The sequence below is a fragment of the Bubalus kerabau genome, chromosome X (assembly GCF_029407905.1).
Source record: "Bubalus kerabau isolate K-KA32 ecotype Philippines breed swamp buffalo chromosome X, PCC_UOA_SB_1v2, whole genome shotgun sequence".
Lineage (NCBI taxonomy): Eukaryota > Metazoa > Chordata > Mammalia > Artiodactyla > Bovidae > Bubalus > Bubalus kerabau.
In genome coordinates, this window is record NC_073647.1 from 76,711,422 (window position 1) to 76,783,510 (window position 72,089).

Genomic DNA, 72,089 nt, shown 5'->3' on the forward strand with positions numbered 1-72,089 from the left:
TTAATCTAAGTTAGGAGAATAGCAAATGTAGAGAGAGGGAATTGTAAGTTTAACAATCAAAGGACCTGTGACCAAGTTTCCCATCAAATGAGGAGAGATGTTATACATAGTTATAAGCTATCATTTATTGAACAAACACTACCCAATGTCAGGCAATGTGCTAAAAATTATACAAATGATTCCATTTTATTTTCATATTCCAATGAAAGTGGTTATTATTACCCGTACTTAATATATGAGGTCTCGAGTTTTAATTGAGTTATCCAAAGTCTCTTTTGAGTCCTAGGGACTTGCCTAAGAAAAACTGCTACTATATCAACCCAGCAATCTAGCATCTATCAAATGCTAGAGAAAAATTAGCTACTGTTGCTTTCCTTTATATTATTGTTATTAATATTATTGCCATTTTCTTATCTCCTCTAAACCCTGTCAGCATGATATAAATTTGTCAGATGGATTACATGCAAGAACCCACTTAAAGTTTCTAGCATTTAAAAGCCAATTAGTAAATGTCAAAACTGTATGAACTTTTCTCTTGAAGGATACTTTTTATTTTTAAGTGAGGAGAAACAAAGCAGTAGATACTGCTACTTCTGATTATTTAGTGGTGTGCCCCTGGATAAAGAAGTTGACAATTTGTTCTCAGAAATCAATGTTTGACTAGAAAATGAATTTGGTTTAAGTGCCTGGCATCAGGAGGTTAAGAGAGTTTATGGTTAAAATATTTAGCACACACTTCAAAGTTTCTGAGCTTTTTTTTCCTGTTCCATTTACTACCTAAGTTTGTATCTCTAAGGACTGGTACAAATATTTCCAAAGTATTTGTGTATTTAACAAAGTATTATTATTCATAATGCTTTTGAAATAGTATAATTCATTCTTTTGTGCCCCAGTTTAAACATTGTCATTTAACAGTTCAATTAATGTTTACTGATAATGCAGAATTGCTCAATAAATGTGTTCAATAAATGTTGGATGAAAGTGTGAATGACTCATGTCCATTATTATTTTTTTTATATCTTTAGATTTCTGCAAAGAAAGCTTCCTTTAAATTGGATATATACTTATCTCTGCAAATTCATTTTAATAAAACACATAATGTTCTGCTGGATATAAAAACATAAATGAATTAGTCTTTATTACACTTCATTTCTTAGTATTATATTTAAAATTGGTACTTGATGTGCTAACAGTTAAGTGCAGCTCACCTTCCTTACACTGTTCGCTCCTTGGTGCTTTTCTTCATTTAATATTCATTTTGATGAATTTGGCTCTCCTGATGCCTTTAAAGTGCAAGCCAAAATTTCAGTTTACTAACAGATCTTTATGTTATTGGCTAACAGTAACCTCTGATTCTAAAAAGGAAAAAAAAAATGACCAAGTATCTCTAGCATCCAAAAGAAACCTAAAATTTCAGTGTGTTCTCTAAATTTTTCCAATAAAGGCAGAACTAGAAAGTACTTCTTCTTTCTGGTAAGGACAGGAGAGCCAAATCCATCAGTTCTACAGTTTGTTCCAGCTCTAGAAAAGAATTTGGTGGAGGGGATTATAATTAATGGATTAAACTTTCTTGTAGAAGTGAATTTTTCAAGTATATATGGAATTTGTAAGTAAATTCTGTTTCTTGCTAGAACTTTAATTTATGAGATCATAAATTTGTTGGTTTTGGTACCATGCAAGCTATTGCTGATCTTAATAAGAGTTTTTGTGTAGCAGTGGAGACAAGCCAGATTGGAGAGGGTTTAGATGTAAGGAGATGAAGACAGCATGTCCAGACAACATGGTGGAATGGGGTGGTGGGAACCGATAATACTTGTCCTATTTGAGGGGCAGGACTTGGTGATTTTTTTTTTTTTAATTTTATTTTATTTTTAAACTTTACATAACTGTGGACTTGGTGATTTTGAACAGTAAGAGAGAAGGAAGATTAAGAATGACTCTCAAGTCTCTGGCTTGACCAGTTAGTGATATGAGATACATTTTGCTGAGATGGGGTATACAGGAGGAGGAGGAGGAGGAGGAGGAGTTTTGTTTGTGGAAAGGGACAGAGATAAGTTTAGTTCAGACATGTTGGATTTGAGTTGCTTCTAAGATGTCAATTGGGTGATATCTAGTAGGCAGATGGGTAGGAAGTTTTTCTGTGGCTTTCACTTCCATCTCAGTTGTCCTCCTCTGTAGATAGCCCTTTTCCCATCTCTGATTTACCTGTCAATACAAAGACATCACTTTCCTTCTTCTAGAAATGTGTCTCTAGTTCGCTTCCCTTTCTGATGCTATATTTAAAATTGAGATACAATTTTAACATCATAATTTAATTAATGTTAAAAAGTACATTTTTAAAGAGAGATTCTATGGGGAAACTTTTTTTACTTGACAGCTGATCATTGGAAAGATAGCTCAGGGAAAGCAAGTTATAAAGTCAATGAGGGAAAAGAAATGAAGAGTGGGTAAGATTTGCTTGTGTTGTAATAAAGTATAAGAAGTGACCTCTGAATCCAGCAGTGAATATGGAGTTGAATTTAGAGTGTGGCAAGGGCAGGAGAAGGAACACTTCAAGTGCGTTTGGATGGGGGGAGGACTTCATGAAAAGACTGGAAAGTACTGAATGAAGCAGAGCTGATGGGGCCTGTGACCTTATTGGATTGTTGTTGTCATTCAGTTGCTCAGTCATGTCCAACTCTTTGTGACCGCATGGACTGCAGCATGCCTGGCTTCCCTGTCCTTCACCATCTTCTGGAGTTTGCTCAAACTCATGTCCATTGAGTCAATGATACCATCCAACCATCTCATCCTGTCACCCACTTCTCCTGCCCTCAACCTTTCCCAGCATCTGGGTCTTTTTGAATGAGTTGGCTTTTCACATCAGGTGGCCAAACTATTGGAGCTTCAGCTTCAGCATCAGTCCTTCCAATGAATAATCAGGTTGATTTCCTTTAGGATTGACTGGTTTGATCTCCACACACAGGAATGAAATAACATGGGATACAACAAGTGAAAGCAACATGGAAATGATAGAGGAAGGTGCTGACTAAGGGGTTTTGATAATACTTATAGCAGCTCTTCCAAAGAGAAACTCCTGTAACTACTGAGAAATATGGGACTGCATCACTCATCTTTGTCTCACAGTTCTGATGCTTTGGCATTGTGCCTTCCAATTACTACACCTGTAACAAACATCCCCTACCACCAGGTGGTATAGAGTCATGTCATGTTAGAGTTGCTTTCCGTTGTTTGGGACTCTGGTGGGATGAAATTCTTTCCAAGCCACAACTTTAAAAATCTGGTCATTTATTTAATGTCCCATTTACTATCCAGACAACATTTTGGGAAAAGTTAAGATCATCACTTCTCAATAATTCATAAGCTTAGGTAATTGATTTATATGTTAAATTCCCAAGGGAGGCACCAAAGCAAATGTATTTTACACTTATATATGACTTATTTCCAGACAACTTTCGCTATTTTTGCTATCCAACATTGAATTTTAAAAAATTATTACAAAATTGTTTTTTACTCCTTTTCCACAATTATCCGGTTGAGATCCCTATGGTAGAGTTATAGCTGTGAGAAAGGATATCCACTGAATTAGAGGAAAAGAAAAGAATAGCTGGGCTCTAAGGCCTTCAGGGGAAGGTCAGTGGCAATTTGGATAGCAGGAGTTGGCAGAATACAGATCCAGTAGTTCTGCCTTAATTATACTTTATGATATCATGCCCCAGAGAACATAAAGTTCTCAGTTTATTTTTTTGGAAAAATATATAAATCCAAGATCATTATTTTTGACTCTTCATATTAATAAGTAGTGCATTAAGTTTGCATTAGAACTAAAAATGATGTAACCTAGTTTTAAGAAGCAAAACACTACAATTTACATACTAAAATACTCCTGTCACAGGAAAAGAATGATGCTTATAGATGTAAATTACTCAGTTTTCACACAATTTGCTGTAAACATTTGACTAGTAACAGAGTCCAGAACTAGTAGTCGATGGTGATAACACTAAATCTTATCCTTTTCCCTCTCATTTGAATCTCTGGAGGTTAGAATAAAGAATAAGTGGATTAAGTTATTTTGATAATATAAACTTGAATATTAGATTAATCAACAAAAATAATTATGGAGAATTACTATATGATTGGCACTATGCCAGGAATTATGGAAGTGACAGATAACTCTTAGGTAGGCTCTATGACATCTCTGTTTGTTCATAATCCTATTGATGAGATAAAACTAATTATGGTAAAACAAACAAAAAAGGCAGAATGTTACAAAAAGCCAAATTGTATGCTCTGAGCAATGAAGATTATACAGATATAAAGGGGAGGAATCAATGAAGCCTGCATTTTAGCATTTCATAATCTTCAGGAAGTGACCTTACAAGTTGGGACAAATTAAATACAAATTTACCATCATGAACTCTTCCATCTCATTAAGCAGTCTTTTTGTCTCTTAGGCCTTATCCAGTCATTCACATAATTATATATCTTGTACATGGTAGGCATCCCATAAATATCTGCTGGTTGAGTGATTAAATTCTTGAGACAGATATTAGTAAAAGGAAGCAAAAGAGAGGCATTTTGCTTTTCTGTCCAATATACAGTTATCTTGAGAAAAAATCTTTACTGACCATGGAGAGAGTAACTTATCATTAGATCGTAGTGCCAGTCTGAAAGTAAAGCTGATAGATCTGCTTCTTAAAGACTACAGTGCCTAGTAGCTCACCCTCATGACACTGAAGAATGAAGGTAAAATTTTGAATATTTGTTGGATTATGAAAACAATTTTGGCTCACTTGTCTCCACCAATTAGTTATGATTTAGAATATCAAGATTTTAATAATGCCAGGAGTTAACTTTTCAGCAGAAATGTTTCTCTAATGCTTTGTATATCCCCAGATTTTAAGTAAATATTTAAATAGTGTGAATTTGGACTCCTTTTAGGAGCAGTATTCAAGTAGTATCTATCTTATGCTAAGAAAAGGTTTATTTTTTTTTTAATCTTCATAGCTTTATACTAAAGAACTTTTGCTTGTTTAGACATGCTTCTCTTCCACAAAAACAAGGGTATTGAATTATATTGTTGCAATTAATGCCAAGTGTGAAAGTCACTGAGTCATGTCCAATTCTTTGCAATGACATGGACTGTAGCCCAGCAGGCTCCTCTGTCCATGGAGTTCTCCAGGCAAGAATCCTGGAGTGGGTAGCCATTCCCTTCTCCTGGGGATCTTCCTGACCCAGGGATTGAACCTGGGTCTCTTGCACTGCAGGCAGATTCTTTACCATCTGAGCCACCCAGGAAAGCCCAAATTAATGCTAAGTAAGTACATAATTTTACTGGGACATGGTTAGTCAATAATGACACAGGATGGCTGCCACTGATGAAGTAAAAATCTTGACTAAATTTTTTTTAATTTTAAATTTATTTTTTTTTTCTTTTTTTTTTTTAATTTTATTTTATTTTTAACCTTTACATAACTGTATTAGATTTGCCAAATATCAAAATGAATCTGCCACAGGTATACATGTGTTCCCCATCCTGAACCCTCCTCCCTCCTCCCTAATTGAAAGATATTTGCTTTACAGAATTTTGTTGGTTTCTGTCAAACATCAACATAAATCAGCCATAAAAACCTTGACTACATTTCTTTTAGGTGAATTATCTCTACTACAGCATTGCATTTTTATGAGTATGTATATTGAAAGTAATATTATAATTTAGCATTAAGGCTACTGCAATCATACTTATATATAAAACAGTTACTATGGGAAACTGCAACAACTTTTCAAAATTGTGGTATAATGAACACATATTTTTGACATGATGAATGAAATGGGACCACAACTTCACAAATGAATAGTCTTCTGAAGAAAATGTGATTTGTTAGAACCCATAATTAATAGTTTGTCTCATGTTATTTTCCATGTTTTTATGTTTATATCCATCAATAGCACATTGAAGAGAGTATCTATATTCTAACAGGTTAACCAACAGTTTAGAAATAAGTCTCCTTTATTGGAAAAACAGAAACAAGTGCAAATTCATATTTCAATTTGCCATTATTCTAGAATTTTAGGCAGGAAAATATGTTCTTTATGAGTCACAGATAAGCCTCACTGCACTGTAAATTTTGGAGTACACTTTGTCCTCTGCTCTTAAATTCAGATCAGATCATATCAGTCGCTCAGTCGTGTCCGACTCTTTGCGACCCCATGAATCGCAACATGCCAGGCCTCCCTGTCCATCACCAACTCTTGGAGTTCAGCTCTTAAATTGGGTACTGCTTATTTTTAAATTGTTTTCTTCCTCCTCAATTTTAAAAATTTTCACCACAATAGGCCTAGAATATCACCAGTAATTCTCATTTTGCTGAGAATGTTCATGTATTTGATTCCATTTGGTTTCAGGTATGTAGGAAAAGTTCTAAACCTAACTTCTGTAATGGAACTTCCTTATCCAGGGAGGGCAGGCAAGAAGGAAATCGAACTTTTTATACCTTCTGTACTGATAACACTTTTAAAGTTTGAAAGAACCAGGCATTTGAGGGAATGTAGATCAACAACTATGCATTACTAGCAGAAGTATACATTGTACAACTACTTGATGGAAAAGTTGGCATTATCTCCTAAAACTGAATATTCACAATGTGTATGCAATATATTGTTTTAGTTTTTGATTGATTAACCAGTTTTACCAATGGAGTCATGTTTGCTGAAATGATAATGGTGATTCACATACCAATGGTTATAAATAATCCAGTCTTATGCACTTATGGGGACTTCCCTGGTGGCTCAGATGGTAAAGCATCTGCCTACAATGCAGGAGACCCGGGTTCAATCCCTGGGACAGGAAGATCCCCTGGAGAAGGAAATGGCAACCCACTCCAGTACTCTTGCTTGGAAAATCCCATGGACGGAGGATCCTGATAGGCTACAGTTCACGGGGTCACAAAGAGTCGTACATGACCAAGCGACTTCACTTTCACTTTCATTATGCACTTATGGGCTTCCCTCAAAGCTCAGATAGTAAAAAATCCACCTGCAGTGCAGGAGACCTAGGTTCGATCCCTGGGTTAGGAAGATCCCCTGGAGAAGGAGTTGGCAACCCACTCCAGTATCCTTGCCTGGAAAATCCTATGGACAGAGGAGCCTGGTGGGCAGCAGTCCCTGGGGTCACAAAGAGTTGGATACAACTAAGTGACTAACACTATGCACTTACAGTCAGATTATTTCTCAAATTCTAGGATGGCTGAGCTCCCAAGCTACCAAATGGGGCATCATTTGGTAAGGCAGCATAAGCTAGGGAAAAACTAGAAGAGATAGACTTTTTAAAAATAGGAACATTATACATTTAGACTAGGGCTTGGTTCATAGAATTTTATCAATAACTTCATGAAGCAAATAATGAAAGAAGTAGTAATGATTATTTTCCAATGTCTGCTTCAAGTGATAAATTTTTAGTCACAACCAGGAGAAAAAATGGGAGGGGCAGAAAATGGACAGTTTTGTGTACTTGGGAGAATGAGTTCCCTCCAAATGCATAGGAAAAAATGTGTCTTTGTCTTTTACATAATTTCAAAGTAATGATCTACAAATTCTCATCAGGAAACTTTAGGCAATTTTAAACAGTCATATTAAACATTTAAGCCAACATAAACAATTAGGTATAGGGATTTCCCTGGTGGTCCAATGTAAAGCAACTTGGCTTTTTGTAAAAAAATTATAAGACAAGTAGAAAATGTAGAATTATCAACTAAAAAAAAGTCCAAAAAATTTTAACTAATTTCTGGTAGTTTGAAAGAGAATTGCCATTGGTGACATGGGAGACATTCATGACAACAACTGTTATTTATTGAACATCTGGGCTTCCCTAATAGCTCAGATGGTAAAGAATCTGCCTGCAATGCAGGAGACCTGGGTTCAATCCCTGGGTTGGGAAGATCCCCTAGAGAAGGGAAAGGCTACCCATTCCAGTATTCTGGCCTGGAGAATTCCATGGACTGTATAGTCCATGTGGTAGCAAAGTGTCGGACATGACTGAGCGACTTTGACTTTCACTGAAAACACGTAATGTCAGGTACTGGACTGGACTCTACAAGTTATTTCTGCTAACTTTCCCAAGAGTTAACAGGCAATGAAGTGGTTATTATTGACCCCATTTAACATATAAGGGAACACAAGCCAAGAGGGCTTTAGCAAGTTTCCAAGGTTCTAGGGCTAGTTCCTGGATTCTGAACCCAGATCTGCTTGATTCTAAGCTCACATTTCTTTCAACTGAAGCTGACCCATGTGTGTGGTCATCATGCTGATGGAATGAAGCAATGGATCCTGCAATATTCCAGGTCTCCTATCCACACCCTCCTTCAAGCTGGTCCTTTGGCATAAAACACAGGGTCCCAACCCTAGCTCCACTGTCAACAGCACTGGCAAATGACCCACTGGGCTCCTCCTTGACCAACTGGGCGTAGAACAGTGCAAAAATAAATCCCTCTGGAAAGCTGGGAGAGTCACACTGTGGGCTACTCCTGCATGCAGATGGGTACACATCTCCAGGGTCCTGGGACCCTGCCTAAGAAAAGTGAGGAGGTGGAGAGATCAAGCAAGCAGCTCAGTATCTTCTACTACCAGATAACAGTGACTATGTCTAAATCAGCTTAATAGCAGGTGCTCAATAAATGTTGTCACCATTATTGTTTATTATCATCATAATTACTAGCTGTGTAGCTCTTAGCAATTCACATTAACCCTCAAAGACTCAGTGTCCAAAGTACATAAAATAAGCTTTTTTTTTTTTTTAATTTTTTTTTTTAAATTTTATTTTATTTTTAAACTTTACATAACTGTATTAGATTTGCCAAATATCAAAATGAATCCGCCACAGGTATACATGTGTTCCCCATCCTGAACCCTCCTCCCTCCTCCCTCCCCATTCCATCCCTCTGGGTCGTCCCAGTGCACCAGCCCCAAGCATCCAGTATCGTGCATCGAACCTGGACTGGCAACTCATTTCATACATGATATTTTACATGTTTCAATGCCATTCTCCCAAATCTTCCCACCCTCTCCCTCTCCCACAGAGTCCATAAGACTGTTCTATACATCAGTAAAATAAGTACTGGAATGATTTAAGATTCTCATGGTGACAACATTACAAGATAAATTTATTTAAATTCCCTGGCAAATTGCCCATTAAGTGCTAGGACAGGAGAGAGAAATTGTTCTCTCCTCTTGATGTGACAAAATTGAGATTATAATTATCTTACAAATTTGGGCTCCTGTGTATTTTATTTGCCCCGTATCCTTACCAGTTTCCTGACAAACTAGCCTTCCCCTGCCTCCTCATTCCCTGCAGATAGTGTAAAAGTCTGCTTAAGCCTAGTGCTGACAGAATTTCTTCTCTATTTCTTGTAATTTAGATCTATGCTCAGGACCCATTCCTAGCCCCTTCTTTCCTTCATAATATCTTTGAATACTCAAGTCCCCATCATTTGGCAATAACCAGTTTCCCACTTTTTTGTACTCATTTATGTTGTTATTAGCTAAGTTTTTAGCTCTTTGAAAGCAAAGACCCTATATTCTCATACATCTTAGTATTTACTGTAGCCCCTAGCCCTGTAACTTGCATTAAGTAGAAGCTCAATAAATACTGACAGAAAAATTCACTTAAGTTACCTGTGAAATCACTCATTAATTCTTATAACCAGGACTTGAAGAAAGATCTAGAAAATTAAACACCCTGTTTTAGTACCACATAAACATGGCACTATTTTCTGTGGCAAGTAAAACATAAACTGAAAACTCATTTAAAATCCAGGAAAGATTAGTTTGTGAGAGATGAATTCATAGTAAGTTACTTAACTGAGTATTTTGAAGTAAGACCTCATATTTTTTGTGTGTATTAAAATTGTGGATGGTAACTTGCCTTCTTAGGAAATGTCTTTAGCATCCTCAACCATCAAGGACATTGGGCTTACAGGTCTAACCTTAGGTCATGAAAACATTTTCATAATTAGACCAACACTGTAAAATAATGTACAAAACTTGCAGCTCATTATAATTTTACTATTTTCAGACAATTGAGATGAAATGTATTAGTGAAAAATACATGTTGAACTTAATCAATCTTTTTATTTAAATTTAAAACTTTAGATGAGGGTTTCTCAGGTGGTGCTAGTGATAAAGAACCCACCTGACAATGCAGGAGATGTAAGAAATGAGGGTTCAATCCCCAGGTTGGGAAGATCCCCTGGAGTAGGAAATGGCAACCCACTCCAGTATTCTTGCCTGGAAAATTCCATGGTCAGAGGAGTCTGGTGGGCAGCAGTCCATGGGATCACAAAAAGTCAGACACGACTGAAGTGACTCAGCACAAATAAATCCTTGTTGACTGAAATACAAGACCAAATAAAAACTATGACACATTTTTTTTTCTGAAAATTGTAAGGAATTGACTTTTTATATTGTATGTATTTTAAAATTTCTTTCAACTATCTTTCAACTGTCATCTTTACTGCCACTACTGAAACAAAGATGAAAAAAATCTGAACATCAACTATGTGAGTGATACAAAATGGAAGGAGAAAATGGGCCATGTGCCTTTATGTAAATTTCCTTGTTCTGAGATTCCAGAAATTGGCCTCTTTTTAAAAAAAAATGAAAATAAAATTCTTAGACATATGGCAAGATATTCATATGATCTACTAACCTTGTGAATTAATGTGTTACAATGGTAAGTTTTATTTTCCCCTTATTATTTTAATGCAGAACAAATGCTATTTGAACATCCCTCCACACTTCCCCAGGCTTTCGTGATAGCTCAGCTGGTGAAAAATCTGCTTGCAATGCAGGAGACCCTGGTTCAATTCCTGGGTCAGGAAGATTCACTGGAGAAGGTATAGGCTAGCCACTCCAGTATACTTGGGCTTCCCTGGTGGCTCAGCTGGTAAAGAATCCACCTGCAATGTGGGAGACCTGGGTTCAGTCCCTGGGTTGGGAAGATCCCCTGGAGAAGAGAAAAGCTACCCACTCCAGTATTCTGGCCTGGAGAATTCCATGGACTATATAGTCCATGGGGTCACAAAGAGTCAGACACAACTGAGTGACTTTCACTACACCTCCCCAGACATATACACAGATATTACACTGATAACAGGATGTGGGGAAACAGTCTTTTAAATAGATTTTTAAAACTTAGTTTCCTAAAACAATGTAATCTAGGGTCTTGTCTTGGAAGTCGATGTGGGTAGATGAGAATCTGTCAATAAGGGCAACATGCTATTTTGTTTCCCATGTAATTATTTTCTTTTCTTGCTTGTGTACTTTAATTTCATTTAAAATTGTGAGGATTGAAAAGTATGATTATTTAGATTATCTCATAATATAAAGCAATTTTTGTGATAAAGAGTATGAATTCTCTTTGATAAACATCTGCTTACAGTTGAATGAAGTGTTATTTAGTATAGACTGTAGTATTCAAAAGAAAATGCAATTTATCTAGGAAATGCTGCTTCCCTTGTTGCATTTACCCTTTTGCTGGCCTGAAGTTATCTCTTTTGCCTATTTGTCCTTTGTTACTGTCAAGACAGCAAATTTCTATCTGAAGCAGATGGTGTAACTGCCATTGTTCAAGCTGCTTAATATTCATTCTGCTGCAGGGAATTTTTATCACTAAACCTCTAATTTGGAAATATTAATAAATCAAAGTTATTGACTGTTCTGTTTGGGATGTCTGGAACCATTACATATCTGAAGAGAAAAATACATATTTACATTTTGAAAATTGTATCAAAAAACTTGTTTATTTCTTAACACATCAAAGTAAAGATTTATTTTGTTAAGTTAATATATAGTGTGATGGTGGGTAAATGCTATAAAATTTTAGTCAGTCATTTGTTGTATATAAATTTATCATGGACTTTGTTTCCATTATTAATGTCTCCATATTTTATCCCAAAAGAATCACTATGTGTGTTGACATTTTTGAATAGAGTGTTTAAATTTAAATCTATTTTTAAACTTCCAATTTAGGCCTTTTTGTCCATAGCTCCTAACAGCATCCTGCCTCACCTACCCAACATGAAAGCCATCAGATTTCATATTTTACCATTAGGAAAGAATTAGAATGTCATTTTTTTCACTCAATCCACATGTTCAATATGGAAATGATTAAAACTGGACCAACAGAAATTTTCCATTTAACTCTATCCTTACAACTTTAAGGCAACAAATGAATATTTTGTGGACATATTCATAACTTATAAATAACACATATGTATACTTATTCAGTAAATAGAATTCCACAATGTTCATGATTTTTCAGTGATTACTACTGTAGAAATAATTCCACTCAGTGTAATAAGGTAAACTATATGTCCCATAGTTGGACAATTGCACAATCATCAATGACTGATTCTAATTCAATGTGTGTTGAGCAAGTCGTCGACTGTTGTTAGGGAGACCATATTTTCCAGTTTGTCCAGTATAGCTACAGTTTACACTTATTAAGCAAATATAAATACTTTCTTTGACACTCAAAAGTGTCCTTGTTTGGATGCTAAGTTACATGCTTATTCTATTTTTTTCTGCACCCATACAAACCTAAGAGTTAGATGCTGACATATGTGAAAGAACTATAAGCAAATGTCTCTTACCCAGAGGAGCATACAAACTTATTAATAACAAAAGAAAATTATACATAATTATTGCAAAATAATCCATATTTATTTGCATTAAAATTCTAAATATGTGGTACAGGCAATAAGTACTGTGGGAACTCAGATAGATAAGTGGATGTGGATTAAAGCTGTTGAGGCTAGTTTAAGCAGTTGCTCTATTAGAGACCTTGCAGGCATGAAGTCACATGGACAAAGTTCTAGGGATGGAGATGATTACAATTCACTGCTGATCAATCAACAGTGAAAATGACAGAATACAAAGAAGAGTATGGTAGAAAGAACAATCACTAAGGACTTAGAAATTCTGGTCTTTTATCCTGACTCTGCCACTGGTCAACTTTATGTTACTGAGTAAATTGCTTCTTCCCTTTGGCTTTATTTCCTTCACCTGTAAAAAAAAAAAAAGGAGCAAATTAGATTCATCCATTCCTCAGTTTATGGTGAGATTACTTTGGGCAAGGGACTCTACTAAGGACTATGGAAAGAATTTCTAAAGTTCCTTTCCTGCTCTACTTCCATAGCAATGACTCCCATCACCTGTGTTTCCAGGGACATTGTTGTTAAACAGCTTGGGATCGTGTGCTTCTTCTCTGTCAAAAAAGTATTTATTGCTGGTAAGTGAACCCAAACCAGCAAACATTTGTTAAGTTGACTTGAAACTTTTCCCAGAAAATTCCTTTATTTCCTAATTGGATTCAGGCCATATTTTCTTTCCTTCTGATAATGATGCAATCCCAGAATGGTTGGGGACCCTTCCAGGAGAAGCTGGTATTGCATATTTTCATAGTGTGAAAACTGCTCTTGTGCTACAGGTAATCAAGTCTCTGGTCATCTCAGCTGGCAAAACTGGATCCCATGCACCAGTCTACTTTGTCACTTCTCACAACTGAGGCAGGCCTATTCCCCATTCTGATATCAGAGAGCTTGCTCTGTTTGCAGTTCTAATCTATAAGGACAGATGATGCTCTCTGGAGAGAAAGTTGTAGCAACTGAACAAAGTACTCTACCAACTCAAGGAGGCTGATATGTCTTCTGTGAATCCAGCAGGTTCAAGGCTGTAGGCCCAGTTCCTTTGACAGTGTTTCCTATTGCAAGGAGAGGGGAAAGTGGTCCTAAATCATCAGAATGGATTATACATCCCTTCTGCACATGGATGCTCCGCCCCATTAACTTGAGAAGCTGGAGGTAAATCTAGTCTAAAAAGAATCCGAGGAGCAAGAGAAAATTTTTTTACTGATCTAATATTTATTCTGTCTTTAAAATTGTGGAATACTATCCAAAAATAAATCTGAGACTTCTTCAGATAGTAGATATAAAATACAAGATCAGATAGTAACAACTTTAAAGTTGTTACTTAGTTCATTTATGTTTGGCAGGTCATAAAACAGAGACAAATTGTTTTTGGTAGAAGTGCCAGGATATATTTAAATCTAGCTGCAAGTTCGCCTGTTTGCCTTCAGTATTGTTAGTGGTGGTTGCAGTGGGAGGGGATGAAACAGAGAGAATTCAAGATTTTATAAAGAATAGTTGAATGAAAAACAGAAGTAACAGAAGAAAGAGGAGCTATAATAGACGTTTGATCATAAATGACTGCTGCAAGGAAAGCAAATTATTGAATTTAGAACTGAGGATATTTATTTTCTCCATATTGTAACTTTACACATAGAATGGTGCAAACATTGCTATAAGGAGTTTTCCCTTATTTTTGCATGGTTAGGGCTTCCCAGATGGCGCTACTGGTAAAGAACCCACCTGCCAATGCAGGAGATGTAAGAGATGCAGGTTCGATCCCTGGGTCGAGAAGATCCTCTGAAGAAAGAAATGGCAACTCACTCCAGTATTCTTGCCTGGAGAATCCCATGGACAGAGGAGCCTGGTGGCATATAGTCCATAGGGTTGCCAAGAGTCGGACATGACTGAAGTGACTTAGCATGCATGCAGGCTAGCAGCTTAGCATGCAGCTTAGCATGCATGGAACAGAAAACTGAAGTCCTTTCAGGAAAATGTTCCAAGTGAATTAATTCCAAGTCTTAAGAAATTTCTATGAGCTCTCCAGGTAGTCCCATTGAAAATTTAAATTATCAGTGAATTTTTCTTCAGAAATACATACTCCTATACATTTAAATCTGTAAATGTACTAAGTAAGTGTTAGTCGCTCAGTTGTGCCCGACTCTTTGCAACCCCATGGATTGCAGCCCACCAGGCTCCTCTGTCCATGAGATTTTCCAGGCAAGGATACTGGAGTGGGTTGCCATTTCCTTATCCAGGGGATCTTCTCAACCCAGGGATTGAACCCAGGTCCTCTGCACTGCAGACAGACTCTTTACCAACTGAGCTACAAGGGAAAGCAATACATAAAACATTATTAAATCAGAGATACGAGCAGCTGAAAACTGACAGGAGCTGAAAATAGAGTTGTAAGTAAATCACTGAGAGTCTGTTCAAATATACTGCTCATAAATTTGAAATCAATCTGCTTTATTCTACCAGTAATAGTAGAGTATCTACACCTTGATTTACAAAATATTTAAACTTCAAAAACTTCTGACTAAAAGTAGGGAAGTGGGAAAAGGAAAAGCAAAAGGCATATGGAATCACTTGACATTGTATTGAAATATTAATCCACAGACATCACTCACTAAGTGTATTTTAAAATTAAGGCCAAATTTGGAAGTAAATTATTTCCTCAATTATTTCAGGATGTAAAAGTAAACACAATTCAAACCTCTACTCATTTTCTGTGTGAGTGTGTTTAACCATTGTTTTGGTAAAATAAGAGTGTGATCCAAATTCTATGCCTCATTCCCAAACTTCTAGAGACTGGTGACACCTTACAGAGAGAGCTGTTGAAAGGGGCCAGGCATAAGAAAAGTGAAGGAAAATGAAGATGGTAAGTCACACAGATCCGGAGGGATACCCAGCCATAGATAACTTGAAAAGCTCAGATTTCTGAGCAAGGCAAACTTGTTTTTAAAAACGGCAATACAATTGCAATTGAAAATATCCAAGGTTGGCTTAAGGGAGAATGAGTGTAATAACTGACTTGAGACTAACAAGATGATGGGTACTTTCTTCCTGAATAGACACGAAACTTTTCTAGGATAGAAAGCATCATAAGAAGATAAATCTGCATCCATGGTGTTTCAGAACAACCCAGAACAAGCCCCACTGGGGCTCTGTAACAAAGTTATAAATAGATTTGTTGTTGTTCATTCACTTAGTCATGTCTGACTCTTGGTGACCTCATGAACTGCAGCATGCCAGGCTTTTCTGTCCTTCACTATCTCCTGGAGTTTGCTCAAATGCATGCCCATTGAGTCAATGATGCCATGAAATCATCTCATCTTCTGTCACCCCCTTCTCCTCCTGCCCTCAATCTTTCCCAGCATCAGGGTCTTTTCTAGAGTCAGTTCTTTGCATCAGATAGCCAAACTATTACTTTGTCTTTTTAAAGCAGGAGGAAATGACTGATTAAATGGAATGTTTCACTGATTTTTCTAAACAAACCTACTTAGAGAATTTCATAAATGGAGAGTGCCCTCTCAGATGAGCTCATGTGAGCCTACTCATTTCCTGAACCGTGTATTGTGAATAAGTTGACAGGCAGCAACAAAACAGCCTGATAGTTCAATACAATAAAGAAATTCATAATTTAAGGGACAAAGTTTGTTAGTTTTAATACCTTCAAATAGGGATTTAACAGCATCTGTCACTATCCATTAATGAAATGCAGAGGCATGAGATGTACATTCCCTGGGCCTGTAAGTTAGTAAATACATAGATCAAATATGTTGTAAATGGAATTCTTAAACAACTTTAAAAGTGATCATTTATAATGTTTTTGGCCATGATGTAATATTATCTCATTGCAGTACCTAATATTATGTCATCTCTTTCAATAATATTCTAAGAATGAATATCCTTGATGATCTTTAAGGTTTGGGGTTTTACTTTTGCTTGAGCAGCTCCATAAATGAATATTCATTTTGTACATTATTTTTATTGTGAAAAGAAAAATAAATGGCTTTTCTTGTTACCAAAAAATGGCTCTATGAATATTCTGATCAAACTTTTATTTACTTCTATTGAGACAGAATGACGTGGAAAAAAAATTTCAAATGCAATTACTGATGACTAAACTGTATGCATTGTTAAATTCTATTTACAAGTTCCATGAGGAATTTGTTTTTTAAGTAAAGCATCATGATCAGAGTATGGACACAGCTGCTAGGGGAGTCTCACCCGGCCATTTTCAGAAGGTTTATTCTGCCATAGTATAAAGAATCCTGATTTGTTCAAGAAATAATTTCAATCTAAAATCTAGGAGGCAGGTGCTCACTTGTCCTCCTCCATGGTTAAAAATACAGGGAGGAGGCCAGAATGGCAACTATCACTATGATTGTTTTCGTTGGGATAGAAGACTGACCAGCTGATTGTAATCAATGGATTGTGAACTCTCTCAGACACTGAAACTGTTAAAACTCCTTGCTGCTGCTGCTGCTAAGTCACTTCAGTCGTGTCCAACTCTGTGCAACCCCAGAGATGGCAGCCCAACAGGCTCCGCCATCTCTGGGATTCTCCAGGCGAGAACACTGGAGTGGGTTGCCATTTCCTTCTCCAAGGCATGAAAGTGAAAAGTGAAAGTGAAGTCGCTCAGTCGTGTCCAACTCTTCGCAACCCCATGGACTGTAGCCTACCAGGCTCTTCCGCCGATGGGATTTTCCAGGCAAAAGTACTGGAGTGGGTTGCCATTGCCTTCTCTGTTAAAACTCCTTTAAGGTATAACAAAGAAGTAATGTTTTGAATTTAAGTATTTTGAAGTGCAAGTTCAAATTTAAGTACTTTACTCATATCATCTCTTCTTCTAAACAACACAATGTTTAAGCCACGTGTTGTTCACAGATTATAATTTCATAATGATAAATATGACAAGACTTTTATAGTATTCCATGTCTCTCAAAACTGAAGTTTGAGGTGAATGTACTCTATTGTAATAGTGAAATAGTAATTATAAAGTAAGTGTAATCATAATTAAAATATAAATTTATCATTCATTTTTATTCAACAAATATTTATATATAACCCTTAATATGTGTAAGGTATTTTCCATACATACTGTATTTTCAATGGTAACCATCTTAGCAACCAAGTAATACAGATAGTGTTGTCTTCAACTCATTGTTGATAATGCATTCCTGAACTATGGAATGTAGGAGTGGATGTCATCACTATCTACATGTCTGCTTAAAGGAATTTAACTCTCACTTCGATTGAAAACATGAAATATAAACATGACTGGCAGTGATTACTGAGTAGGAACAATCAAGGAAGGCTTCCTACATGATGCAAACCTCTGGCTAAAAGGAAGTACACAGATGGGCCATTAGGAAGTGGAACACTGAAGACTTTGCCAATGATAACTTATCTTGTGCAAGATCACAGGTAGAACTGTATCCACACTTTGATCTTATGAGACTCCAACCTCATTCTGCAGAGAAGGTGAGCATCAGAGTGTTCCCTGGCTATACCATGTCACTATGAAGTTTGAGAGCAATGTTTAACAGCTGCAGGCTTGGTAACAAATTATGCACATTTTTAAAATTACTGAAACTTATTTGAATTTGACATTGAATGCAATCACAAGAACATCTTTTGAAGATTGAATGGATACCAGGCTCTATGCTGAATACAATGAAAACAAAAGCATATTATGTGCATTCAAGTAGTTTACAGTCTGGAGGTAGAGAGTTCCCCACCCCTTTTCAAAACTAGGACACTTCCAAGAAAAAAAAAGAAAAGGAAAAGTAGAATGCTTCTACCTTATGCATTTGAGTTATATCACCTTTTTATTATATTGTGCTTTCTGTTTCTCCTTGTTTATTAAACTCAAAAGATTAAGTGCTCATTAGTAGTAGATTTTCTACTACCCAACTACATTGGCATAGAAAATTCACAAATAGATTCAGATAATTTTTCCTAACATAAAACTGTTTTCTACTTTTGCAGAGTCCTGACATTTAAGAACATGAAGTCAGGGCCCTTATACTCTGTTGGAACCTTTTCATATATGGATATTTTGGTTAGCATATTCTTATATAAAGGTAAAAAACCAGGGAGTTCTGTGGTACCCTAGTGGTTAGGATTCCAGGCTTTCATGGCCAGGGACTGGGTTCAGTCCCTGGTTAGGGAAATGAGATTCTGCAAGCCGCAAAGTGTGGCTAAAAAAATAAATAAACCTAGTTTCACATAGTTTCAAAAATAAACAAACAAAGGTGAATAACCAATTCTGTAAAATGCTGAGAGTTACTCTCTGACTAGCTCTTATACTGAAGGATTTTTCCCCTAATTAATTAGTTATTGAATTTAAAAACATTCTTGATGCAAGTAGTTGTCCATATAGGATCAATGAGGGAAAACTTAATTTTCCTTCAATAATTACTTTCAATACATTACATTTTTCCTCATTAAAGGTCAAATTTCTCTTAAGAACAAAGAAGTATGATTATTTCCCAGCAGATGAAATTTAAACAGATCACTGAGAAAGAGTATTATCCTATTTCATCAGGATACAGACTTCAGGCAGTGATAAACTACATTAATATCTATACATCTTTGGAAATATCAAGTCTACATTTTCATAGCTTAGGTCTTATTACTGTATCTTACATTAAAATATATATATATAATTCAAGCAGAGAATTTTAAGTGAATTTTTTATTAATTCTTTGTGATATCTATAACACGCGAACAGAGGTTTGTGACATTGTACAGGAGGCAGTGATCAAGACCATCCCCAAGAAAAAGAAATGCAAAAATGCAAAATGGTTGTCTGAGAAGGCCTTACAAATAGCTGAGAAAGGAAGAGAAGCAAAAGGCAAAGGAGGAAAGGAAAGATATACCTATTTGAATGCAGAGTTCCAAAGAGTAGCAAGGAAAGATAAGAAAGCCTTCCTCAGTGATCAATGCAAAGAAATAGAGGAAAACAATAGAATGGGAAAAACTAGAGATCTCAAGAAAATTAGAGATACCAAGGGAATATTTCATGCAAAGATGGGCACAATAAAGGACAGAAATGGCATGCACCTAAAAGAAGCAGAAGATATTAAGAAGAGGTGGCAACAATACACAGAAGAACTATACAAAAAAGATCTTCATGACTCAGATAACCACAATGGTGTGATCACTCACTCAGAGCTAGATATCCTGGAATGTGAAGTCAAGTGTGCCTTAGGAAGTATCACTACGAACAAAGCTAGTGGAGGTGATGGGATTCCAGTTGAGCTTTTTCAAATCCTGAAAGATGGTGCTGTGAAAGTGCTGCACTAAATATGGCAGCAAATTTGGAAAACTCAGCAGTGGCCACAGGACTGGAAAAGGTCAGTTTTCATTCCAATCCCAAAGAAAAGCAATGCCAAAGAATGCTCAAACTACCACACAATTGCACTCAATTCATGAGATAGCAAAGAAATGCTCAGAATTCTCCAAGCCAGGCTTCAACAGTATATGAGCTGTGAACGTCCAGATGTTCAAGCTGGATTTAGAAAAGGCAGACGAATCAGAGATCAAATTGCAAATACCCACTGGACCATCAAAAAAGTAAGAGAGTTCCAGAAAAGCATCTACTTTTGCTTTATTGATTATGCCAAAGCCTGTGACTATGTGGATCACAACAAACTGTGGAAAATTCTTAAAGAGATGGGAATACCAGACCACCTTATCTGCCTCCTGAGAAATCTGTACGGAGGTCAAGAAGCAACAGTTAGAACTGGACATGGAACAACAGACTGGTTCCAAATCAGGAAAGGATTAGGTCAAGGCTGTATATTGTCACCCTGCTTATTTAACTTATATCCATAATACATCATGTGAAATGCCCAGCTGGATGAAGCACAAGCTGGAATCAAGATTGCCAGGAGAAATAATAACCTCAGATACACAGATGACACCAGGCTTATGGCAGAAAGCAAAGAAGAACTAAAGAGCCTCTTAATGAAAGTGAAAGAGGAGAGTGAAAAGTTGGCTTAAACCCAACATTCAGAAAACTAGGTCATGGTGTCTGGTCCCGTCACTTCATGGCAAATAGATGGGGAAACAATGGAAACAGTGAGAGACTTTATTTTTGAGGGCTCCAAAATCACTGCAGATGGTGACTACAGCCATGAAATTTAAATATGCTTGCTCCTTGGAAGAAAAGCTATGATCAACCTAGACAGCATATTAAAGAGCAGAGACATTACTGTACCAACAAAGGTCTGTCTAGTCAAAGCTATGGTTTTTCCACTAGTCATGCATGGATGTGAGAGTTGGACCATAAAGAAAGCTGAGCGCTGAAGAATTGATGCTTTTGAACTGTGGTGTTGGAGAAGACTCTTGAGAGTCCCCTGGACTGCAAGGAGATCCCACCAGTCAATCTTAAAGGAAATCAGTCCTGAATATTCATTGGAAGGCCTGATGCTGAAGCTGAAACTCCAATACTTTGGCCACCTGACGTGAAGAACTGACTCATTGGAAAAGTCCCTGATGCTGGGAAAGATTGAAGGCAGGAGGAGAAGGGGATGATAGAGGATGAGATGATTGGATGGCAATACCGACTCAATGGACATGAGTTTGAGTAAGCTCTGGGAGTTGATGATAGGCAGGGAAGCCTGATGTGCTGCAATCCATGGTGTTGCAAAGAGTCGGACATGACTGAGTGACTGAACTGAACTGATACCTATATCAAGATTTTTAAAAACCTGAGCACGTATATTTTGAAACTACTGTGGGAAATACAAATTAGTATTTTGTATATAACATGGCAGATGCCATTCAGAGTAGTAAATGGGACAATTTATTTTTGCATTTTTAAATTTTCTATGTACTTGTCTTTTAAATGCTTGTTTCTTGGTTTTTGATTTTGTTCGTGGGGTTACTATACCAAAATGATATTTGTGTAGTTTCCAAGTTCCTTCAGAAAAGTGTATGATGTTGTAATTTAAGGTACTGAACCATATTAGTTTTATCCAAATTAGTAGGTTTTTTAAGAAACACAATTCCAACATTTTAATTGAATATGGCAAATAGAGTGGCTCCTATATCCAAACTAAAACAGAGTCTACAGAACTTGGAATTGATGGCATCCTGGAAATGAAACGTGTCAAAACCACTCTTTTTCCCATTTATTTAAATTTCTTATTTCAGCTCATGTTCATATGCTATCCCCATTCTCTTAGGCTGTTCTATGTGTCAGGAAATGTGACTATCACATCTATAGAGACCTATCCTCACAGATGATCATCCAGGAGAACTGAGAATGCTTTCCCTTAATTTCTACCTTGGAAAAAATCCTGATCCCTAGGATCATTAGACTGACAAAGGGGCTAAGGTACTATTATAGACCAAGACTGATCAAGCAACTTTCTCTGGTTGTGAGAGGGAGTTTTCACAGAACCATATAGATTAGAGAAAGCTGAGTTCCTCAGAAGAATGAAGATACTAGTAACAAAAAAGAGAGGAGAAAATACTGATGTCCACTGTATAATCCAATAACAAAATTACATATATACAAGTATATATCAGATCAGATCAGATCAGTTGCTCAGTTGTGTCCGACTCTTTGTGACCCCATGAATTGCAGCACGCCAGGCCACCCTGTCCATCACCAACTCCCAGAGTTCACTGAGACTCACGTCCATCGAGTCAGTGATGCCATCCAGCCATCTCATCCTCTGTCGTCCCCTTCTCCTCCTGCCCCCAATCCCTCCCAGCATCAGAGTCTTTTCCAATGAGTCAACTCTTCGCATGAGGTGGCCAAAGTACTGGAATTTCAGCTTTAGCATCATTCCTTCCAAAGAAATCCCAAGGCTGATCTTCTTCAGAATGGACTGGTTGGATCTTCTTGCAGTCCAAGGGACTCTCAAGAGTCTTCTCCAACACCACAGTTCAAAAGCATCAATTCTTCGGTGCTCAGCCTTCTTCACAGTCCAACTCTCACATCCATACATGACCACAGGAAAAACCATAGCCTTGACTAGACGAACCTTTGTTGGCAAAGTAGTGTGCATATATATATATATATACACACATATACATATACATCTATACATACACACACATATCTCCTTTTAGATCATCAGTAGATGTTTTATAGTCATGTTTATATAGATCCTATATACCTGGAGAAGGAAATGGCAACCTACTCCAGTATCCTTGCCTGGAAAATTCCATGGATGGAGGACCCTGGCAGGCTATACTCCATGGACTCACAAAGAGTTGGACATGACTGAGTGACTTCACTTTGCAATGCAGGGGATTCCTGGTCAGGGGACTTAGATCCCACATGTTGCAGGGCAGTTAAGTCCGCATGCCTCAACTACTGAGCCAGTGCACCCTAGAGCATGTGCTCTGTAACACAAGAAACCCACGCATGGCAACAGGAGAGGCCTGCGTGCCACAGTGAAGACAGAGATCAGCCAAAATTAGAAAGAAAAAAATGACTGGACTGAAAGTCCCTGGAGGTCCCTGTGAGATCTCTGGTCCCTGTGGCCTCTCATTCAGCCCAGCTTATACAGTAAAAGGGACAACACTTCAAGAGTCTGAAGAATAACCCAACTTCCTCAGTAGGTGACATGCTGAAGAAGGAGGAGCAGGACAGGTTTATAAACCTGCAGAGACTGAAAACCGCACATCAGTTTAATTTGTTGGTTGGGAAAAAAAATGTAAAATGTCTGTTTTCTGCTTTATACTCTTCTCTGACTTCATGATTTGCTACAGTGAACATGAAAAGTCCAAGACAAAATTACTTTTAAAGGAAAATACAAATAATCACTTGGCCACTTTAACCTAACCAGCTGGATCCACCAGAAGTGGCAAGAGGAGGAAGGAGCAGCAGTTCTCCTGCGACTGTAAAGGAGAATCGTCTGGGGTAGGGAAGGGGAAGGATTCTTTTAAAAATCCTAATGCCTGGACTTCCCTGGTGGTACAGTAGATAAGTCTACCTGCCAATTCAGGGCACATGGGTTCTGATCCCTGGTCTGGGAAGATCCCACATGCTAGAGAGCGACTAAACCCATGTGCCTGGAGCCTGTGCACCACAATGAAGAGTAGACCCCACTCACTGCAACTAGAGAAAGCTCGCGTGCAGCAACAAAGACCCAGTGCAACCTAAAATAAAATTAATTAATTAAAAAAAAGATCCTATATACCATCTAGTAATATATTTCTGATTTGTTTTTTATTGACATACAGTTGCAAATTAGTTTTTAACCAATTAGCTTTTTGTAGAACAATTTCTTGAATTGCTAATGAATTTTCAGCTTTCTACTGACACACACATCTGTTTTCTTGTTAACAATAAATTTTGGCTCACCACAGTGATTTGATAATTGACCCCCAATTTTTGCATACTCGTGTTACTGATGAGTAAATCAGGAAAAAAATTAACAATGAAGGTTTCAAAACAGAACCCATTTTCTAAAAAAATAATTAGAAACTAGGAGACATGATTTTTTTAAAAGGAGAAACAATGTTATTATTAATGAAGTGGACATGACCTTTGTGATATCATATTAATTTTGTTTCCTTTCTATGTGTAATTTTGTTCTACATAAAATAATTTTGCTCTCTATAAAAAAATTTATATTTCTGGATAAATCAGTTGTTGCTGTTTATAGACCATCTGAAAAATATATCTCTTTTAGGGTTCACAAGAGACTTAGAAGCTAGGTTACTTATTTGTGTCTTAGAAATGCATGAAGCAATATTGATTACTTTGAATTCTCTATTTGGCTTTTTTAATGTATGTGCTGGTGTTTTCTAATGCACACCTCTCACTGCCATAATGCTTTGTCAGCCTTCACATATTATTTACTAACATCTTGGTATTTTAAAGATGAAAATATAAACCACAGATAAATTGGATGAATTAAGCTGGATCGTACAGGGTAGGATCAGAGTGGGGGAAAGCCTTCAAGCTTTGAATTCCTGTCTTCTCTGCAGAAACAAAATTAATCAGTTTTATAACCAACAGGAAAAAGCTTACAGTGTGAAGGAACTTGGCTAAGAAATTGTGAAGGCACAAGCTAATTAGAATACAGAGCTACTTGCACGGTCTGACAGTTATTAATTACATGTTCTTGTCCTGGCTCAATTTCAGGCAATTTGCTGCTAAACAAAATTTTAAAAAAATATTTTTAGTTTTCAGTCTTGCAGAGAAGAACAGTCCTTCAAAGCACCAACCAAGAAATAACTGCTCTATAAGGTGCAAAGAAAGATTTTAGATTTAAATTTTGGGGCCAGTGTTTTGGAGGTTTATTCTCTTTGCTATATATCACAACTCTAATTCTAGTTAATGGAATAGTTTGGGAGCTCATGTGCTTACCTAAGTGAATAGCTGAACTTGTTTAAACACTGAAGTAGTTAATGGAAGATAAGTATACGTTTGCCTTCTTTTAGACAACAGATACACTTCTGAGAAGTTATATGTAACTGAATTTTTATTAAGTCATATTTTAAGTGCATAGAAACTGTCTATAGAACCTCAGGAGCCTCCTGGATTCACATACAAGGATTACTAGAAAAGTAGAAAGTTTCAGTTGCTCAGTCATGTTCAGCTCTTTACAACCCCATGGACTGTGGTCCTCCAGGGTCCTCTGTCCATGGGATTCTCCAGGCAAGAATACTGGAGTGGGTAGCCATTCCCTACTCCAGGATTACTAGAACTTCTTGCTAAAAAACAAAATTCAATTAAGTAAATTTTAAAGACCTAATTGGTTTTATGACAGCATTCCATCTAGCAGATAGAAAGGAGCTCCAATGAGTAGTACAAAATGGAAGCCTTTTATAGGCAGAAGGAAGAGGGGAGGGGGGAAGAGTAGATTATTTCAGTTTGAGATAACCTACCTATGGGGGACTTCCCTGGTGGTTCAGATGGTAAAGTTTCTGCCTGCAATGTGGGAGACCCAGGTTTGATTCCTGAGTCTGGAAGATCCCCTGGAGAAGGAAATGGCAATCCACTCCAGCACTCTTGCCTGGAAAATCCCATGGACGGAGGAGCCTGATAGGCTACAGTCCATGGGGGTCACAAAGAGTCGGACACTACTGAGTGACTTCACTTTCACTTTTCACCTATGGGGGATAGAAGAAGAGTATGTGGCAGATTATTTTACTGGCTCTGAAAATTCCAAACTGACCAGTTGAGATTACATTCCTGGGAGTGGTTGTAACTGTAGTTAGGTCAGGTATTAAGTCTTAATTTGCTGACCTAGGGCTTAGTACAAGTAACTCTATTTGGGGACTATTATTTCTTTTTTAACACACTGAATTGTTCCCCTTTATTTTTTTCCCACTAGAGTTTAATCAGATTGGCATCTTTTCTTGAAAATTAGTTGGCATATCACCTCCTTATAGGATCTGAAGGTTTTGATATTTGACCCTCTGTAGATAAGAGTGACATGCCTCTGCCAATAAAATAAGGACTGCTAGAGGCTTTGTGGTAATTCTTTTCTGAGACTGAAACTATTAAAAATTGGTGGCAACATATTGTAGAAATAAATGAAAAATGAGAGCATACTAAGTAAAGTTTTAGTCCTCAAGGCTGAGTTTCTTCATTGTGCTTTGCCCATAGTTGTGAAGTAAGTGGCTGAGGGTCTTGAGGTATGGGCCAGACATATTTTGAGGAGAAAGTGAGTCAACAGAAAATGGTAGCTCAAATAACCCCCAAAGTAGATTCCCTATGAAAAAGCATTTCAGGTGGAGAGAACCAGAATACAGCATTTTTCAGGAAGGGATTGTGAGTAACTGGAGGGGACAAACACATGAAAACAGCCCATAGAAAAGCCTCAGAAAAGGCAGCACTTAATACTTCTGTTGTTTTGAGGGACAAAAGAATTTCCAAGCTGGCGAAAATAGACCCTGTTCTACTGAATGCCAAAAAAACAATTAATAGTTACGAAAGAGAGGAAGGAAGTATGAAGAAGTTCAGGAAGAAATGGAGGAAGAGAAATATAAATATCAGGTAGTGACAAGAATGGAAACTATGGAAGAAAATAGATACATTAGGGTGCATGTAGAGAAAAAAGTGCCTCAAGAAAACAACATGAAGTCAATAGCTCTATAGAGGAGAAAATAATATGAGAAAATATAATGGAAAACCCAAAAAACAGTCAGCATCTTCCCCAGGGAGACACTGAGGGAATCAGGAGAGCTATTAGAAGGATGCAAAGAGAAAAAAAACTTAAAAACAAAACCACAAATGAATGACAAAGAATTAGAGAAACAAGCTGCCCTAGTTGCAAGCCGACTTCAAAAGCACTAAGGGCAAAGTCAAGAGAATTTAAGAAAGTTTAAAGGAAATCTTGAAGAATTACTTAAAATCAGACAACCAAGTATAACACACTTAAAAGCATGTGAATGCATTGTGTAGTATAAGAATAAAAAAGGCAGGATTATAAAAATGCAAAATGTTGTGGTGGCTTATGCAATTTCAGGGCAATAAATCAGATTTAATAATAAAAAATACTTTCAATAAAATGGGTGAATATAGATTATTTCTGAATGAGTCACTAGATTTTTTTTATGATACATACATAGAAGAGTCATTAAATGTAGGAAATCTAGAAGGGATGATGGATGATTGTGGATGAGATGGAAAATAGGAAAACAGAAAATCAAGTTTGTGCATATTGTGCACCACAAAAAATGAGATTGCTTCTCAAAAGTTCCAAGAATTTTTCCACTTCTTAAAACAAGAATACCAGAGAATATATTGCTAAAAGATTTTGTGTATGTTATTTATGTTTTAAGATTTACTACACTTCATCTTCAGATCATTAAAGAAGTAAACACTGGATAATTAAATTTTTGTATCATTTCAGGGAAATACTTTAATATCATATTCATTGACAAATACTGAGTGAAATTGTCAGAATTTTATCAGTTATTGAATATTTTTATGATATTCATAGAGACATCTTTGGGTTCCTTTGTTTTTTTATTAATTTTTACTGGAGTATAGTTGTTTCACAATGTTGTGTTAGTTTCTGCTATACAGCAAAGTGATCAGCTATATGTATACATATATCCCCTCTTTTTGGATTTCCTTCTCATTTAGGTCACCAGAGAGCACTGAGTAGAGTTCCCTGTACTAAACAGTAGGTTCTGATTGGTTATCTATTTTATACATAGTAGTATATACATGTCAGTCCAATCTCTCAATTCATCTCACTCCCTCTTCCCCTTTGGTAACCATACATTTGTTTTCTATGTCTATGTCTCTTTTTCTGGTTTGTAAATAAGTTCATCTGTATCATTTTTCTAGATTTTACATATAAGCAGTATTATATGGTATTTGTTTTCCTCTTTCTGACTTACTTCACTCTTTATGACAGTGTAGACATAGCTTTGATTTGACCATATGTTTGAACATTTCTTTTTAGTGCATACCAAGTATTTGCTAGTGAAGGATAAACTGTCTTTAATTTTAGGTTCTAGTTTCTGTCTTAGAAGCTGTAATAAATTTAAACTGACTTTACAGTTTTGTCTGAATCCATATAATAAGTTTCAAATTGCTTAGAATCACAACATTAAAGTCCTTTACACATATGTTTTTTCACTCAGAAGTACAAGTTTTCTAAGGTACACATGCACATTACTCAAGGCAGTCCAGATAACTTTAGAATCTCTTCTCTACATCAAAAAACAGTATTTTGGCAACATGCTTTGATTCTCATTTTCCAGTATGCACAAAGGTTTTTACATTCTATTTTAAAATCAGCATTTCTATTTTCTTCAACTTAACGTATCTACAGGTACTTTGCTTAGCACTGTTCAGTTTGGTAATAGTTTACAAAATGCCTACTGTATACCAGGCATTATGTCAGATATTGGGGGCCCAAAAAGAGATTCAGTTATATTTGTTGTTAATCAATTGCTCCTAGTCTCATAGAGACCAATGTGCGGACAGATAATGAAAATAAAATGGCCTGAAGGCAGTGGTGGAATAAGTATGAGATTCACAAGTACTGTGGAGAAGGGGATGGTTGGCACTTTCAGAGCAGGCTTCACAGAGGATATGAAATCTAGCAGTTCACTGTGTCATGACTCTTGAGATGGCCAGGCATGGAAAGGGTCAAAGGTCACTCCAGACAGAAGAAAGAGCATGTGCCAAGACAAAGATGTCTTAAAACAGTGTAGTCTGTATAAGCGATGAAAAGCAATTTTCCCACTACCATTCTGAGTTCTTGGCTGAAATTCCCTGTAATAAAAGACAGATTAAGAAGTTTATTAACTTATATACCTACTGAATACATGAGAAATACTCAGGAAACTGAGTAACTCCCTCAGATGGCCCAAGAGACAACTTTAAATGCTGTCTTCAGCTAAAGACAAAAATGGATGTTGGGGTAGTGGCTTGGGACTTCAAAGGGGAGGAAGGCAATTAACAACAAAGTAGAAAAGAAAACTGTTTGGTAAATAAATGTTTCCTGGCCATGCAGAAACAATGAAACATAGAGTGGACCCTGATCTCTAGGCCCTGTTTCTCCCCCACTCCCACCCCACTACCATCACATCTAGCCCATATTCTTTGCAGCTATCTCTGGTCATAGCTTTATTCTGGGGACAGGCCCGCTGTCTAAATTCTTTTAGGCAGTTAGTGGGAAGGTCAGAGTTTCTTCTTGAGTAGTTTCTCTTCTTTGGGGCATTGATTGTTTTCAGGTCGAAATAATCTGCATCCCAGAGACATTCTAGGGTAGTAAGTTTTGCTCCCCTAAAATACCCACAGTCCTTGGCTCCAAGGCACTAGTAATATATTAGTTTAGATGCAGGCATTATATTCTCCATTTTTTCCCAATTATTTCATGTGTTTTCCACATATGATCACGACAATTATAGTACTAAATCCATAGTGCCTAACATGCTTTTCAAGCATTTTGAAGGAAATTCTATTTTCACTTATCAAATTCAAGTTTTTTTCAGGACCATCTAAATATTATGCAGAAAGTATTAACAGTTGGGAGCACATTTTATCATTTTTGTCTTCTGGTCAACAATTCAAAGGGTAATTTTTATTCTTGTGGGCTTTTTCTTGATGATATATTTTGATTATTCCTAATATAATGACACAGCAGTCTTTTCTTTTAGTATAGAGAAACGATAATCACTTACTGTACTATAAATTCCATTTTTCTCTGAAAGAATGCTTTGTTTATTCATAGGTGGGGCATGGGTTGGGGAGGGGAGAGGATTTCAGTAGGGCAGCAACCTGAGGAAAAAAAAGGTAGTCTTTAAGCTTTCCTCTTTAGTTTTAAAAATTTCTATATATCATCATTCAATCATTTCCTCATTGACAGGTGAGAAGTAGGAAACATTGTTTTATCTATATACAGAGTGGTTCAGGAACACTTTTGTGTGACTTCTGATGAAATGGAAATAGCACAAGACTGATTTGTTGGTCTTTTTTGGCAGATCTGCCTCTATATTGTAAATTCCATGGTAGCCAGGACCTTATCTGTCTTCTTCACAGCTATATCACAAGCAACAAGTATGAATATTTATTGAAGTAAGAATGATAAGTAATAAAAATAGATCTCAACCAACTAACTGATAAAGTCTTAGGTCTAGTTCAGGGTGGTGGAATTAGATAATTATGTAAGACAAAAGACTGAAAAGTTTCAGTGAAGATACACAAAGATGATGAAAGGGTTTTGCCATACATCAAGTAATTAACCTCCAATTAAAATAAATAAATTTCTATAAAAAAAGATGATGAAAGGGTTAGAAAATAAAATCTATGAAGAGAAAATGGTGATTGAATTGGAGCCCAGAGAAAGAATCTGTTAAATTGCTTGTTTTTTTTCTTATAGTTTACAGACCACTTTTTTGTGTGTAAACTCCCTTAATGTTTCATATAACAAATATGTAAACATGTTATTATTAATATTACCCATGTTTTAGAGGCATAGAAACTGTGACACAGAGAATTTAACAGACTTGTCACATAGTTGTCAAGTATAATGCATGTTTTCTTAGTCTCATGTCCACTATTTTTTCCATGATACCACTTTTCATTTAGTCTCAAAAACAAAGAATTTAATTTGGATGTAAAAAAGACATTTCTTATTACAGTTTATAAATTCTATTAAGTGTATCCCAGTTTGTTCATAATATCTTTATATTACATTTATAATAGATATACATCTGTCTGGTATGGTTTGGGAAAGGGTAGAGGGTATGGCTAGAAGGTAAGAGATTACTTTGATGTGGTTTCTTCAAGTGCTAACATTTTAGTATAGTCTTTCTGCCAAGTTTTCAACTTTCAAAATAAAAGTTATCTAACATTTAAAGTTTGACCAAATGATACTATGTTTTGAACTTTATATCACAACTGGACTTGGCTCTAGGATGTGCTCATTGCATGAGCTGTGTATATTGTTATTCCATACCCAGAGCATGCAGTGTGAACATAATAGAGATTGAAAGACAGCAAGAAGGGCTTAAAAAGTAACTTTGTGCTTCATGTAGATTTATTAACTCATCATTTTAACCTTTGTACTAAACCTGCTTCCAAACTTTCAGTTCCACAACCTAGATTCCAAACTCATAACTGGAATCTGCTAACTGCTTCTATTTTTATAATAGATTTTTTAGTCCTATTTTACTTATGTTAAAAGTTTGTCATATATCAACATGAATCCGCCACAGGTATACATGTGTTCCCCATCCTGAACCCTCCTCCCTCCTCCCTCCCCATTCCATCCCTCTGGGTCGTCCCAGTGCACCAGCCCCAAGCATCCAGTATCGTGCATCGAACCTGGACTGGCGACTCGTTTCATATATGATATTATACGTTTCAATGCCATTCTCCCAAATCATCCCACCCTCTCCCTCTCCCACAGAGTCCAAAAGAAACCAATAAAATATTGTAAAGTTAAAAAAAAAAGTTTGTTAAAATTTCACATGGATAGTCAAAGCTAGCTTTCAGCAACAGAAACATTCTTTTAATAGAACCATAAAAGCACATGTGGAAGAACATAATTATTATGATTTTTCATCATTTTATTGATGTTTCTTTTGCTGACATATAAGATGCTCTCTATTTACGGTTAATAATTGAAATCTCCGTAGTATGATTTAATCCCATGATAATATTGGTGAACATATCATCTTGTGATTAGCTAAACAGATGGTTCTTTAACTACTTTGTTAAAAAATTTTCTATAATTTCCAAAGTTTTCCATAATAAGCTTCCATTACCTCAATAATTATAATAAATTAAGCTGAAATAGAAAAAAAAAATTTTTCCTAGAGTATTAAAATGAATTAGTTTGATTTGAAAGCTGCATGATCTTTATATAAAACTCTAAATATAAAATATATGTGCTCCAATCATGACTGTAGCCCTCCTAATTAGAAAATTATTATATTATTCTTATTTTGGTGTCTCCTTGCTTGTATTAAGAATCAAAAGCTGGAAAAAAAAAAAAAAAAAAGAATCAAAAGCTGGACCCGAGACACTGAATAGCAAAATATATACTTAAAAGTTCTTATTAAGTGACCCAGTTCAAAAGATGAATAAAAAATATTATAGAAAAATAACAAAAGTGCATTGAAATGAACCTATAAATAGAGATAGAAAATGGGCTTATAGGGAAAGAGGAATTTTAATAAATGTTCATTTGAAATATTGGGATATTTTCCATAATATTATTAAACAAAAGTATGGTATAATAGTTTTAAAGAAAATGTCAGAATATATTCAACACGTTGTGTTTCTTCATGCCTGGCATATAGCAGGTCCTCAATAAGTATTTGTTGCAAGAATAAGAGAACCAACAAGTCTTATTTGAGCACCTGTTATGTGGAGGATAAAAAGCTACAACCCAAACAGAGCTTATGCTCTAATACCGGAGAGAAGAAATATAAGGCGGATCCACAGATGACCACCACATAAGTGTGTGATAAGAATAAACGTTATATTGAAAGGTCAGAGGAAAGCCAGCCAGATCATTTCCCATCTAGGGAGGTTTTAGAGAGAAAAGGGGACTTGAACTTCAGAATTAGTAAAAACTAAGTGGGCAAAATTACTTATTGTAGAAATTTTAGCAAATATATAGGAATTACTAAATCAGTATTACTGTAAGACAATTAATCAAAACAAATACCAGATCATCAAGAAATCTTTTTATATAATCACCCATTCTTTAAAATTCCATTTGACTTTTGCTTCTTATAATATGAAATAGTCTAGGTTTCTGGAAGCCTCTTTGTCTCTTGGCTTTTTTTCCCCTAATATGTCACGTATATCAACTCTAGTGATGCATATGCAAAACATTTCAGTAATTACTGTCAGTCATCTTATTCTTCAGGTTAAACTTCTAACCTAAGTTATCAGAAATTAATTTAAATAACAATAAGTGTTAATAGTCTCTAGTATAAAAACCTGGGGCTTCCCTGGTGGTTCAGCTGGTAAAGAATCCGCTTGCAATGCAGGAGACCTGGGTTCGATCCCTGAGTTGTAAAGATCCCCTGGAGAAGGGAATGGCTACCCACCCACTCCAGTATTCTGGCCTGGAGAATTCCATGGACTGTACAGTCCATGGGGTAGCAAAGAGTTGGACACGACTGAACAATTTCCACTTACACTTACTTATAAAAATCTGTAACTCTTTGCCTTCCTGGGAAGATCAAAGAGTTTACTTTTTTTTATTTGCTCTTTGTCTATCTTTGTGAGAAGTACCTGGTATTAGGAAATGTTGATCTCATCAGAGTAGGGAGAAGTATTAGGAGTAAAGTAAGTTGATTGCCTTATCCAAGATATTTATGCCTATCATATGAATAATATGAAGATCACTTGGATTCTAATCTAGTTTTCTATCTATTTCATGCATATTTTTCCTAACCCACTTTCCATTTTATCAGATAAAATTTAGCTATGCCTATATGGAGAAGGCAATGGCACCCCACTCCAGTACTCTTCCCTGGAAAATCCCATGGATGGAGGAGCCTGGTAGGCTGCAGTCCATGGGGTCGCTAAGAGTCAGGCACGACTGAGCGACTTCACTTTCACTTTTCACTTTCATGCATTGGAGAAGGAAATGGCAACCCACTCCAGTGTTCTTGCCTGGAGAATCCCAGGGACGGGGGAGCCTGGTGGGCTGCCGTCTATGGGGTCGCACAGAGTCGGACACGACTGAAGCAACTCAGCAGCAGCATGCCTATTTAGCTATGGATTACCTGGCTCAGACGGTAAAGTCTGCCTGCAATATGGAAGATCCGGATTCGATCCCTGGGTCGGAAAGATCCCCTGGAGAAGGAAATGGCAACCCACTCCAGTATTCTTGACTGGAAAATCCCATGGACAGAGGAGACTGGCAGGCTACTACTGTTCATGCGGTCGCAAAGAGTCGGACACGACTGAGTGACTTCACTTTCTTTCATTTACTTTTCCCTCTTTTTCCTTTTCTATCTCCTGTTTCTTCTTGTTCTTTTTTCCTTCTTTATTAAGTGCGCAGGGATCATGCAGGTTTTTTTCACTATTCTTTACCCAATTACTAACATAATCCATGGGCTCGAATGGGCATCCATATAAATATATGTTGAATAAATTAATAACTACTTGGTCTGGAAAAGAAAACCCAATTAAATATAACAATATAATCTAAGAATTAGATAGGATGAGATAGTTAGATATCATCATCGACTCAATGGACATGAATTTGAGCAAACTCCAGGAGATAGTGGAGGACAGAGGAACCCGGCGTGCTGCAGTCCACGGGGTCACAAAGTTGTGTAACTTAGTGAATGAACAACAAAAATCTAAGAAACACAATATAGGAAGATTAATCTGACTCCTGAGTATACACAGTGCATACTAAAATAAAATGTAAATAGTTTTTTCTTTTATTAACTCTTTTGAAATATTTCTACTACTCTTTCTCTACCCAGCTCTGCCTAAGAGCACAGAAGACTTAGGGTCTCTCTGCTTCATGCCCTTCAACACTTTTAGCTGTATAACTTTGAGCCAGTGATTTAATATTCCTGAGCTTCAAGTTTTCTCAGTATAAAATGTGACTAATATCTTGTCTATCTGAAGGTAGTGGATTGAATGAGAAAATCTATTGATCCAACTTATTATGGATAAAAATGTGAATATAATTTTTAAAATTTATGTAGAAAAATGCATGTGGAGGTATTTGCTCTTTGCTTATTAATTAAAATTAGTAAGTTACTGTAACTAATTTCACATGAAATTCTAATGCCCCTAAATTAAAAATAATCCATACATAAATATTTAATAACAAAACTCATGACTCCTACTTATTAATACTGGTTAATATTATCATTTAGAAGTATGTAATCCATGAAATTTCTAAACACAAATTAAGATCAAAAGCTTTGTCATTCATGATTGCATCCCTAGATGTTTAATGATATGTTTTGAAGGATTAAAAGTTAAAGAACCATTATTAATGGCCCTTCAATTGCAGTCATTGTCAAATACTTTCTATTGGTGAGCTCCTTTTATTTTTTTAACTTGACCTGAACATTTACTCCATATTGTTCTTTTATTCTTTCAATAAAGTTGCACCTAATGTTTGCTATTGTGCTAGGAGCTGCAGATGTAATGATAAATAAGACCCAAGCCCTCTCCTCAAAGAGATCAAATTTTATTGGGAGAAGTGGGCAAATAAGCAGACAATTAAGATCATGTTGTAAGTGCTGTAGCAGGAGAACTCAGTATGCTTTGCAAGCACATGAAAGCTCTCCCAATCCAGCCTTCAGATGGGGAAGTCAATCAGGGAAGGCCTCCTAGAGGAGGTGTTATCTGTGTTGCATGTCTTCTGCCCATACATGTCCTTCCCAAGAAGGGAAATTAAATGCAAATTATTTAAATATTTAATGTCTAACTGAGAGATTAAAAAATGAGAGATATAGTAAGAATTTATGGTTTGATTACTATGAGTTCTGTACTACAAGGAAGTATAAAACCCATTTCTGGGACTAGAGGTGGAGATAAAAAGAAAAGAAAAGAAAAAAAAAAAAAAAACTAAGAAACAAAGAGGTAATTTTCACGAACCTAGTAAGTAAAGGATAAGGTATGGTGTGGAATCAGATGGTCACTGGTACAATTCCTGGAAATTAAGAATTACAAGGTTAAATGCAATCTGATAGGTGACAATACTAAGGATTTTTCTTTGAGGGTGACATACTTAGATTTTTTAAGTAACAAACAGGACACACATTTTTAGTTATGTGCATTATTAGGTTGTTTATAGAAATAAACATTGCTCTGAGGGCAATTTGCCATTGCACTACTTCTTTAGATGTGTTAAATGGTCTGGCAAATCACCTGTCTAGTCTCTTAGCTAAAATGTGTTAATGTTTTATAATGGTTACTTTTATATCTATTCTTAAATACATTCCTTCAATGTATTCTCAACCCATATTAGTGTATCGTTAATGAATTATGTTAATATTCTTTTGCTGTATATGCGCATTTCATAGTTATCATTTTTTTTCACTGTTCCTCAAGTTCTTATGTATTTTCAGCACACATCACTGACTAAGTGTTCCTTTTCTATATTTTTACAAATAATTTTACAATTACCTCATGTACCGAGCCAAAAAATGTTAGTAAATGACTTGGTTTACTACCAACCCTAGAGAAGCTATATCTAGATCTGCCATTTTAAGGGACTGATGAGACTACACATTGTACAATTCTTTTCTCCCTTTTAAATTCTTTTCACTCCTTTCAGTGGATTCTTTTGGAAGATACTGTACTTTCTCAAGTTTTTTTTTTTTTTTTTGTATTTGAATTTTATTTTATTTTTAAACTTTACATAACTGTATTAGTTTTGCCAAATATCAAAATGAATCTGCCACAGGTATACATGTATTCCCCATCCCGAACCCCCCTCCCCCCTCCCTCCCCATTCCATCCCTCTGGGTCGTCCCAGTGCACCAGCCCCAAGCATCCAGTATCGTGCATCGAACCTGGACTGGCAACTCATTTCATACATGATATTTTACATGTTTCAATGCCATTCTCCCAAATCTTCCCACCCTCTCCCTCTCTCACAGAGTCCATAAGACTGTTCTATACATCAGTGTCTCTTTTGCTGTCTCATACACAGGGTTATTGTTACCATCTTTCTAAATTCCATATATATGCGTTAGTATACTGTATTGGTATTTTTCTTTCTGGCTTACTTCACTCTGTATAATAGGCTCCAGTTTCATCCACCTCATTAGAACTGATTCAAATGTCTTCTTTTTAATGGCTGAATAATACTCCATTGTGTATATGTACCACAGCTTTCTTATCCATTCATCTGCTGATGGACATCTAGGTTGCTTCCATGTCCTGGCTATTATAAACAGTGCTGTGATGAACATTGGGGTACATGTGTCTCTTTCCCTTCTGGTTTCTTCAGTGTGTATGCCCAGCAGTGGGATTCCTGGATCATAAAGCAGGTCTATTTCCAGGTTTTTAAGGAATCTCCACACTGTTCTCCATAGTGGCTGTACTAGTTTGCATTCCCACCAACAGTGCAAGAGGGTTCCCTTTTCTCCACACCCTCTCCAGCATTTATTACTTGTAGACTTTTGGATCGCAGCCATTCTGACTGGTGTGAAATGGTACCTCATAGTGGTTTTGATTTGCATTTCTCTGATAATGAGTGATGTTGAGCATCTTTTCATGTGTTTGTTAGCCATCTGGATGTCTTCTTTGGAGAAATGTCTATTTAGTTCTTTGGCCCATTTTTTGATTGGGTCATTTATTTTTCTGGAGTTGAGCTGTAGGAGTTGCTTGTATATTCTCGAGATTAGTTGTTTGTCAGTTGCTTCATTTGCTATTATCTTCTCCCATTCTGAAGGCTGTCTTTTCACCTTGCTAATAGTTTCCTTTGATGTGCAGTAGCTTTTAAGGTTAATTAGGTCCCATTTGTTTATTTTTGCTTTTATTTCCAATATTCTGGGAGGTGGGTCATAGAGGATCCTGCTGTGATGTATGTCAGAGAGTGTTTTGCCTATGTTCTCCTCTAGGAGTTTTATAGTTTCTGGTCTTACGTTGAGATCTTTAATCCATTTTGAGTTTATTTTTGTGTATGGTGTTAGAAAGTGTTCTAGTTTCATTCTTTTACAAGTGGTGGACCAGATTTCCCAGCACCACTTGTTAAAGAGATTGTCTTTAATCCATTGTAAATTCTTGCCTCCTTTGTCAAAGATAAGGTGTCCATATGTGCGTGGATTTATCTCTGGGCTTTCTATTTTGTTCCATTGATCTATATTTCTGTCTTTGTGCCAGTACCATACTGTCTTGATAACTGTGGCTTTGTAGTAGAGCCTGAAGTCAGGTAGGTTGATTCCTCCAGTTCCATTCTTCTTTCTCAAGATCGCTTTGGCTATTCGAGGTTTTTTGTATTTCCATAAAAATTGTGAAATTATTTGTTCTAGCTCTGTGAAGAATGCTGTTGGTAGCTTGATAGGGATTGCATTGAATCTATAGATTGCTTTGGGTAGTATACTCATTTTCACTATATTGATTCTTCCAATCCTTGAGCATGGTATATTTCTCCATCTGTTAGTGTCCTCTTTGATTTCTTTCACCAGTGTTTTATAGTTTTCTATATATAGGTCTTTAGTTTCTTTAGGTAGATATATTCCTATGTATTTTATTCTTTCCGTTGCAATGGTGAATGGAATTGTTTCCTTAATTTCTCTTTCTGTTTTCTCATTATTAGTGTACAGGAATGCAAGGGATTTCTGGGTGTTGATTTTATATCCTGCAACTTTACTATAGTCATTGATTAGTTCTAGTAATTTTCTGGTGGAGTCTTTAGGGTTTTCTATGTAGAGGATCATGTCATCTGCAAACAGTGAGAGCTTTACTTCTTCTTTTCCAATTTGGATTCCTTTTATTTCTTTTTCTGTTCTGATTGCTGTGGCCAAAACTTCCAAAACTATGTTGAATAGTAATGGTGAAAGTGGGCACCCTTGTCTTGTTCCTGACTTTAGAGGAAATGCTTTCAATTTTTCACCTTTGAGGATAATGTTTGCTGTGGGTTTGTCATATATAGCTTTTATTATGTTGAGGTATGTTCCTTCTATTCCTGCTTTCTGGAGAGTTTTTATCATAAATGGATGTTGAATTTTGTCAAAGGCTTTCTCTGCATCTATTGAGATAATCATATGGTTTTTATTTTTCAATTTGTTAATGTGGTGTATTACATTGATTGATTTGCAGATATTGAAGAATCCTTGCATCCCTGGGATGAAGCCCACTTGGTCATGGTGTATGATCTTTTTAATGTGTTGTTGGATTCTGATTGCTAGAATTTTGTTAAGGATTTTTGCATCTATGTTCATCAGTGATATTGGCCTGTAGTTTTCTTTTTTTGTGGGATCTTTGTCAGGCTTTGGTATTAGGGTGATGGTGGCCTCATAGAATGAGTTTGGAAGTTTACCATCCTCTGCAATTTTCTGGAAGAGTTTGAGCAGGATAGGTGTTAGCTCTTCTCTAAATTTTTGGTAGAATTCAGCTGTGAAGCCGTCTGGACCTGGGCTTTTGTTTGCTGGAAGATTTTTGATTACAGTTTCAATTTCCGTGCTTGTGATGGGTCTGTTAAAATTTTCTATTTCTTCCTGGTCGAGTTTTGGAAAGTTGTACTTTTCTAAGAATTTGTCCATTTCTTCCTCGTTGTCCATTTTATTGGCATATAATTGTTGATAGTAGTCTCTTATGATCCTTTGTATTTCTGTGTTGTCTGTTGTGATCTCTCCATTTTCATTTCTAATTTTATTGATTTGATTTTTCTCCCTTTGTTTCTTGATGAGTCTGGCTAATGGTTTGTCAATTTTATTTATCCTTTCAAAGAACCAGCTTTTGGCTTTGTTGATTTTTGCTATGGTCTCTTTTGTTTCTTTTGCATTTATTTCTGCTCTAATTTTTAAGATTTCTTTCCTTCTACTAACCCTGGGGTTCTTCATTTCTTCCTTTTCTAGTTGCTTTAGGTGTAGAGTTAGGTTATTTATTTGACTTTTTTCTTGTTTCTTGAGGTGTGCCTGTATTGCTATGAACTTTCCCCTTAGGACTGCTTTTACCGTGTCCCACAGGTTTTGGGTTGTTGTGTTTTCATTTTCATTCATTTCTATGCAAATTTTGATTTCTTTTTTGATTTCTTCTGTGATTTGTTGGTTATTCAGCAGCGTGTTGTTCAGCCTCCATATGTTGGATTTTTTAATAGTTTTTCTCCTGTAATTGAGATCTAGTCTTACTGCATTGTGGTCAGAAAAGATGCTTGGAATGATTTCTATTTTTTTGAATTTACCAAGGCTAGCTTTATGGCCCAGGATGTGATCTATCCTGGAGAAGGTTCCATGTGCGCTTGAGAAGAAGCTGAAATTCATTGTTTTGGGATGAAATGTCCTATAGATATCAATTAGGTCTAACTGGTCTATTGTATCATTTAAAGTTTGTGTTTCCTTGTTAATTTTCTGTTTAGTTGATCTATCCATAGGTGTGAGTGGGGTATTAAAGTCTCCCACTATTATTGTGTTATTGTTAATTTCTTCTTTCATACTTGTTAGCATTTGTCTTACATGCTGTGGTGCTCCCGTGTTGGGTGCATATATAATTGTTATATCTTCTTCTTGGATTGATCCTTTGATCATTATGTAGTGACCATCTTTGTCTCTTTTCACAGTCTTTGTTTTAAAGTCTATTTTATCTGCTATGAGTATTGTTACTCCTGCTTTCTTTTGGTCCCTATTTGCATGGAAAATCTTTTTCCAGCCCTTCACTTTCAGTCTGTATGTGTCCCCTGTTTTGAGGTGGGTCTCTTGTAGACAACATATGTAGGGGTTTTGTTTTTGTATCCATTCAGCCAGTCTTTGTCTTTTGGTTGGGGCATTCAACACATTTACGTTTAAGGTAATTACTGATAAGTATGATCCCGTTGCCATTTACTTTATTGTTTTGTGTTCTAATTTATACACCATTTTTGTGTTTCCTGTCTAGAGAATATCCTTTAGTATTTGTTGGAGAGCTGCTTTGGTGGTGCAGAATTCTCTCAGCTTTTGCTTGTCTGAAAAGCTTTTGATTTCTCCTTCATACTTGAATGAGATCCTTGCTGGGTACAATAATCTGGGCTGTAGGTTATTTTCTTTCATCATTTTAAGTATGTCTTGCCATTCCCTCCTGGCTTGAAGAGTTTCTATTGAAAGATCAGCTGTTATCCTTATTGGTCTTCCCTTGTGTGTTATTTGTTGTTTTTCCCTTGCTGCTTTTAATATTTGTTCTTTGTGTTTGATCTTTGTTAATTTGATTAATATGTGTCTTGGGGTGTTTCGCCTTGGGTTTATCCTGTTTGGGACTCTCTGGGTTTCTTGGACTTGGGTGATTATTTCCTTCCCCATTTTAGGGAAGTTTTCAACTATTATCTCCTCAAGTATTTTCTCATGGTCTTTCTTTTTGTCTTCTTCTTCTGGGACCCCTATGATTCGAATGTTGTAGCGTTTAATATTGTCCTGGAGGTCTCTGAGATTGGCCTCATTTCTTTTAATTCGTTTTTCTTTTGTCCTCTCTGATTCATTTATTTCTACCATTCTATCTTCTAATTCACTAATCCTATCTTCTGCCTCTGTTATTCTACTATTTGTTGCCTCCAGAGTGTTTTTAATTTCACTTATTGCATTATTCATTATATATTGACTCTTATTTATTTCTTCTAAGTCCTTGTTAAACCTTTCTTGCATCTTCTCAATCCTTGCCTCCAGGCTATTTATCTGTGATTCCATTTTAATTTCAAGATTTTGGATCAATTTCACTATCATTATTTGGAATTCTTTATCAGGTAGATTCCCTATCTCTTCCTCTTTGGTTTGGTTTGGTGGGCATTTATCCTGTTCCTTTATCTGCTGGGTATTCCTCTGTCTCTTCATCTTGTTTAAATTGTTGAGTTTGGGGTGTCCTTTCTGTATTCTGGCAGTTTGTGGAGTTCTCTTTATTGTGGCATTTCCTCGCTGTGTGTGGGTTTGTACAGGTGGCTTGTCAAGGTTTCCTGGTTAGGGAAGCTTTTGTCGATGTTCTGGTGGATGGAGCTGTATTTCTTCTCTCTGGAGTGTAATGAAATGTCCAGTAATGACTTATGAGATGTCTATGGTTTTGGGGTGACTTTGGGCAGCCTGTATCTTGAAGCTCAGGGCTGTGTTCCTTTGTTGCTGGAGAATTTGCTTGGTATGTCTTGCTCTGGAACTTGTTGGCCCTTGTGTGGTGCTTGGTTTCAGTGTTGGTATGGAGGCGTTTGATGAGCTCCTGTCAATTAATGTTCCTTGGAGTCAGGAGTTCCCTGGAGTCAGGGTTTGGACTTAAGCCTCCTACTTCCAGTTATCGGTCTTATTTTTACAGTAGTTTCAAAACTTCTCCTTCTATACAGCACCATTGATAAAACATCTATGTTAAAGATGAAAAGTTTCTCTACTCTGAGGGTCACTCAGAGAGGTTCACAGCGTTACATGGAGAAGAGAAGTGGGAGGAGGGAGTTAGAGGTGACCCAAATGAGATGAGGTGGAATCAATAGTGGAGAGAGTGGGCTAGCCAGTAGTCACTTCCTTATGTGCACTCCACAACTGGACCGCTCAGAGATGTTCACGGAGTTATACAAAGAAGAGAAGAAGGAGGCAGGAGACAGAGGTGGCCCGAAGGATAAAAGGGGGAAATGAAAAGGAGGGAGACAGATCCAGCCAGTAATCAGTTCCCTAAGTGTTCTCCACCGTCTGGAACACACAGAAATTCACAGAGTTGGGTAGAGTAGAGAGGGGTTAGGGAGGAGATACAGGTGACCTGGTGGAGAAAATGGAGAGTCCAAAGGGAGAGGGAGCAGTCAAGCCAGTAATCTCGTACCCTAGTGAAAACTGGGTCCTGAAGATTGGGTTCTTAAAGGTACAAAATTGGTAACAAATACATAAAAGCAAAAATTAAAAATCTAGAGTTTGGAATTTCAAAAATGTGATGTTAATGAAAAGAAGAAGGAAAAGAAAGAGAGAAAAAACGAACAATGAAAAACAAACAAGGTCGCAAAAATTATAAAGAAACTACAGGTACAAAATTTATAACTAATACCAAAAAGCAAAAATTTAAAATCTAGAGTAGAGGTTGGAATTTCAAAAATACAACGTTAAAAAAAAAAAAAAAAAAAAGAAGAAGAAAAATAAAGAGAGAAAACAAACAAACCAACAAAAACAATGTCACAAAAATTATAAAGAAAATACAGGTACAAAATTGATATCAAATGCCAAAAAGCATAAATTAAAAATCTTGAGTACAGTTTGGAATTGCAGATATACAATGTTATATAAAAGAAGAAGAGAAAGAAACAGAGGGAAAAAAAAGAAAAAAAAAGTCACAGAAATTATAAAAAAAAACTATAGGTACAAAATTGATAACATATACCAAAAGGCTAAAATTAAAAATCTAGAGTAGAGTTTGGAATTTCAAAAATACAATGTTAAAAAAAAAGAGGAAGAAGAAAAATAAAGAGAGAAAACAAACAAACCAACAAAAACAATGTCGCAAAAATTATAAAGAAAATACAGGTACAAAATTGATATCAAATACCAAAAAGCATAAATTAAAAATCTTGAGTAGAGTTTGGAATTGCAGATATACGATGTTATATAAAAGAAGAAGAGAAAGAAACAGAGAAAAAAAAGTCACAGAAATTATGAAAAAAACTATAGGTACAAAATTGATAACATATACCAAAAGGCTAAAATTAAAAATCTAGAGTAGAGTTTGAAATTTCAAAAATACAATGTTAAAGAAAAGAAGAAAAAGAAAAAAAAAAGACACGGTCAAAAAATTATAATATATATATATGAAGTTTGCTGAAGAAGAAAAAAAAATAGGGTCTTTTTTTTTTTTTTGCAAAGTAATAGTTATAAAAGTGAAAATTAAAGGACAATAGAGGACTTAAAATTAAAAAAAAAGAAAGAAAGATTGATCGTAAAAGTAGTAAAAATATATCTAGGTCTTTCTCTGGTTTTGTTGTGAGTATTGTGGGTTCAGTTCATTTTAGGCTAGTTCCTTAGTCCGACTTATATTTCTCAAGATCTATAGGCCCCTTCCTATGTAATCCGTAGTAACCACAGGGTTTTAATCTATGGCCTGTAGCTTCCAAGGCGTTTCCCTCTGTTATAGCTTCTTCTGTTTGCTGGTCTCTTCAGTGTCTGGTTCCCGCCCTGACACAAAGGGGACGGTTGAGGACACTATTTTTTTTTTTTTTTTTTTTTTAGGCTCACTTGTTCAGCCGTGCTGTGGGGAGGGAGGGAGGGGTGCTGCAAACAGATAACACTGGCGTGCGCTCGCAGTACCTCAGCCACACTGGGTCTGCTCCCGCTCACGGCGCGTGTAGCCTCTCTGCCCACACTGCTCGGGCTTTAGGTTGTTCCGCCGGGAACAATCAGAGTCCGGCCCTGGGCTGAGCTCCCAGGTCCAAGCCACTCAGGTTCGGGCACTCGGGTAGTCCTCAGAGGTGCAGACTCGGTTGGGTCTGCGTTTTGTGTTCTTCCCAGATCCGAGCAGCTCAGGTGATGAGGTGTTCGGCGGGCGCCAATGCTGCAACTTATTGCCTCCCCGCCACTCGGTTATCTGGGTGTAAAAACCGGCGCACCTTCTCAGGCAGATGTTGACCGTCCAGACCCCCAAGAAATTTTAGTTAGCAAAGAAGCCTGCTTACAGTTTTATAGATAGTGTCTCTCTGGGGCTGCGATTGCCCCCTTCCGGCTCTGGCTGCCTGTCACCGGAGGGGGAAGGTCTGCAGCTGGCTATCTCTGTTCAGTCCTTTGTTCTGTGCGCGGGCCTGGCGGTGTCTTAGGTTAGGGCTGGCTTTTCGCGTGGTAGATATCCCACAGTCTGGTTTGCTAGCCCAAATTATTTCGCTCAGATAGCGCTCAGAACATTCGGCCCGATTCTTACTCTAAGGGACACATCCCGCGCTGCACTTCCCTGCCCAGCCCCCGCTTGCTAATGCCGTGTGCAGGCGTCTGTGCTGCTTCTCCACTGGGGGAGTTACCGTAGGGCTCACAATCTGCGATTTTTAATTGTTTATTTTCTTTTTTTTTCCTCCCTTTTATGTTGCCCTCTGTGCTTCCAAAGCTCGGCACAGATTCGGCAGTGAGAGGGTTTCCTGGTGTTTGGAAACTTGTCTCTTTTTAAGACTCCCTTCCCGGGACAGAACTCCGTCCCTCCCTCTTTTGTCTCTTTTTTTGTCTTTTATATTTTTTCCTACCTCCTTTCGAAGAGTTGGGCTGCTTTTCTGGGTGCCTGATGTCCTCTGCCGGCATTCAGAAGTTGTTTTGTGGAATTTACTCGACGTTTAAATGCTCTTTTGATGAATTTGTGGGGGAGAAAGTGTTCTCCCCGTCCTACTCCTCCGCCATCTTGGCTCCTCCCCTTTCTCAAGTTTTAATTGTGTAAAACTTTACTCATTTGAATTGACCTGCTAATTAAGGTTGTAAAAATAACTTGCTGAATCAAACCACATTTATTTTGATTATTCCCATCCTGGCTTTTTTCATATTTTCATTATTATTTCAAATATGCATTTAATTTTTGTTTTCATGGTAATTTCAGCCAACTTACCTTCATTTAGATCACTTTGTACAAGAAAATGAATTATCTCATTGTTTTATCCATTTGATTGATTTCTGCTATTGTATATACTTTTGAACTGTCCCAGGTCTTTTCTGAGCTTCTCTATTATTTTTTCTGAACTTTTATCACAGATTCACCTATCATTGTTTTATATGCTCACTTTCTTTCTCTTAGATACTTGACCATCTCCCTGCTTATTATTTAACTAGAGAAATTAAATGGAGAGAGAAAAATAGTTCAATTTAATCTCCAAATTTCTTCCTGTCCTCTCTGCTTTTATAGTGTTTTTCATAAAGTATTGCTTCAATATGAAAAAATAATTCTCATTTAATTATTACATATTCATTTATTTTGTAACCATCATTAACACAATACTTCACACATAGTTGGTTAGAAATGAATGGATGTATCCATAGTTTCTTAAAGTAATAAAAAGTCCTATTCTCACTGAGTCAAGTTCTCATTTGCTTTACCTTAAACTCCCTGAGTCTAAAAAATGAGAGAGAAAGAGGGAGGGAGGAGGGAAGAGAGAGATATCAAGCATTGCTTAGAAAAAGTTTTCTTAAAGAGCAAATGAGAGAATGAATATATATATATATGTATTTCTAAGAAAGAGAATAAAAATATATACATATATATAATATCAAGCATTGCCTAGAGTTTGCTTTAAGAGCAAATGAGAGAATGAATATATATATTTTTCTAAGAAAGAAAGAAAACTCTTAGAGTTTGCTAAAGTTGACTCAAGTGTCAGGTAATGTCAGGTAATTTTTTTCTGGAATAGATTTTACATTTAGCAAAAGGTATCTAATGTAAAAATATTCTATGTTTGAAAGTCGTTCATTATCATTGACCTTACACAGAAACCTCATGGAAATGAATACAGTTTTCTGAAGTCATTTTTAGATGTAGTCAAATTATATCAGGTCATATACCTTGAAAGTTAACACACTGATAATTTCATTTAATTTCAATGGTCAAAAAACATCTTTATCTAGAAAAGGGCATCTGGGAAAAACAAAAAATTAAATATACTTGTATCATGCTTAACTTTGTAGGAAAAAAGTCTAACTTATCTCAAGAAGTAAATATTATATAATAATGAAATAATAAATAATGTTTACAGTAATACAGTCTTATCTCCAAAAATGAATTTTCAAGTGATTTTTTTTTTCTAAGTCACATCAGTCGTGTCCGACTCTGTGCGACCCCATAGACGCCAGCCCAACAGGCTCCTCTGTCCCTGGGATTCTCCAGGCAAGACCACTGGAGTGGGTTGCCATTTCCTTCTCCAATCATGAAAGTGAAAAGTGAAAGTGTCCAACTCTTAACGACCCCATGGACTGCAGCCCACCAGGCTCTTCCATCCATGGGATTTTCCAGGCGAGAGTACTGGAGTGGGGTGCCATTGCTTTCTCCTTTCAAGTGATTATACAATATAAATAAATAGCTGTAGCTCAATGAAATTTAGAGGCGTATAGCTTCAAGGTAATTCAATTAGTTGCTATGTCTTTTGTCATGCTTCTTGATTTTTAAGATATTAGTTTAAAACAGAAATATTTTCATACATTTTCCATAACCTGATTGCTCTTTCATTTCAAAATAAGGATGGAATGGAACCAGAAAAAATAATCATCTTGTAAAAAATATTCAATTGTGATATTTTATGTTTTTAAAAATCACTGATGTTTTAGGATATTTATCTAAATTACCTTTCACTTCTAATTGTTTGAATCTTTATTTGCTGGTAATCAACAGCAGGTTACATGCATAAAACCTGTTATAATAAGAATATGGGCAAAACTTTTCTACTTGATTAATAATGCGTGCAAATTCAACAATGCACTCTGAAAATGCATTTTTATAACCTACATGTAATATGGAAAGCATTTAGTGCTATGAACAAGTAACCAATTTTAACAAATAGAAAAATCTGTTTTAATGTGATAAGTCTACTTCCCTTAGAATATAGTTTATCTAGAACAGGCATGAATATATTTCTATACATTATGACCCACCTAATCAAATTCTTCAGGAGAGGTAATTATTTTATTTTTCAACTTGTATAGTTTATAATTTCCATTAAAAACTGATTATTGATAACTATAGTTTAGAACTCCTGAAGAATAAGCTAATAGCTTGTTCTTTTCTTTTGATACTTTCTGTATAACTACTGGCCCTTGTCAATTAATTCATCATGCTCTGAAGATTTAATCCATCTAGGCTAAAGACCAAGGTACCTTGGTTTAAATTCTCTTCATTACTATTGGCAAGGCCCTTGATTTACTTATCTGTGAATTTCTAGGACATAGAATAGTATATATTAGTTTATCATTAAATGTTACTGAGTGAATTAGATTAATTAGTTCCTTTCAGCAGGCAATTATAGAGCACTTGTTATTCTGTCTCGGAATTCCTATTACATTTCTTATTTGTACTGTTTGATTACTATTTTAATACATACCTTATCTTATGATTGTTTCCCTAGATAGTTTAACACTTTATTTTATTCATATGCAACTTATCAACAGAATTAAATTATATGTTCCTTGTAGTCAGGAATCAGGTCACTCTTTTTATTTGACCCTTTCATAAAGCCAGCACATAAACACACAATAAATATTTTGCTGATTAATCTGAACAGATTGAGAGAACATGGGGAAAATGCTGCCATATTGTCTTATACCACTCAACAAAAGAACACATGCTTTAAGGGAATATAAATATATCTGTGCTATAAAGTAAAAATAAATTTTACTCAAGAATGTCAATAATGCTGAAAACAAACCTTGCATAAAATAGTTTGTTTAAAAGAATTAATCAGTGTTGGGGGGTGAGTCTTCCATTTTTTATCTTGCAGAATATACTTGCTTCGTAAATTTTGAGTTTGGATTTTATTTGAAATTGAGTTATAAATATGCTTATTACCTAATTTATATCATGAATAATATCTTGCTCTTCTGTGCCTACTTTCCAACTAATATCAAGACTAGACAGCAGTATGTGTGCACTTTGTCTTATGTTTATGACCTAATGTTTCTTCATTTGTTTACCAAAGAAGTTTCAATAATGTGAAAGTAATGTATTAGTGTACAGAGTTATTCCATGCATATTTTAATTACCCAATGCCAAGCCTGGAGATTCAAAGCATAGACTTTATACATTTAAACCTAGTAGGTTTATAAGAGTGCATAGCATCTATAATCTCCTAGGATACCCCAGCATGATACTCAGCAACAACAGTAGATAAGATTTACTTAATTTTTTAATTCTGCCGAAATCAGTCAGTACTTAACACTTTTCAAGAAATCTAATTATAAATAAACCATCTATTTCTCATATCTCTATTCACATTCTGCCCTCATTTTGGCTTCTGGTACTCTCAAAACCCTAAGTTATTCAGGGACCACTACTGTAATGAATAACTGTGGGTTTTCTCTTGACTTTTGCATAAATCTCCCAAGCAAGTACACAATCAACCAAGTCTTACATTCCCTAGGTTTCATCAATGAGACAAGATTTAATTTGGTTTAACAAATTAATTTAATTAACAAGGTTTAATTTGCCAGTTATTCTTCAGTGCAATCTGCCTGCAATGCGGGAGACCTGGGTTCAACCCCTGGGTTGGCAAGATCCCCTGCAGAAGGGAATGGCAAGCCACTGCAGTATTCTTGCCTGGAGAATTCCATGGACAGAGGAGCCTGGCAGGCTACAGTCCTTGAGTTGCAAAGAGTTGGACATGACTGAAAGACTAACACTGTAGTAGTCAGCTTTTAGATCTTTCAGAATCTTACTGCAAACTAATTAGCCATTTCAAAGTGTTTAACTGTATGCAATGAATGTTTATGTATTTTACAGTCAATATGTTGCTTCATTCTATACTTATTTTTCTTTACCTGCAGTTATCTTCCTCTTTGTGGCTAAAACAAATGCTGAAGTAATATACTGGCAGCATTTTTCAATATTCTCTGGGAATATGAGAGGAAGAGACTGCCTTTTTGAAATAACAAAGCATCTTACTACCTCACTTAGTACTTCTTAATTTGATACTTACCACACCCATGTTAGAGAATGTTGACAAATATATAGAGTTACTGAATATTTTGATAAATTTTGTTTACATAGGTGTGGCATAAAATTACATCCTTCTTTACCTGGAAAAAAAAACTCAGTATGCCCTAAACTGTACTCAATTTACTTTCATATGCAAATACTTTCATAACCTAGAGTCAATTTGAGGTGATTCACTTCTATAGTATGTTCTATCTATCTATCATCTATCTACCTGTCAACACACACATCAAGATGTAGATCACATATATATAGAAAGAAATTGTTCCCTTGATTTAAGACTTGAAATAAAATCAAGATTTAAGATGAGTAAATAATTCAAAAATAACTTTATAGGTCTTTGCACAAATAATATATCTTAGGGGTTTTATATTATAATGAATAATGAAATGCACTTTTTTTTCACCTAAATGACTATGCTGTGTATGCAAAGTCCATTATATATGAAAAAGACAAATAACCTGAACTTATGGTGGTAATAACTCACATAGTCTATTAAATAATGCTGATTGTGCTAGAAGGAGAACACCTCTTACCATTTTTGAAATGGTCAACCAATCAGACACTATATCTATTCTGTTTGGGGAATAAGTGAGGAATCACAGGGAGTAAGGGAGAAAAATCAATCTAAAATAAAATGTGCACCAGCCCCAAGCATCCAGTATCATGCATCGAACCTGACCTGGCAACTCGTTTCATGATATTTGGCAAAACTAATACAATTATGTAAAGTTTAAAAATAAAATAAAATTTAAAAAAATAAATAAATTAAAAAAAAAGAAAAAGAAAAAAAATAAAATAAAATGTGTACAATAGCATTACCTTTTATTTAAAGTACTTGCATAAGCAACAAGAAAATCATGATACTTAATGTAAATTTCCCAACTATAAAGAGACTAATCACATGAAAAAGTGCTATGAAGTTGGGGGGCACCTATTCAGACCATAGCAGATATGTAGTTGCATTCCATGTGAAGCTTCAAGTGAATATATATGGCAAGAAGAGGATCAAAAATAATTGACATTTGTGCTTGTAATTTTCATCCAAATCTCTCAGACAAGTCAATGAAACCAAACACACATTAAAAAAAAATCATTTCCATTTCCCTGTGGAAGTTTTTGTTTTGCTTGTGGTGTTGGTGGATTATTAGTAGTAGTGTTAGTTGCTCAGTCGTGTCCAACTCTTTGGGACCCCACAGACTATTGCCCACCAGGCTCCTCTGTCCATGCAAGAATCCTCTGTCCAGGCAAGAATACTGGAGTGGGTAGCCATTCCCTCCTCCAGAGGATCTTCCCGACCCAGGGATCAAACCCAGGTCCCCTGCATTGCAGGCAAATTCTTTACCATTTGAGCTAAAGGAAAGCTCCACTGGTGGATTAGTTTCATATGATACTAAGATCTCTGAAATCACAGGGTTATCTTCCAAATTTAACAATCACCAACTAAGGAAAAAGTGTTTCTAACAAATCTGTTTGCTTTTAATTATTGATTTACTATGTTGGCCTTTCTCCAGAAGATAAACGGGAAGGAGAGTGCTAAGTCAACTTACCTTGTATGTATTTTTATCAGTTGAGCCAGAAGGACAGGTTGGATCTTTGTCTCAGCAGGTAAGACTCTCTAGGAAGAAGAATCACAGGAGATCAGGAGGGGAGGAGACAAGCTATTTACTAAGGTCGTAATTAGTAAACAATCGGGGGAATATCTGATTAGGTACATTGTGAAGACTGACAGCAGCAAAGGTCCAGGCCGTATAGGAAGTTAATGTCAAAAGACCAAACCTATGTGACAGGTAGAAATCCCAGCCATCAGGCAATCGTGTTATCAGTTGAGACTAGCTAGGTGTCTCTCTTCCTATTTGACGTATACCACCTATGTGGCTGCCACTGGCTGTGAAAGTCATCTCACTTTACCCAAGTACTTCAAGCGGCTTCAGAGCTTAAGATGCAGCTTTCCACAATGCTGGAAAGTGTTCAGTTTTCTACTGCTAATTTTCATGTAAATTGGTGGTTACATTTTAAAACAGCCTTATTGAGATATAATTTAAATATCTGTTTAGTTTTTAAATTAATTTGTATTAGAGTATAGTTGCTTCACAATGTGTTACTTTCTACTGTACAGCAAAATGAATTGGCCTTACATATACATATAATCCCACCCTTTTGGACTTCATTCCCACTCTGGTCACCACAGAACACTGAGTAGAGTTCCCTGTGCTATACAGTAGGTTATCAGTAGTTATCTAGTTTATGCATAAAGTCAGTAGTGTATATGTGTCAATCCCAATCTACCAATTCCTCCCACCACCTCACTTTCTGGCTTAGTTTTTTATATGCCTTTCTTCTTGGCACATATACCCTGTAAAAAACTAAAGGTCCCTTTCTTTCATTGTATCCATGACACATTTTCTCCTTTCCTTAAGAGAGAGTTTTCTTCTTAAAATGTATTCTTTACCTATCTGATATAATAGTTGTCAGTTTTCCATCTGTATCATTTACATTCTAATTATTTATTGGACTAAAGCCTGTTTATAAGGAAGGAGATATGTTCATCTGTTTCATGCTGCTGACAAAAGATTCATAGAGATGTAGGCAAAGCAACAGGTTCAGTTATCAATGAAATATAGTAAGGAAGGGGAAACATTAGAAATAAGATCTAATGGCCTAGAGACTAAGCAACAGATTGAAAGCACAAGCTAACGTTACGAATACCGAGCTCACTTCCGTCCTGAGCTTGTTCATTTTGCCTCAGCTGTTTCTGCAGAAATGGACTAAGCCATGCTAACCAACCTGCAGAGATCGTTGTGAGGAATGTCGCCAAAAATAATAAAATGTAAGCATCACTAATTTAATTTTCTAGAGAAATTGAAATGAAAAGCAAACCGAGTATCTAGGACATAGTTTTATTAAGTTTATGCAGAGAACAACCTTTCTAACAATCATCTTATTTCTCTTTATGATTATCTAATTTTATCATATTAGTGTTACCAAGGTGCCATATTATATAGGATGAGTAGAAAACCTGAACTCTGAGTAAAAATTACATCTTCGGTTTTATAATAACATGAGGCAATTCAAGATAGGTTTGTGTTTGGTTGTTTATATCAATATTGAACACATTGTGTTTCTTTTTCCTTCTAGTAGACTTTATTTTTAAGGTCATTTACATTAGAGTTTTTTTTCCCTAATGCATAACTATTTTTTTTTTAAAGTATAATCCATTGTACAGGCAAATTTTTAAACGTTTTGAAAAGAGTTTGAAAATATCTTAAATTCAATGAACAGCAATATTGGATACTAAAATGCATTGGGTAAATTATTTGTGATAGGGCTTTATTTTTAAAGCATGGTTCATATTTCAGAAAATGTACAGGAACTAAATTACTTCCCTACTTTTCCTGAACAACCTTTTACTGTCTTTTATTTTTTTACTTTTTACTTAAAATGTTACGCATCAATAGAGCTCTTTTACAACACTCCTGCATATGTTCATTTTCTACTGGATTTTATAGAATTCTATATAGTCTGTGGATTATTAAAATCACTGAGCTCTTTAAGTCAAAGTTTATTAATTCAGAGTGGACATATATTGAGGATGTGTGTGTGTTAAGTCACTTCATCCGTGTCCAACTCATTGTGACCCTATGGACTGTAGCCCACCAGGCTCCTCTGTCCACGGGATTCTTCAGGCAAGAATACTGGAGTGGATTGCCATGCCCTCCTCCAGGGGAACTTCCTGTCTCAGGAATTGGATCCACATTCTTTTACATCTCTTGCATTGGCAGGTGGTTCATTACCACTAGTGCCACCTGGGAAGCACTATGTTGAGGATGACTAAATAAAAATCAAAAGAAAGGTATGGGGCTTAGGAAATACTCTAAATTCCTTCACAAACAATAATGTTGTTCATTAGAAACTCCTATTTTTTCCCTTGAAAACTTTTTTTTTTTAATCATGCAAGATTTCTTAGCAATGCAACTGTCACATTATATCAGAACAGACAACTGAGATGATGGGGACTAATTTGACCTTGAAGAATGATTTCAAATATTCTGTAGTATACAATGCTATCTATTGTTAACACAGGCAAGATCCTTGCTAGTTACCTCAATCATTACTTGCTATCACTATATAATTATGAAAATAATTGAACAGTTGTACAATCTTATAATTTATGGAATTACTGAACTATTAATCATTTGTTTCTTGAGTTTTAAGCGAACTTTGGGCTCTACTGAATAAATAGAGGTAAACATAATGTCACATTCTGTGGAGCTTAATATATTCAAACCTTTAAGCAACAATTCTGTTATACTTCTGTTCTCTTTGTTTTTTGTGAATCTATTGTATGTTTTTGATTTGTGGTTGTAAGCAACAATTCTAAATAGTAGATTAGGAGATAATCTGAAAATAATACTATCGTTTATAGAATGTGTTGCTTTTTAACAAGAAAGATCTCTAGAAAACAATAACATATTAATTATAGCAGTGCACTGGGGGCGGGGTCGGGGGTCGGGGAGGGGCAGGTCCTGTGGATCTGTCTCTTGCTTCAATAGTGTTTCCATGTTAGAGACCCAGAGACGACCCTTGCTCCAGCCTCCCACAACCCTCCAACATTTTTTTCCAATGTTCCAACCTCGAATCAGCAGTCACTTAGACATCCTTGGCCTCCAGGACCAGCCAACACCATTTTTTGAGCTTAACTCCTTTAATACCTGATCAACTATTAAGCTCCCAGACTCCTCAGAATTATTACATTGAGCAGGAGGCTGCCATCAACATCTGGGTCACCCTACACTTATTTCTCTCTGGGCTGCCATTTCCACCACGGAGGATGTGACTCTGGACATGTTGGCCACTTTTCTGCGAATTGGCCAAGGAGAAGCACAAGGGCACCCAGCGTCTCTAGAAGATACAAAACCAGCGCAGTGTCAGCGTCGTCTTTCAGGAGGCACAGAAGACGTCCCAGGATGAGTGGGATAAGACCCAAAACGCTATGGAAGCTGCCATTCTCATGAAGAACCTGAGCCTGGACCTGTGGACCTGTATGCCCTAGGTTCTGCCCGAGCAAACCTCCATCCCTGTGACTTTCTGGAGAGGCGCCTCTTGGAGTAACAGGTGAAACTCATGAAGTAGATTAACACCACCTGATCGGCCCCAATCCCCCACCCCCGCAGGCTGCCTAAGTTGTGTTGGGGGCGGTGAGCAGAGCCAGTAGCTGAAACTCAAGTAAATGGCAACCACGTGACTAACCTCCGCAGGCTGGCTGGTCCCCTGGATGGGCTGGGCGAATCTCTCTTTGAAAGGTTCACCAGGAGCTTCCGGAGCCCAGCAGTCTTTGAGAAGTCCCCCTGGTGTCAGGGCTGCAGCCTGAAGCCCCTCCCTGCAGCCACTAGGTAGCTTTTTAACCACCCTGGAGCCCTCTCCCAAGCCTTGCACCAAATGAAAACAATAAACTTATTTGCAGCCAGAAAAAGAAAAAAAAAAAAAAGATAATTTACACATGACTTTAAATCTGCTCTTTCTGAAAGGATACCTGGTTTCTGTCTTTGTTTTCCTGAGATACTGAGAATAAGACAAGTAAATTTTGGAGAAGAGGATTTCCTTAGCTGTGTCTCATTTTTTAGAAAATATCTGTTACTGAACCTATTTGTAATCTGGCTTAAACAAGTGAATTATTAATCTAACAGGAGCAAAGACCAGGCATCTATTGTGGGAAACTAACTTTTAAAATTTCTCAAGCCAACACTCAAAGCTTACTCTTTCCTTCCAGTGTCTTATAAAAAAGGTATACTCAAATATATACTGACTTGTATTTTGAGGAGTCTAAGCTAAATGAAAAAAGGACTACTTCACGGGACTTTGGAAAGCTTATGAGAATAAGTTATGTTATTTATTACATGTTGAGGCCGTTGAAAGTGGAACTGGAGCTGGGAATTAGATGGCATTGAAGTCAAATGCACCATTAATTTCTTGGAAGCTGGGGAATTAAATTGGACGCAATTAGTTTTTCTCAGTGTTGTGAGCACAGATTGCACACAGACCCCCTTTCTAAATGTGTGTCACAGACCCAAGGCAGCTATGGAAGGACAAGTCAAAGTGTATGTCCTGATCATGAGCCAGTCACTTGTCCTTTCTTTGGAAGGAATGATGCTAAAGCTGAAACTCCAGTACTTTGGCCACCTCATGTGAACAGTTGACTCATTGGAAAAAGACTCTGAAGCTGGGAGGGATTGGGGGCAGGAGGAGAAGGGGACGACAGAGGATGAGATGGCTGGATGGCATCACTGACTAGATGGATGTGAGTCTCATTGAACCCCGGGAGTTGGTGATGGACAGGGAGGCCTGGCGTGCTGCAATTCATGGGGTTGCAAAGAGTCGGACACGACTGAGCGACTGAACTGAACTGAATGACATATAAGGACTTCCCAGGTGGCTAAGTGGTAAAGAACCCACCTGCCAATGCAGGATATGCAGGTTCGATCTCTGGGTAGGGAATATTGCCCCCTGGAGAAGGAAATAGCAACCCACTCCAGTATTCTTGCCTGGGAAATCCCATGGACAGAGAAGCCTGGTGGGCTACAGTCCATGGGGGTCACAAAGTGTTGGAAATGACTGAGCGACTAAACACCACCAACAGCAATGATGACACATAATAGGGTGTTTAAACATTTCTAGAAATACACAAACTGTTTAAATGTTTGTATTTAAATAATTTTAGCTAAATTCATTTTACATACTTTCTTCTTATGTATGGCAAAATTTACTTTCTTTTGTTAAAAAATATCACCTATATCTGCTCAATTGGAAGACAGGACATACTAGAACTTCATTGATAATGAAGAACAGTATATGCATATATTCAGAATATAAACACTACCTTAGATTTATTAAGTATAGTAAATAAAGGAAGGGTTTTAATAGATTCTCAATAAAAAGTCTTATCATTTTTTTCTTTCTCAGAATTTTTTCTGAATGAGAATGATAATGGGTTTATCCTCCTAACATAGATGCCTAGCCTGTGCTCCTTTTAGAGTAAAATACATCCTCTTAACAGAAGCCTTCCACAATAGGTTTGACAGTACTTTCTGAACACATTTTAACAGTACTTGAAATTAATCATCCTAATTCAAAATGACAGGTACTCTGATTTACAATTCACCCACACATTTTTTTTAATTTTATTTTATTTTTAAACTTTACATAACTGTATTAGTTTTGCCAAATTATTTATCTCTCAGAGATGCTGTGAAGGAAACCAACCCCTAAAGGACCAAAATTCTATAATTATTTAAAAGATGTGTCAGTTCACTCAGTCGTGTTCAACTCTTTGCAACCCCATGAACTGCAGCACGCCAGGCCTCCCTGTCCATCACCAACTCCCGGAGTTTACACAAAATTGTGTCCATTGAGTCAGTGATGCCATCCAACCATCTCATCCTCTGTTGTCCCCTTCTCTTCCTGCCCTCAATCTATCCCAGCATCAGGGTCTTTTCAAATGAGTCAGCTCTTCCCATCAGGTGGCCAAAGTATTGGAGTTTCAGCTTCAACATCAGTCCTTCCAATGAACACCCAAGACTGATATCCTTTACAATGGACTGGTTGGATCTCCTTGCAGTCCAAGGTACTCTCAAGAGTCTTCTTTCTCCAACACCACAGTTCAAAAGCATCAATAATTTTGCACTCAGCTTTCTTTATAGTCCAACTATCACATCATTACATGACTACTGGAAAAATCATAGCCTTGACTACACAGACTTTTCTTGGCAAAGTAATGTCTCTGCTTTTCAATATGCTGGCTAGGTTGGTCATAACTTCAAGGAGTAAGCATCTATTAATTTCATGCCTGCAATCACCATCGGCAGTGATTTTAGAGCCCCCCAAAATAAAGTCAGCCACTGTTTACACTGTTTCCCCATCTATTTGCCATGAAGTGGTGGGACCGGATGCCATGATCTTAGTTTTCTGAATGTTAAGCTTTAAGCCAACTTTTTCACTCTCCTCTTTCATTTTCATCAAGAGGCTTTTTAGTTCTTATTTGCTTTCTGCCATAAGGGTTGTGTCATCTGCATATCTGAGGTTATTGATATTTCTCCCGGCAATCTTGATTCCAGCTTGTGTTTCTTCCAGCCCACCATTTCTCATGATGTATTCTGAATATAAATTAAATGTGCAGGGTGACAATATACAGCCTTGATGTACTCCTTTTCCTATTTGGAACCAGTCTGTTGTTCCATGTCCAGTTCTAACTGTTGCTTCCTGACCTGCATACAGGTTTCTCAAGAGGCAGGTCGGGTGGTCTGGTATTCCCATCTCTTTCAGAATTGTCCACAGTTTATTGTGATCCACACAGTCAAAGGCTTTGGCATAGTCAATAAAGCAGAAATAGATGTTTTTCTGGAACTCTCTTGCTTTTTCCATGATCCAGCGGATGTTGACAATTTGATCTCTGGTTCCTCTGCCTTTTCTAAAACCAGCTTGAACATCTGGAAGTTCATGGTTCATGTATTGCTGACGCCTGGCTTGGAGAATTTTGAGCATTACTTTACCAGCATGTGAGATGAGTGCAATTGTGTGGTAGTTGAGCATTCTTTGGCATTGCTTTTCTTTGGGATTGGAATGAAAACTGACTTTTTCCAGTCCTGCGGCCACTGCTGAGTTTTCCAAATTTGCTGGCATATTGAGTGCAGCAGTTTCACAGCATCATCTTTCAGGATTTGAAATAGCTCAACTGGAATTCCATCACCATCACTAGCTTTGTTTGTAGTGATGCTTCCTAAGGCCCACTTGACTTCATATTCCAGGATATCTGGCTCTTAGGTGAGTGATCACACCATCTTGATCTTGTGAAGATCTTTTTTGTACAGTTCTTGTATTCTTGTCACCTCTTCTTAATATCTTCTGATTCTGTTAGGTCCATACATTTTCTGTCCTTTTTGAGGCCATCTTTGCATGAAATATTCCCTTGGTATCTCTAATTTTCTTGAAGAGATCTCTAGTCTTTCCCATTCTATTGTTTTCCCCTATTTCTTTGCATTGATCACTGAGGAAGGCTTTCTTATCTTTCCTTGCTATTCTTTGGAACTCTGCATTCAAGTGGGTATATCTTTATTTTTCTCCTTTACTTTTTGCTTCTTTTCTTTTCACAGCTATTTTTAGGGCCTCCTCAGACAGCCATTTTGCTTTTTGGATTTCTTTTTCTTGATCCCTGTCTCCTGTACAATGTCATGAACCTCCATCCATTGTTCATCAGGCACTTTGTCTATCAAATCTAGTCCCTTAAATCTATTTCTCACTTCCACTGCATAACCATAAGGGATTTGATTTAGGTCATACCTGAATGGTCTAGTGGTTTTCCCCACTTACTTCAGTTTAAGTCTGAATTTGGCAATCTTGGGAAGAATCTAAAATTCAAAATGGAAGGGAGATTATAGTCACAATACCTCTTTGGAATCATTTAGCTATTTCAAGTAATATTACATACTTTACCAACAATTAACTTATACTTCAATTAAAACATATTATATATATGATACATCATTCAGACTATTTTCTTAACCAAGTAATTTTTGCAGATTAGTGGTATTGATGACATAGCATGGCATGAAGAGATATATTCTTTAAAATGACTTAAGTTGAAACTAAACATGCCTGTTTTATGCAATAAGTGTGTATGGTATATTTTTGATATTGGTGTCAGTTTTTGAGATATACAAGAGTGCAGGACTAATTTTCCTTTTTTTATTTTATTTATTTATTTATTTATTTAATTTTCCTTTTTTTTAATCCATGTCCTTTCAACGTGTTTTTTAAAAAGTACTTTTTAATAGGTAAGATGTCACTGTAAAAACTGATAAAAATGATAGCAATTATAGGGTGGATTTTAATCTTACAAATTAAGCTAAGAATTATATTTCAGTTCAGTTCCGTTCAGTCACTCAGTCGTGTCCGACTCTTTGCGACCCTATGAATTGCAGCATGCCAGGCCTCCCTGTCCATCACCAACTCCCAGAGTTCACTGAGACTCACGTCCATCGAGTCAGTGATGCCATCCAGCCATCTCATCCTCTGTCGTCCCCTTCTCCTCCTGCCCCCAATCCCTCCCAGCATCAGAGTCTTTTCCAATGAGTCAACTCTTCGCATGAGGTGGCCAAAGTACTGGAGTTTCAGCTTTAGCATCATTCCTTCCAATGAACACCCAGGACTGATCTCCTTTAGAATGGACTGGTTGGATCTCCTTGCAGTCCAAGGGATTTTCAAGAGTCTTCTCCAACACCACAGTTCAAAATCATCAATTCTTCGGCACTCAGCTGTCTTCACAGTCCAACTCTCACATCCATACGTGACCACTGGAAAAACCATATCCTTGACTAGACAGACCTTTGTTGGAAAAGTAATGTCTCTGATTTTTAATACGCTATCTAGGTTGGTCATAACTTTCCTTCCAAGGAAAAAGCGTCTTTTAATTTCATGACTGCAATCACCATCTGCAGTGATTTTGGAGCCCAAAGATATAAAGTCTGACACTGTTTCCACTGTTTCCCCATCTGTTTCCCATGGGACCAGATGCCATGATCTTCATTTTTTGAATGTTGAGGTTTAAGCCAACTTTTTCACTCTCCTCTTTCACTTTCATCAAGAGGCTTTTGAGTTCCTCTTCACTTTCTGCCATAAGGGTGGTGTCATTTGCATATCTGAGGTTATTGATATTTCTCCCAGCAATGTTAATTCCAGCTTGTGCTTCTTCCAGCCCAGCATTTCTTATGATGTACTCTGCATATAAGTTAAATAAGCAGGGTGACAATATGCAGCCTTGACGTACTCCTTTTCCTATTTGGAACCAGTCTGTTGTTCCATGTCCAGTTCTAACTGTTGTTTCCTGACCTGCATATAGGTTTCTCAAGAGGCAGGTCAGGTGGTCTGGTATTCCCATCTCTTTCAGAATTTTCCACAGTTTTTTTTTTTTTTTGATTAATTTTATTTTATTTTTAAACTTTACATAACTATTAGTTTTGCCAAATATCAAAATGAATCCGCCACAGGTATACATCCACAGTTTATTGTGATCCCCAGTCAAAGGCTTTGGCATAGTCAATAAAGCAGAAATAGATGTTTTTCTGGAACTCTATTGCTTTTTCCATGATCCAGTGGATGTTGGCAATTTGATCTCTGGTTCCTCTGACATGTCTAAAAGCAGCTTGAACATCTGGAAGTTCACAGGTCACATATATATATTTTTTTTAATTTTATTTATTTTTAAACTTTACATAATTGTATTCATTTTTCCAAATATCAATATGAATCCGCCACAGGTATACATGTGTTGCCCATCCTGAACCCTCCTCCCTCCTCCCTCCCCATACCATCCCTCTGGGTCGTCCCACTTGGAGAATTTTGAGCATTACTTTACTAGCATTTGAGATTAGTGCAATTGTGCGGTAGTTTGAGCATTCTTTGGCATTGCCTTTCTTTGGGATTGGAATGAAAATTGACCTTTTCCAGTCCTGTGGCCACTGCTGAGTTTTCCAAATTTGATGGCATATTGAGTGCAGCAGTTTCACAGCATCATCTTTTAGGATTTGAAATAACTCAACTGGAATTCCATCACCTCCACTAGCTTTGTTCATAGTGATGCTTTCTAAGGCCCACTTGACTTCACATTCCAGGATGTCTGGCTCTAAGTGAGTGATCATACCATTGTGATTATCTGTGTCGTGAAGATCTTTTTTGTACAGTCTGTGTATTCTTGCCACCTCTTCTTAATATCTTCTGTTTCTGTTAGGTCCATACCATTTCTGTCCTTTATTGAGCCCATCTTTGCATGAAATGTTCCCTTGGTATCTCTAATTTTCTTGAAGAGATCTCCAGTCTTTTCCATTCAGTTGTTTTCCTCTATTTCTTTGCACTGATTGCTGAGGAAGGCTTTCTTATCTCTTCTTGCTCTTCTTTGGAACTCTGCATTCAGATGCTTATATCTTTCCTTTTCTCCTTTGCTTTTCACTTCTCTCTTTTCACAGCTATTTGTAAGGCCTTCCTAGACAGTTTTGCTTTTTTGTATTTCTTTTCCATGGGGATGGTCTTGATCCTGGTAATAAATTAGAGTTCTCATCATGTGAAATATTACCTTAATTTGATGAGCAGTTTTGCATATTAGAGCTCTTTCATTGTAGTAGAAAAACATAAAATCTAATTCCTTGGTGATTTATGTAATAGTTCCCAAACCATTACTAAATGCCCTCTTGGTCTATTAATTAGAATTTTGATGATCAGATGAATTATGAGTCATTGAATTGAGCATAATCAATCATTATGTAAGCCCGTATGAGCCATGCTATTGACATAATTATTAAGAATGCCGACTTCAAGCTAATATAATATTTTAAGTCAACTATACTTCAATTAAAAAGAAAAAAAAAACAATTTCAACTTTTCCCATTAAATATTGGCCAAACAAGATTATATATTTTCTTTTTAAAGTTTTCTTTGCACAGAAAAAATAAATGGTGGGCTTGGCATAACAATAATTTATTACCAGGCAATTATTTATGTCTGAATGTAGTACTTAGCTTTATTTGTAAGATTAAAATTTTAAGAGATATTTTCTTTCAAATATCTTAGGTTGAAAGTTACATGCTTGTGTTATTTCCAGACTCTCCTAACCTAAAGACCATGAATTAGTTGAACCTCTGACCTCCCAAACTTTCCTTGCAACTTTCATTTCTCCTCTGTGTACTAGGAACCAAGTCAGTTTTTTAGAGACTTTTAGTTAGAATTTACTTGTGAGTAGTACTTTCAAGAAGATATAGTTAACTATTTAATAGATGAATATATACATTTCTATCTTTTAAGACCTGAGTTGAAAGAATACTTTTGTGCAACAAACTAGGAGTGTTTTGCACTGATAACAGCTCACATTCATTGTACATTTACTGTATGCTCAGCATCATTCTAAGAGCATTACATGCATTTTCCATTATCTCTTCCAACAACCTTTTATAAGTTTTGCTAGTATCCCTATTTAAAAGATAACGAAATAATCACAGAGAGGTTAAATCACTGGCCCAAGATCATACAGCTTGTACACAGAAAAGCTGAAACAGCTCCTATAGAAATTTACTGCATAAAGTTTTCCATTTTTATGCTCAGAAAATCATTCTTTTGTGTTTGGTCTTCATTAACTATGTCAATATCATACTGACATTTGCCCCAAAGCAGGGCATAAGTAAGTGAGTGAAAGTCACTCGGTTGTGTCTGACTCTTTGTGACACCATGGACTGTAGTCCACCAGGCTCCTCTGTCCATGGGGATTCTCCAGGCAAAAATACTGGAGTGGGTTGCCATGCCCTCCTCCAGGGGATCTTCCCAACCCAGGTCTCCTGCACTCCAGGCAGATGGTCTGAGCCACCAGGGAAGCCCAAAGCAGGGCATACTTACCCTGAAATAAGCACTTAAGCAGTTGTACAGTTAAAAGACAATTGATTTTTCTTCTTCTGAGTGCATGCAATAACATACTTTATGGTGTTTACTAATCTAATAGTGTGGATTCATTGTATATAATGACTGTGTATTGACCAAATTGAAATTTATGCAATATATCAAATTTCTCATTAAGTATATATATTTGTGGCAGATAGATGATTAATACCCCCTGCAAGCAAACCCAGAGACTGCTATTATGAGTGGGCTATGTGTTTGCTTTTAAGCACTTTGCCTGAATAAAATGCATTCCAGACCAAAATATTCTTTTTTTTTCCCCACAAAACTAGTCTGTTTGTTTTTTTAATAATTAATGCATGAGTTTAACTGAGAACAGATCTGAATAAAGGATAGACTTAAAATGTTGCCTATTTAAAGTTACTGGATGCATTCAGTGAATATCTATGTTTGGTTTCATATATTTGCATGGTGGCATGCCACATAAACCATGGACTAGCCTCATCATCAGACTTGCTGCTGCTAAGTCACTTCAATCATGTCCGACTCTGTGTGACCCCATAGATGGCAGCCCACCAGGCTCTGCCATCCCTGGGATTCTCCAGGCAAGAACACTGGAGTGGGTTGCCATTTCCTTCTCCAATCATCATCAGACTTCTGTCCTTTGATTTTTTTGGTCAATGATTTTAATTAAGATGTATCTAAAGTCTTTCATTTTGTGAAACTGTTTCTATACAGTTCTTAACACACCATGGGAGGAATCTAGCTGAAGATTAACATTTAAATTTTCATGCATTTAAGTTTTCATGTATGCCCACTGGTATACACAGAAGGGAAAAAATCCTAGAATGCTTTCTTTATCACAATGTATGAATGGTTTTTGACAAATTTCAAAACTTAAGATCAATTTAAATGAAAATCTAATTAAAATGACAAAAGCAATTCTATGTAAATATAGTTATATGCCTTGTTCTCAGATCTCAGATGTCCAATCCCCAAATTACATAAAAATTATTATTAATCTCAATAACAAATATGAAAATGAGTATTTTTCTGTTACAGATTTTTGGTGCTTTTTAATTGATAGACTGAAAATTCAGAAGATTTGAGTTTGTAGCATAGACTGCTTTAGATTTGACATTTGCTTTAACTGTTAATTCAGTTATTTTTACATTTCCACCATGATTGACGTTGTACAACAATATGGTGTTTATTTCTGTAGTTGTTAAGTTGGTCTATGATGGCTTAGAAAATATGCCATATTCCTTACTGTGTAGTTCTTTTGAAATACCATAAAACTTTTAGAATATTTCTTTGATCATTTAAATTATTAAATGTTAGTCATTGACATTATTGAGAGAGACCATATTTTTAAGAATTTGGCACACACAGTATCGGGCTCAGGCATTACCATTCTTCATAGTTGGCAGTTCACTGGAAAGTAAAAAAATATTCAGATACCATTACCATCTCTTCTTTAAAAACACAGTCTTCTAACTTAATGATTTTTTCAACTTTACCAATGGTGCAAAAGCAATTCAAATTCAGTAGAAACCATAGTTCAAATTTTGAATTTTTATTTTTTCCTGGGCTAGCAGTATATAGTGTGTTACCCTCTCTTGATGCTGGGCAAGAGTCAGCTCCCATTCAGCCATTACCCATGATCGCAAGCATAAATAACTGATATGCTTACAACCAGTCTGTTTTTCACTTTCAGTACAGTAGTAAGTTACATGAGATATTAAGCATTTTTTTATAAAATAGGCTTTGTGTTAGATGATTTTGCCCATTGCAGGCTAATGTATTTGTTCTGAGCAACTTTAGAGTAGGCTAGGCTAAGCTATGATTAAGTGTATTAGTAGGTTAGGTGTATTAAATGAATTTTTGACTTATAATATTTTCAACTTACAATGTGTTTGGGAACATGACCCCATTGTAAGTTGAGGAAGATCTACATAGACAGTTGCATTCACCTGCAACATACTTGGCAATGAGACTGATATGCACTTGTTATAGAGTCTGTTCATAGAAAATGAGCAATGACAGGACCCAAACATTTATCTTTTCCTTTCTAAAGTTCAGAAATGAAAAAGGTCACTACTGATGTACATAAATATGTACCCTAAATGTCAGGATTCTGTTAGACATAGGCAAAGAAGAAACAAGGAAGGAAAAAAACTCATCAAGAGCATTTACCTTTATAAGAGAGAAGTGTTAAATCTGAAAAGTAAAGTAACTTGGACTACAGAATTAAAGTTTATTCGAAATATTCTGTAAAATAATATTTCATATCACTTGGATAAAATCACTTAAAAATTCCAATTCCATTTTATATTTTGGATTAAGTCGACTCCTGGTGACCCCATGGACTGCAGCCTACCAGGCTCCTCCATCCATGGGATTCTCCAGACAAGAGTACTCTACTGGGGTGCCACTGCCTTCTCCAAAGTAACATCACACATAAGCATTTATTTATACAAAATAATTTTTAAAGTAACATGCTAGCTATATGAACTTATGCAATTTACTTAGCTTTCCTATAAAATGAAATATTTCTCACCTTTAAAATGGGGATAACAGCTTTGATACAAAGATTAAATGAATATAATTACATACATAATTTTAAATAGTTACAGGTAATATATACATTAAGAATATTCAGACTTAGAGAAGAAACATATGGATACCAAGAGTTTGATTGGGATTGACACATACATTGCTATGTATAGAATAAATAACTAATGAGAACCTAACAAAATGAAATAAAAATAACATGAACTTAGATGTTATGCAAAGAATTTTACTAAAATGACTTCATTTTGTCTCTACAACAAAAAAAGAGTATTCACAACATGTACAGACAGCCTCAAATTGAGACACTGACACATGGCCCAGATGGTAAAGAATCTTCCTGCGATATAGGATACCCAGATTTGATCACTGGGTCAGGAAGATCCCCTAGAGAGGAAATGGCAACCCACTCCAGTATTTTTGCCTGGGAAATCCCATGGACAGAGGAGACTGGAAGGCTATATAGTCCATGGAGTCGCAAAGAGTCAGACAAAATTGACCAACTAACACTTCCATACATATTCTGTGGATTTTCAAATATGACTTTGGAAAACTCAGCAGCCATACGTACACATATATATTAAATTTAATATGCTGAAGTTAAGATTATTGAACTGTGTTACAATTTGCTGTTCTTAGCTGGATTGTTTGGTGTTTCCTGCCTTTAATTTTCATTATTAAAAGAAACATGAACAGCATAGCTATGAAGGAAGGTTATCTTCACTTCACTATTACAAGATTAATATGCATCAGGAGGCTTATCTGATTGCATCCTTAAGATCATCAGGAATTTAGAAAGATGGTAACAATAACCCTGTGTATGAGACAGCAAAAGAGACACTGATGTATAGAACAGTCTTATGGACTCTGAGAGAGAGGGAGAGGGTGGGAAGATTTGGGAGAATGGCATTGAAACATGTAAAATATCATGTATGAAACGAGTTGCCAGTCCAGGTTCGATGCACGATACTGGATGCTTGGGGCTGGTGCACTGGGACGACCCAGAGGGATGGAATGGGGAGGGAGGAGGGAGGAGGGTTCAGGATGGGGAACACATGTATACCTGTGGCGGATTCATTTTGATATTTGGCAAATCTAATACAATTATGTAAAGTTTAAAAAATAAAATAAAATTAAAGAAAAAAAAAAAAGATCATCAGGAGTTAAAGTGCTAATTCCCCATGTGTAATTGGGCTTTAAAAATTCTATGATTCTCTATTGAAGTGAAGTGCAAGTCGCTCAGTCGTGTCTGACTCTTGGAATGCATCCCTTGGAATTCTCCAGGCAGAGTACTGCCTTTTCCTTCTCCAGAGGATCTTCACAACCCAGGGATTGAACCCAGGTCTCCCACATTGCAGGCAGATTCTTTACCAGCTGAGCCACAAGGGAAGCCCAAGAATACTGGAATGAGTTGTCTATTCCTTCTCCAGTGGATCTTCCTGACCCAGGAATGGAACTAGGGTCTCCTGCATTGCAGGCAGATTCATTACCAACTGAGATATCAGGGATGACTCTCTATTAGTGAGCCGGATATTTTCAGGGCAAAAGCTCTTCCCTAGCTGTCAAGTAGACAAACTTGAAAAGCTATATTAACTCTTAAGATTGCCAAAGAACTATAATTGGCCTAAGGTAATAATTCACTGACTCTCACTTTAGTGATCTGAATGAATTAGAAATTAACTTCAGTTTGCAGTAAACTTTATATTAAATGATAAATTCTAAGAAAACAAAAACACTAAGAAGTAAATTATTTCACTAAATTATTAAAATTTTTATTTTAAACTTCATTTGTATCTTTATGTTCCTATGACTATATTTAATAGATTTGATGGAAAATATATGGATTGATAAATTTGACAAATATGAATGCTCGCTTCAGCAGCACCTATACTAAAATTGGCATGATATAGAGACAATTAGCATGGCCCCTGCATAACAGTGACACACAAACTCATGAAGCAGTCCATGTTTTCAAGACCTTTGGACTGTAAAAAAGAAAAAAAAAAAGACATATATGATATTAAAGTAAACAAACCAAGACTTTGAAAGTAAGGTTAAGAAATCTAGGATTGTTACAACTCAACTTTTCCTTCATATAAACTCAAAAAAGCCCCCCAACCACTGCTTCTTCTCAGGATTTCTATCCTTAATGGAGGGCATGCAAATAAGTTCAGAAAAGGAGAAAGGCATTCATCATTTGGCATTTGGTATTCTTGAATTCTACTATTCTTATTACAGACTGTCCAGCATCATATGACAATATGAGGTTTTATTTTCAATGTAAAATCTCAATGTTAAGTAGCAAATATGTAGAAGTTTAAAAGTCATTCTGTATGAGTGTTAAAATAACTTGGAATCTTTACATCCTTTCTTTTTTGTTTCTTAAATTTCACATGCTATATATGTATGTTATTTATAAGATTTACCACAAAGACCAAAAGGAGTCTCAAATCCTCTACTTTCATAACTAAAATGTTTGGTTTCTCGATATCTCAAAATATTTATTTTATATATATATATATATATATATATATATATATATATATATATATATATCCTAATAAGAAAACACATAAGCCTCTGGCTGCTTCAAGGCTATATTTGATGACTCTTTGAACTCCTAGCTTGTTACGGGCAATATAGAGAATAGCTCTGTTCTCAGTAGTGTTTTTCCTGACAGTAGTTTTGCAGGGCAGTGCAGAGACATCTTTTAAACACACGAACAAATGTATTTGTGGTTAAACAAGGACCAGGCTCTGCAATGACAACCCAGCAAAGAGCTTCATGCCATATCTTTCCACCTATTTTATAGTCTAGTTTACCAAGATATTCTCCTAAGGAAATCCTTATCAGGAGGGAAAAAAAATGAGTTGTATATGGTTCATTGTATCCAGTGTCTTAAGCTGTGTTTCTATGGCAACATTTAGAATTTGAAACTCTTCAAAGACTACCATTTCTCATGTTAAACAACAAACTTTTTAGGGAAACTGCTGAACTCACAGTAATGACTTTAAAAAAAAAGTGAGACATTTTTAAGAATTTGTTTTTCTCTATATCTGCAGGAGGCAGGAGAAAAAGGAAAAATGTATAATCTGGCATCCCTTTTCCTTATCCACTTTCTCACTCCAAACAGGTTTCTCATTGTGTTTCTACTCATATTTTCGTAAATCGAAAAATTTGAAATATATTTGTGGTAGGTTTTTGAGGCTGATCAATGTTCTTAGGTCAAAATGTATAGCACAATAAGAGATACTTTATACTACATAGGCTTAACCTTAAAAATTATATCTGTTATTTCATTTGAGCCCCCAATAATCTTTTCAAGTATATATATCTGCTTAACAAATATGTGATTGAGTTATAATGGAGTGTTTGCCTAAAGTCAAATGTGTATTAAAAGCAGTGGTGGTTCTAGAACCTATGGTTTCTGACTAAATTCTGCTCTCTACCAGGTAGCCTTCTTGATACTCTATTCATTACTGTGTTCTAAGAATGTGGTAGATCTTAGATCCCATTTCACGGTTTCATACTCAGTTCACCATGGACCCTGAGTGTCAAATCATAGTTATCTAAACTTTAGAGAAATATGGAACTATGGTTAGTATGATTACAAGTAAATATAGGAGACACTGTGCTCATTGCTGCCTATGTGCTCATTGCTTCTACTTTGTGTCCATAAAACAAGCAGACTAGTGGCTTTCTAAATATTACATTAACATTTTCCTCAACATAGATGTATTATAAATAATCTAGTGGGATAATTATGGGAAAAATTCATAATGTGAGCTTGCATATTCAGTAGCAGATTTTCTGGATTACTTAATATATCTGTTGTTAGCCAGTTGAAAAGGTTGTATACATGTGATATAGGTACAAACATATTCTTCTTATAAATATTAGACAAATTAAGCTCAAAAAATTTCGACTTCCTTTAGTTGGAAGTGTCTGGCAGTACAACTTGTCATTAAATCCTCTGTTTTTTTAGCTTCAATGTTTGTATTTGTACATCCTTCTAAAATGCATGAGTCTTCTTGTTTTTATTCAAATATCTAATCTGTCATTTACATCAGTGGAAGAATTCCAAGGAATACCAAAGAGGTAACCAATCTTTATTTATAGGCTCAAGGGTAGAAAGGGACCCTTGGAATGGTCTAATTTTCTCTTAATGTGTTGTACTTAGTTTAGCATGTGCTTGTTGAAAGGTTATTTTGTTTTCTCCTTGACAGTTTCAGTTTAAGGACTTTTGGTACTTACATTATTCCTTTTATTCCCTTGAGTTCGTTGTAGTACAGTGAAATAATGAGTCATCAAGTAATATATAATGACCTGAAATGGTTGTTGTAGCTTCCCAAGATGCCAGACATAGAAATAGTTTAAACCCTGACATCTTGATCATTTCACTGAACAAAAATCCAAAGAAGTAAAATTGTAAAAAATATGAAGAACTATTGTAATGTTGAGAGATTTTTAAAGTGTTTAAAGGGTGTTTTGATAATCAGATCTAACAGTGAGTAGGTAAATATTAACTCTGAAAATCATTTGCCTGCAATCATAAGTTTTGTCTGTGGATGCCTAAGATATATTAGGCAAAAAATCTATATAAATAAAATGGATTAATCTAGCAAAATGATTAAGCAAAACAGCTCCCTCTTTAACATTTGGAATTCTCCTTAACCTTGTGCTATAATCACCTTCAATTGTCCACAGCCATTATTCCATGCTAAAATTAGAAATGTGTTTCACTTCTGCTTTCTGAGGGAAGAAAAGACCCATTTTTGAAAAGGAAAATAAAAAGATAATCTGAGCTTTAAAATGCAAATATATTTCCATTTTTATGCACATTGAAAAAAATCACTGCTAAGAAATCATTTGAAAACAAAATTCATTATGATCTACAGGTGTGACAACTTTTGAATTGCAATATAGATCTTTTTTCTTTCATGAGGATTTATTAATTGCTGAAAGAGTTACTCATGAGAGTTTTTAAAGAGAAATGTGGAAAATCACGTCTCCCAAAAAAAGGGCTTACGAAACGCTGGGCTAGAAGAAGCACAAGCTGGAATCAAGATTGCCGGGAGAAATATCAATAACCTCAGATATGCAGATGACACCACCCTTATGGCAGAAAGTGAAGAGGAACTCAAAAGCCTCTTGATGAAAGTGAAAGTGGAGAGTGAAAAAGTTGGCTTAAAGCTCAACATTCAGAAAATGAAGATCATGGCATCTGGTCCCATCACTTCATGGGAAATAGATAGGGAAACAGTGTCAGACTTTATTTTGGGGGGGCTCCAAAATCACTGCAGGTGGTGACTGCAACCATGAAATTAAAAGACGCTTACTCCTTGGAAGGAAAGTTATGACCAACCTAGATAGCATATTGAAAAGCAGAGACATTACTTTGCCAACAAAGGTTTATCTAGTCAAGGCTATGGTTTTTCCAGTGGTCATGTATGGATGTGAGAGTTGCACTGTGAAGAAAGCTGAGCGCCAAAGAATTGATGCTTTTGAACTGTGGTGTTGGAGAAGACTCTTGAGAGTCCCTTGGACTGCAAGGAGATCCAACCAGTCCATTCTGAAGGAGATCAGTCCTGGGTGTTCATTGGAAGGAATGATGCTAAAGCTGAAACTCCAGTACTTTGGCCACCTCATGCGAAGAGTTGACTCATTGGAAAAGATCTGATGCTGGGAGGGATTGGGGGCAGGAGGAGAAGGGGACGACAGAGGACGAGATGGCTGGATGGCATCACTGACTCGATGGACATGAGTCTGAGTGAACTCCGGGAGTTGGTGATGGACAGGGAGGCCTGGCGTGCTGCGATTCATGGGGTCGCAAAGAGTCGGACATAACTGAGTGACTGAACTGAACTGAATTTGTTATTACTGCCCTATGATACTCTGGTTTTTGGTTGTTTGCTTCCTTGAGTTTTTTGTTGTTGTTGTTGTTGTTGTTTTGTTTTTTTGTTTGTTTGTTTTTTTTTTACTTTTAGATCAGAATGAATATGCTATATATGAAGTTTTTCTAATCCTTAGAAAACCATCAAAAGGCTGCTCTGGAATTATCTGCTTTGAGCTAAAAACTAGTCAGATAACAGGTGGCCTGAATGGGTGAGTATGAAATTCAAGGGCTAGAAGGCAGAGATTTGCTTACTTAAAATCTTCCTCTAGTTCAGTGTTTGAACTCCTTAATTTAATTAAAATACCAAGCAGTTTTATTTGATTTCCTCTCTGTAATAATAAAGGCATTGACTAGTAAACTTCCCTGAAACATTCAAGAAATATATTATGATTTGTATTAAAGGTGTACATGTGTACATTTGTTGTGTGTTTGCAGGGCCACTATTGATGGTGGAAATGAGAAATAGGCTGTGTGAATTTTGTGAAGGACTAAAGAGTTTGCACTTTATTCTGTGGTCAATATAGATTACTTGAAGTGATGGATAACATGATCATATCTCAAACAGGAGTTAAGTTATAGTGGCAATATTGAGAAGAATTGGAACAAGTAAGAGTCCAGAGGCAGGGAGAACTATGTGGAGACCATTAGAATAGTCTAGACAAAATTGATGAAGGCCAACAGGAAAGGAAGGAACAGATGCAGTATTTTTGATAAGCTGATACTTAAGGCTAAGTCATCTGGAAAAACTACCAGTGTAAAATATCTCAATGAAATATTGATTACTTTTGTAATTTTCTTGGAGGGCAATCCTCAT

The 72,089-nt window shown here is 36.4% G+C and overlaps 1 long non-coding RNA gene and 2 other non-coding genes across 3 annotated transcripts; 2 read left to right on the forward strand and 1 right to left on the reverse strand.

The window, feature by feature from the left end:
* The first annotated feature begins 8,415 nt into the window (after positions 1–8,415).
* Positions 8,416–8,544, forward strand: LOC129640497 (small nucleolar RNA SNORA35). The gene has a single exon (XR_008708864.1). It is a non-coding gene; the product is annotated as a small nucleolar RNA SNORA35 (small nucleolar RNA).
* A 35,044-nt stretch (positions 8,545–43,588) lies between these two features.
* Positions 43,589–55,644, reverse strand: LOC129638530 (uncharacterized). The gene is made up of 3 exons (XR_008707886.1): positions 54,628–55,644; positions 50,928–50,995; positions 43,589–45,154 (listed from the first exon to the last, which is right to left on the reverse strand). It is a non-coding gene; the product is annotated as an uncharacterized LOC129638530 (long non-coding RNA).
* Positions 55,645–67,245: 11,601 nt separating this feature from the next.
* On the forward strand, positions 67,246–67,352 carry LOC129640467 (U6 spliceosomal RNA). Its single transcript, XR_008708836.1, has one exon. It is a non-coding gene; the product is annotated as a U6 spliceosomal RNA (small nuclear RNA).
* Positions 67,353–72,089: the final 4,737 nt, after the last annotated feature.